The sequence below is a fragment of the Zingiber officinale genome, chromosome 3B (genome assembly GCF_018446385.1).
Source record: "Zingiber officinale cultivar Zhangliang chromosome 3B, Zo_v1.1, whole genome shotgun sequence".
Lineage (NCBI taxonomy): Eukaryota > Viridiplantae > Streptophyta > Magnoliopsida > Zingiberales > Zingiberaceae > Zingiber > Zingiber officinale.
In genome coordinates this window covers 102,018,997-102,091,085 of record NC_055991.1, presented here as the reverse complement: position 1 = coordinate 102,091,085, position 72,089 = coordinate 102,018,997, and the positions used below count along the sequence as shown (strand labels likewise).

At 38.8% G+C, this 72,089-nt stretch overlaps 1 pseudogene; it reads left to right on the top strand.

Annotated features, from left to right (window-relative positions):
- Window positions 1-12,600: 12,600 nt before the first annotated feature.
- LOC122055071 lies at window positions 12,601-69,055 on the top strand (annotated as a pseudogene).
- The last annotated feature ends 3,034 nt before the right edge of the window (window positions 69,056-72,089 follow it).

Sequence of the window (72,089 nt, the reverse complement as noted above, 5' to 3'; positions counted from 1 at the left end):
AGTGCATCAGCAACCACATTAGCTTTACCCGGATGGTAGCTAATAGTACAATCATAATCCTTCAGGAACTCCATCCATCTCCTCTGTCGGAGATTGAGTTCCTTCTGGGTGAAAATATATTTGAGACTCTTATGATCAGTAAGAATCTCAAAAGTAATACCATAAAGATGATGTCGCCAAATCTTCAAAGCAAATATAATAGTGGCTAGCTCTAAATCATGTACTGGGTAGTTCTTCTCATGCTCCTTCAACTGACGAGTAGCATAGGAGACTACCCTACCGTGCTGCATCAATACAGCGCCCAAGCCCTGAAGAGATGCGTCTGTGTAAAGCACGAATCCGTCATCACCAGAAGGTAAAACCAAAACTGGTGCTGATACCAATCTCCGCTTCAGCTCCTGGAAGCTGGTATCACAAGCCTCTGACCACGTGAACTTTACGCCTTTCCTAGTCAGACGTGTCAATGGCATAGCAATGTTGGAGAAACCCTCAACGAATCGTCGGTAATATCCAGCCAAGCCCAAGAAACTACGGATCTCCTGGACTGACTTCGGCTGCTCCCAGCTAGTATAGCCTCGATCTTCTGAGGATCTACAGAAATACCTCGGCTAGACACCACATGTCCCAGAAAACCAACTGCGGATAGCCAAAATGCACATTTGCTGAACTTCGCATACAGATGATGTCGTCGAAGAGTCTCCAGGACTATGCGAAGGTGCTGCGCATGTTCCTCCTCGGAACGTGAATAGATCAATATGTCATCGATAAATACAATCACAAACTGATCCAGATACTTCCATAAATACTGCTGGAGCATTGGTAAGCCCAAATGGCATTACCAAAAACTCGTAATGTCCGTATCTGGTGCGAAATGCTGTCTTCCGAATATCAGAATCTCTAACTCTCAGCTGATGATATCCAAACCGCAGATCAATCTTGGAATACACTGATGTATCTCTAAGATGATCAAATAAATCCTCAATCTGTAGCAAGGGGTACTTATTTCTGATAGTCACTGCATTCAGCTGCCTATAATTGATGCACAACCTCAAAGTACCATCCTTCTTCTTGACGAATAGTACAGGAGAACACTAAGGCGGAATACCGTGGGGTTCTCCACAAGGACATCGAAATGCTCCTGCCCGTGCATGCCATATGCAGCTGCTGCAAGGGGAGCTATCCTCTGTTGACAATGCGAAGATTGGCCTTCCGGCCCTCCTCGTTGAGTCTCGGACTGACCAAATTGTCCTCCCGGAACAGAAATCCCAGAAGCTACATGCTGAGCCTTCAACGAACAGTCTCGGCTCTAGTGCCCAGATAGTTTACAATAATAGCAAACTGACTGTCCCAGGGTGAATGCAGAGATGATGTGATCTCAGGACCCACATCGGGTGCAGTGAGAATCATCGGTGGACAGTTTCCGGTTCTGCTGAGAAGACCGGGAACGTCCTGATGAAGATCATCCTGACTTCCGGGGTCGGCCAGATGACCTAGAAGTACTCTGACCCATCTGAGGGTGATTTCTCTGCTTTCTTTTCTTATCTGTATTTGCTCTCTACTGAGCTGCCTAAATCATAAGAGCTCTATCCAGAGCCTCTGTATATGATGAATGGCCAAAATCAGCAATCTACACCTGAAGATGCTCGTCCAGTCCCTGGACAAACTGAAGCATACGAGATCTGTCATCGGCAACCAACTCAGGACAGAATCCGGCCAACCGGTTAAATTCGGCATTATACTCCATCACTGAGTGGTTATTCTGTCGAAGACTCAGGAAATCCCACCGATGTGTCATCTGATACGCCCGGGGAAAACACTGACTCTCGAATGCCTCTCTAAATCTCGTATATATAACATGTTGCTCGCCTATAATCGAGCGCTGTGTGTCCCACCAGATCTCTGCCCCGTCTCGTAAGTGGTAAGCAGCCAGCTCAGTCTTCTCCCACTCGGAGCAGGCCATGTAAAAGAATGTCCGCTCCATAGACTCTATCCAAGATTGAGCCACGCTCGGATCAATCTCCCCGCGAAATAGCGTGAATTGGCTTTTCACCAACTCCGCCAAGGTTGGGATCCATGCTCGTGCCACAACCATATCCGTAGATATCGCTGCGGTACTGGGCAGAATCACTGGAGTTGATCTTATGGGTGGTACTAATGGATAGGTTGGAAGAGGTACCACTGGTGCTGCCACATAAACAGGGTAGGAACCACTAGTGGAACTACAGAGTAGGCAAAAGTAGGGACGACTAAAGGTACGATGGGCAGTACCGGGTAAGATGTAACCGGTATTGCTGGTGCAGGTACCGAGTATATAGTAACCAGCACAGATGTCTGTGGTGGTACCGAGTACGCAGTAGGCACGGCTATAGAAGGTGCCGAGTACCCTGTAGGTACTACTGGCGGTACAGGCGAGGTAGGTACCTCTGAAGTCGGAACTATCGGGATCTGATACGCAGACGTACCCACAATGACCTGAGGAGTCTGCCCCTGGCAGACAGGCTCAGCTCTAGCAGACCTCTCTGAAGACTCTGTCTCAGGAGATTCTAACGGCCTCTTACGTGGCCGCCCACGTCTCGGTGCCGGTACACGTGTAGGTGGCATATCTGTAAAGAAATGTTACCCAAATATCACTACAAGTATAAGAACTGAAAAATTACCTAAATTACCTATTTGCCGTATGGAGATATCCTGTCGCTGCATAGCCCCCAAATAGATCCAATAAAACCTCGTCAAAATGCCTCGGAATTCCGAAACGAGAAAATCGACGGAAATCTGTACAATCCGAAAATATCCAGATACGCACGCAAAACTCGTAAGAACCAGTATCAGAACTGCTCTGATACCAAAAAAATTGTCACGCCCCAGGTAGTCCCTGTCCGAAGAAATTTCGGCAGCATCTCCCCTATACGGCGGACAATATGAATCTCAGTATACATATATCAATACCTCGGCCACACTCGGCCGGAACAATACAGACAAATAGTAAAACAATCCACGCAGTTATATTCAATATTTCTACACAGATATAATATGAACAATCCACGCAGTTATATAAAGAAAAAATGATATAGAAATCAACGAAGATATACGTACACATCCTACTCCACTACAACGAAGAAAACCAATCCACGAAGTAATGAAAATACAATCGCAGCGGAAAACAAAAGTAGCAAACCCGAATGTTCAATGTAAAGTTCACAATACAAACCCACATCACAAGTATACGTATAAAAGCGAATACAAGAAACGATATCTAGAAATCCTCGCGACCAAGGGGCTAGCGACTGGAATCTCTCCTGACGGCCTCAACCTGAAAAATAGTAACAACGGGGTGAGTTCAAAGAACTCAGCAGGTAAACCAATAGACATGTACAGTAATATATATCCACCAGTAAAAACCTAAGGTACAGTCTCCTAAACCATAGGATCAATAGTACAGTTCTCTAGCCATACAACCTACGGTACAGTTTCCTAATAGTATAACAGATATGCATAGCTGAAATAAACTGTAATAACCAGCAATAGGCATAAAGTACAGTCTATAGCAAGAATAATAAGAAAATGCATAACTGAAATAAACTGTACTCACCTGCGAGGCTTGTGCAACTGACTGTGAACATACACAGATAAAAATAGTCAGAGCAAAAGCATATAACCTGTATGCATGTCAATCATATGCAATCACCAAAATGCATCAATCATAAGTAATGCAATCTGTGCATATGATGCAAATGACATGTCCTGGTCACCCCTACTGCCATGCTCAGCCGTCTCACACACAATGGTGAGACCGAGTGGGTAGGGCTGTGACAACCGTGCACTCTGCCGTCACTACCCCTGATGAGTGACCGAGTGGACGGGATGCTGTCGGAGTACACCTATCCTCCTGCCTCAAACATAGTGAGGGAGCGTAACGCTCTCATCTCCCGGTACGCAATTACGGGGAGGGACCCCGGTGTGCTACCACGCTCCTGTCACGCTACCCATGAGCGTCCTAGCGGAGCACTACCGGGCAATCTACCCTACACACCCTGAGTGCTGTGCCACTACCCATGCAGTGAACACGTTGTGTGTGGGTCCATGTAGCCGGTCGACGAGCTCAACAATAATGGAGTCGTCAATCGCCCAGCATGCAATCATGGAATATGGTGCATGCGGCTACAGTATGTCATACCTGAACATAGCCTCCTCCATATATGTGTGTGCCCAAAAGGTAAACGCATATATATAACCATGATATAAAATAGCATAAATCTAAAGACATCACATATAACAATGATATAAGCATCATGAATCCAAGAGCATGTATCACACATGTACAGCAACTAATCAGTAGAGTAGAGCACTATAGATATACATCTCTATGAACATATACACATGGTAAGAGATAAAAGTAAACCAGACTAATGTAAAGCATCTAACAGTAGAAGCATGTGATAGGTATCAACTAAGCTAAGACCAGGGAAGAAATAAATCTACCATCTATCACTAGTAACTATATATAAACTATACATATCATAAGACAGTATCAAAAGATAAGTCAAAGGGTACCCGCCTCAAATAGCAGGTAGTATCTGAATCCAAGGTCAAGATGTTCGTCTCGAATCAGAGTCCTGTGTCAACAACAATATATATATTTTATTTAGCTAAATCCAAATGAATAGCTAAATAAAATCCCTAAACCTAAATTAGGGCAAAACCCTAATCATGTCACCATTATCCTTCCTAAACTAATCTAACAATTAATTAGGGTTAGTTGTCTAATCCCTAATCATCCATTAGATTAGATACAATCAACATCTACTACAACCTCCAATCAAACCTATTCATAAACCCAATTCCATCCATTTACATCAAGTATCAACATCCCTTCACATACCTCAATTAAGCTACTATTGATGCTGGTTTTGTGTGCTGCCGGCAAGGAAACACCACTGGAACAGATCCTCACCTCAACAGCCCCTCACTGATGAATTCACAGAACACAATCCTGCTGAAATCCCGAGCACATCTCACTGATCCAAAACCTTTGTCAACATCACAGCAATAGAACCTCACTGCTCTAATCAAGTTGTTGTTGAAACAAGATGCTGCTGGAGGGAGGTTCTTCCGAAACCCAGATGAGCTGCTGGATCAAAGAAACCACAGCACACAAATTGAAATCCACAAAACAAATCCTCACCTCACCTTGCTGGATTCAATCAGATCACAACAACACCCGAACAGAGCACCAATCCGTGAATCAACCAGAATCCAACAATGTATCCAGAGGAAAGAAGGGTTTCGGTTGCTTACCCTCGAAACCCTAGGGCATCTTCAAGTCGGCGATCAAATTGGGGAAGAAAGGATCGGCAGAACTGGGAGGCAAGATCGGGGAAGGGTTGAGAAAAGAAAATCAAGATGATCCTTGTCTCCTTGATTGATCTCCGGCAAGCTCCGAGGATAGGTCTACACCGGCGATTGTCGGCGTCGTGTCGTCCACGCGAGAGAAGATCGGCTCGTTGGCTGGCATCTGATGTCGGCCATAGAAACCGAGGGCCACACGAGGGAAAGATCGACGCTTGAGTTCGACGGAGCTCAGAAGAGGAAGATTGTTGCCAGCGATCTACTCCTTGGCGTCGGCGTCAGCGTCGTCGGAGCAAAGACAAGGATAGGGCAGAGAGGAGTCGGGGAAGAGAGGGTCGGGCACGAGTGGAGACGGTTATTTGGGAAAGAAAATAAAAAGAAAAGGAATTATATATAATAAAACATTTCCTCACTTAAACGGGTATCCCCCAAATAGGCCTTATCTGTACCCGGAATTGATCCCCTCAAAACTCGTCGTACGAGCTCCGAAAAATTCCTAGAAAATTTCTAAAAATTTCGGAAAAAATATTATAAGGATATTTCTGAAATAACCCTATTTATTTAAATTTTCCGAGATCTCACACTAGGGCTCTAACTAACAGGGATTGTCTCCTTGGGCTTCTCCTTGCCCTTGGGTAATACTTGGCCCTTCTTCTTGGCAAATTTTGGACACTTGCTCTTATAGTGTCCATGTTCCCTACACTCAAAGAAAATGATATGATTTTTATTATATACAATCGAAATTTCTATACCTTTGCTTGTAGGGGTGGCACTTGATCCTCCATTTTATTTATCTTGCATTGTGGAGGTCGCATCATCTTCTTCTTCTTCTCCTCTTGAGGGTGTGGGTGCTTCCACCTCTTCAACTCTTGAGGATGTGGATACTTCCACCTCTTCCTCTCTTGAAGATGTAGAAAATCTCTCATTTTCTTCCGTCTCCTCCTCTTCCTTCTTCTCCACGAATGTTGACCTTATGTCAACATCGGATTGATCCTTCTCTTCTTGGACCAATGAGCCCGTCTCCTTAGGCTCATCCACTCCTTGCAATTGTGATGGGTCTTCATGATAGATAATGATCTTTTTCCAAAGATCACATGCACTTGTGCATTCACCTACACTCACAATGATATTAGAAGGTAATAAATTTAACAAGATTTTTATTACCTCCTTATCCGCCTCCGCTTGCTCCCGTTGCTCCTCGCTCCAATGTTGAGGTCGGAGACGCTTACCCTTCTTGTCCGTTGGAGCTTCAAATGGGTCCTCCAAAATAACCCATTGGTTCCAATCCATTTGGAACCATGCCTCCAACCGAGTTCTCCAAAAATTGAAGTCCTCTTTGTCATACGGGGGTGGAATCCAGATGTCCCATCTGAGCGGTCCTTCGAACTCCATCTTCTTCTTCTTCTTCTTCTAGCTTCTTGTTATCTTGGTAGATAGTCCGTAGAAGAGCAACCTTGCTCTGATACCAATTGTTGGGACCTTTATGCCCGCTAGAGGGGGGGGGGGGTGAATAGCATTTCGTCGCGCATTTGTACTTGGTTCATCTTGATATGCAGCGGAAAATAAAATACAAACACATTACAACGCTAACACACGGATTTACTTGGTATCCACCTCAAGATGAGGTGACTAATCCAAGGATCCACACACGACGCTATCTCCACTAATGAAACACTCCTTCTCGGTCGCAGCCGGAGGCGGAGAAGCCTCTTACAAACTGAGACAACAACACAAAAAAAAATATAAGAAGAGAGTACAAGATACAAATGAAAACACTACTTCTTGCTTACTTGTTGCTTGTTGTTGCCTCTTGAACCTTGAGAGAACACTCCCAAGAGCCTTCAAAAACTGGCAGTGAAGATCGGAGAAAGTCACTGAAGATCGTTGTAAGCTTGCAGGAAAGAAATTGCAAAGCTCTACGGAGAAAACGCTCTGCAACGTCTATATCCTGTGCTCCCAATCAATTGAAATCAACCCCAATCGATTGCCACGTCAACTCCACACAATCCCAGCCATCCATCACCTACATCCTGCGCAACGGTCACTTTCCAATCGATCGACTGATTGATTGGGACTTCCTGAATCGACCGCTCGATCGATTCAGCGCCTTTCTGTGCTCTCGCATCGCGTGAGAGCTTTTGTTGCCCATTCGATCGATCGATCGATTGGAAGCTCCCAATTGATCTCCCGATCGATTGGGAAAGTCTCTGTGCTCACGATTTCACATCCCAATCCATCGGCCGATCGATTGGGCCTTCCCACAATTGCAGCACAGTCCAATCGATCAAATGATCGATTGGACCCTGGTTCAATCGATTGCCCAATCGATTGACCAACCTGGACTTGACTCAATCTCAAGTCCAAAGTCTCCAACCCAACTCCCAGTCAACCGTTACATGTAGGGTCTCCATGCCTAGCATTTGGCCACACCCGACCAACCTCGAACTAGCCTTCTAGCCTCCTCCATCAGCCTTGCGTCCCTCGGATATCTCCCCATCCTTCACGCCTTGCCTTCAGGAGCTTCCTTCGACCTCATCCTAGTTGTCGGGTCTTCCTTGCCAAGTTACACTAGGACTTATCTTTCCAAGATCACATTCTTGGACTTACGCCCTTTGCCAAGATCACACTTGGACTTTCCAATTGTCTGGCTCCTCATCAGGACTTTCTACTTTGCCAAGATCACACTTGGACTTTCCAACTGCCTGGCTCCTCACTAGGACTTTTCACTTGCCTGGCTCCTCACCAGGACTTTCCAATTGCCTGGCTCCTCACCAGGACTTTCCAATTGTCTGGCTCCTCACCAGGACTTTCTCCTGCCTAGCTCCTCACTAGGACTTTCCCGTTGCCTGACTCCTCACCAGGAGTTTCTCCTGCCTAGCTCCTCACTAGGACTTTTCCATTGCCTGGCTCCTCACCAGGACTTTCCTAATGTCTAACATCCAGTTAGGACTTTCCCAGTTAAGTCTCCTATCAACCTTGACCTACTTGACTTGTATTCTCATCAACCTGGTCAATCCTTTGACCATCTCCACAACCGGACGATTGCTCCAGCAATCTCCTTATATTGTCAAACATCAAAACTCAAATCCCGACTCAAACTTGACTCAACTCAAGCTTAGTCAAACTGGTCAAACTTGACCTAGGGAAATTGCCCCAACAATCGGGTCCTTCGGAAACGAATGTAAATCCGTGGCTTGTCTCAGACTCTTCGTTGGACTCTAACTTGTACTCATCTTCAGACTCGGATTCGGACTCTTCTGTCCTTGCCATAAATGCTATATGACTCAAGTGCTTTGGTTCTAGTTTTGTTCGGGGTTGAACTTCCTTGTTTGGTCCTGCATACAAAGCTAACCCTTTCCTGGTTTGACTCAAGTTAGTCTGCTCATGTAATGTTAATTCACAAAATAATTTATCTAATTTAATAGTAAAAGGATCCTTCACAATTTTATAGGCATCTATAATAGATGCCCATAAGGAGTTTCGAGGGAATGAGTTAAGTGTATACCTGATGATATAACGGTTCTCAAGTTGATGACCGATGTGTTGGGTTTTTCGAGCTGCGAAAACCACTTTTTCGCGTCACGGAAACCCCGAATCACCCTAGCCAACGGATCTCGTGCGAAGAAAAATTCAAAAACATACGAGTACGAGTTACAAAACTTCTAGATCTACATGATGAAGATCTTTACCCTTGTTGCGTGCCCTTTTTGCGTATCCCTCTCGTCCTCGGTACGCCGGATCTCGAAGTTGTCAATGTAGACAACTCTCTACACGTATCCACACGAACACACTAGGTGGAGGTGACCAAAAACCAAGGTGTGCTAGCACCTATGTGGTTCAGCCAAGGAAGGAGGAGAGGGAGAGCTTGAGAGGAAGAAGATGCAAAATTCCACACTTGAATGAATAATGAAAATCAATTCACACCCCATTCAAAATGTGGTCGGCCACCTTTCTCATGTGTAACTCCCCTCATTAATGCATTAAGTTGTCATCATGGAGAGAATGTAACCTCCATGAGGTGGCACTCACTAGTAACTCCCATGAGGTGGCAACCATGATGATGTGAAGTAACATCATTAGTCCACATCAATGCCAACTCACCAATGAGGTGGCATAAAGTCAAGTCAAACTAGACTTTTAATCTTCCTCTCAAGTCAAGTCAAACTTGACCAAATCTCTTCCATGGTTGATCTAATCTAACCATTTGATTCAAGCCAATTTAATTTATATAATGAATCTAATTCATTAAATTAAATTGATTCAATGAGTCATAATCTAAATTATACTCATTGAACACATGAATCAACTTGAGTCCAACTCAAGTTAGCCCAATTAGGATTACTCTTAATCCAATTTGATTCATCAAATGAATCTAATCCTCTTGGTTCATCATATGAACCTAATCTCCATCTAATTGTCCTTAGTGTGTGACCCTATAGGTTCTTGTAACGTTGGCAATGCCCTAAACCCATTTAGGAGCATAAGTAATGAGCGGTATCTAGCAACACATCATTACTACCAAAGTTACATGAATGTCGAGATCTGACATCACCTTGTGACTACTAATTGTGACTCCTCACAAAATATGACAAGTGTCCTTCTATCCTAGATATCTAGATTGATCAATGTGAGGCATAGACCGTGTCATCCTCTGACCAATCTAAATCTTGAACTCCAAGTAGACTCACTCGATCAAATGAGCTCAACATCTAATGTTGACTCATTTGGGCATGGCCATGCACTTCGTGGTCTAACTCTATCAAGAATATTGATGTCGCTCCCGTCATATGAGAGGGATAGATCCCATCTACATCACTCACATCCCTCTGCATAATTTATTACATACCCAGTAATTGCCTTTATAGTCCACCCTGTTATGGGTGACGTTTGACGAAACCAAAGTACATAACTCCTTATGTAGGGATCCATGGTGACTTCAGGTCAAAGGACTAATAGTCATACTAATAGCCACATGAGAAAGTATATGACACTCATATAACGATCCATGATACTTTCTCATGGCGGGTCATTCAGTATACATTCTCTAATGTATACCCATGTGTCAACTTGATATCTCTATATCCATGACTTGTGAGATCAAGTCATCGAGTTGACCTACATGCTAGTCTTATTGCATTAACATTGTCCCTGAATGTTAATACTCGACTAGGAATGATTAAGAGTAGTGTTCCCTATATCATCTCACTATCGGTTCAACTAACCGATTGATATAGGTGAGAACCATCTACTCAAGGACATTTTATACTTAGTTTATTTGGCACCAATACAAGTAAGTATAATAACCAAAATCCAAATGCCTTTATTTATATAGAATATGATACAATAAGTCCAAAAATACAATCATCAAATGATTGGCTCTAGGGCTCTAGCTAACACGATGATATGTAGTCCATTGAGGTTGCCCTTAATTCTCATGTGTAGTTGGCTTGCCGACTCACCATCTAGCAATTTAATATTTAGTAATGAATTTAATAAAAGATCACGCTTTATTACCTTTGTCTCGTTTGTCCCTTCATGTAGTTTGACTAACTTATCCCACAACTCTTTTGCATTTTCGAAGGGCCCGACTCGTTTTAATTCTTCTTTTGATAATCCACATTGTAAAGTGTTGAGTGTCTTTGAATCGATATGTACTTTCTTCTATATTTCTTCTGTCCATTCCTCTATGTTCTTGACTGGTGATGTGTAGCCGCATCTGATAATGAACCATTGATCAATGTCTGTTTTGAGAAAAACTTCCATCCACTTTTTCCAGTATGGGAAATCGCTTCCATCGAATAGTGGAGGATGCACAGTCGAATATCCCTAAGATTGCGCCATTTGTTCTTGCACCAAAAATTGAGAAACAAAAAGAATTTCCAAGACTCTCGTCTTGGGATTAGTAGTGCTGGAAAAAAAAGGAAAATTCTAAAAGAAAAAGAAAATGAATAAGTGAAAAGAAAAGGTTTTAAAAGTGCTTTGAAAAATGGTTAAGTAATTTCAGAGTTACGAGGCTCTGATACCAATTATTGGATTGGATGAGTGCGATAGAGGGGGGGGGTGAATATCACGCTTTTTAAAAACATTTCTTTTGATAGTTTAAGACAAAGTCATGCAGCGGAATATAAAGACTCAGGTTCGGTTACTTGGTTCGGAGCCTAGGTCGACTCCTACTTTATTTGTAGACATTTATACTAAAAGCCTAGTTTTTGTAAACATTTATTTTTGAAATAAAAGAATCACATTGGTCAAATGTCTACATTTATTGTTAAGTGTAGTTGTTATGGAAGTGTGTGCTCTTAATCCTAATATAATAACAAGCACATATATTTAGTATTTATTTCTCTAACTTATCAAAGGGTGCGAGCCAGAAGGAGTCCGCGAAGAGAAGCTGAAGGCGCCTTGGAGCTGGGGTTCAAGGCGCCTTGGACTGGCCTTTAAGGCGCCTTGAGGAGGATAAGTGCAAAAGGAGTCTGCGCTGATCTACGCGGCTGAATCGGCTCGTTGGAGGCGCCTTGAACAGGCTTGGAGGCGCCTCTAACACTGTTTAAAAGGGGACTTCGAGCAGTAGCTTAAAATAACAATCCACGAGTGATCCTTCTGCGTTCAACTGCTAACGAGGTCATCCCGAAGTGCTGTGACGACATACCGACAACCCGGAACTCTAGATTTTGATATTCTTACTGTCGGTATTATTTCATAGTTCTAATTGTAATAATCTTGTAACAATCTTTTCGAGCTTATAGTTGTTGCCCACCGAAAGCGGTCAACGACCGCGGGCCTTGGAGTAGGAGTCGCTATAGGCTCCGAACCAAGTAAACGATCGTGTTCTTGTGTGTTTGCTTTAGCTTTATTTCCGCTGCGTTACTCGTAAGATTTTCGAATCGAACGAAATAGCCACGAGCGCTATTCACCCCCCCCCTCCCCCTCTAGCACTTTCGTTTTTTCCCTCCAAAACTATTTTTAAAAAATTCATTTTCATCTTTTCACAATTGATTGAGATTAATGAAATATCGCATTTAGCAAATTTTGAAATAATAAATTTTTTATTATTTTATTAATTTTTCTTCCAAAATTTGTAAATTGTTATTTCTATCTTTATTCTGCATTAATAATCCAAGACCAAGTCTTGGAACAAGCTTTCTTGTTTCTTTGTGTGCAAGATCCATTTCTCAAATGGCCCATCAAGAAGGCTACAACACTGCTCGTCCCCCGCTCTTCTCTGGCGAAGACTTCGGCTATTGGAAGTGCCGAATGGAGTCTTTTCTCCAGGCCCAGCTCGACATATGGATGATGGTCAAGCCTGGATTCGAACTACCAACTGACGGAACCGGCAAACCAACACCATGCGAGAACTGGGATCCTATCCTAATCAAGAAAGTAGAGGCCAACGCCAAGCAACCTACACCCTACAGTGCAGACTAACAAATTCAGAGCTTGATCGAGTTGGAAAGTTCTCAAGTGCGAAGGAGTTATGGGAGAAGTTGATTGAGCTTCATGAAGATATTTCTGATACGAAAATAGGTAAGCATGTTTTAATTAACGAATTATTTGAGCAGACTAATACTACTCCAGCCGTGAAAGGTGTAGCGTCATTTGTAGGTACAAGCAAGATGAAGAAAGTGTTAAAGGCAACATGGTCCGAGTCATCAAACGAATCTGAATCCGATGAAGAAGAACAAGCTAGCCTCCTCGCTCTACCAGTTGTTGGTGCGGGAAGCATCCGACGATCGAACCTAAGTTTTGATAATGACAAAGGATTCAAAGTTAAGGTGCTTTGTTATCTGATAGCTTTTGCTGAGTGTTTCAGGAAAGTCCTAACTGCGGTTAGGCAAGGTAAAACCCTAGGGGGTGGTAACCCTAGGTCATAGGGGGTGGTAACCCTATGCGGAAAGTCTTGGCAGGTCGATGGCTTCAGGAAAAAGTCCTAGGGGGTGGTAACCCTAGGTGGAAAGTCCCGTGTCGCGAACCGGTGAAAGTCTGGCCGGTGGGCGGATGCTCGTGAGAAAGTCCGAAGCATCGAGTGCGAGCAAAGTCAGTCGATCCGGAGGATCGTCGGCAACAGTAAATCTCTGAGTGGAGTAGGTGAGGATCGTTCCCGAACAGTTGGCGTCGGGTCGACCTAGGGTTTCGGTGGGAAACCCGAAGTCGAGAATCCAGAGACTGTCAAATATTTCAATACTTATATCACTGTTTTGTGCTAACTTTGTGCAGCAGGATATTTTTGGGATTAACATATCTTGCAGGGACCAAAGTGGGAAAAAGACCTCGGATAAACAGTGCCGAGGCGCCTCCATGGAGCTTGGAGGCACCTCGGGTACGAGCCAGGAAAAGGCCAGCGCAGCAGACTGGAGGCGCCTTGAATGGAGTCCAAGGCGCCTTGGACCGGAGGTTGAAGGCGCCTTGGATAGGCTGAAGGCGCCTTGGATAGGCTGAAGGCGCCTTGAACCAGATAGAGTTCGACCAGGTCCGTGCTGATCCACGCGGGTGACTCGGCTCGTTCAAGGCGCCTTGGTGAACAGTATAAGGCGCCTTGAACCCCCTTTATAAGGGGTCTCGACCAGCAGCTTCAAAATAACAACTTCCAAGCTTCCATTCTGCTGTGTTCTGCTCAAGTGCTGCTTCCGAAGTGCTGTTGCAACATTCTGACGACCCGAAGCTCAGATTTCTTTTCTACTACTGTTGTCGGTATAATTTTAATTGCAGTTACATTTCGTAATTAATCTGTAATATTCATACGAAATTATAGTTGTTGCCCACGGAAAGCGATCAAGGATCCCGGGCCTTCGAGTAGGAGTCGACCTAGGCTCCGAACGAAGTAAACCACTGTGTTCTTGTGTTTGTTTCCTTTATTCCGCTGCTTTAATTACTCTACGAACGTTTTACGATTCCGATAATCGAACAAATAGCCACGAGCGCTATTCACCCCCCCCCTCTAGCGCGTCTCGATCCAACAATTGGTATCAGAGCGGGGTCGTTTTGAATTGGTGCAACCACCTTTCAAAACAAATTTTTCGCAATTTTTTTTCGTTTTCGGAGTCGAATTAGAATTTAGCCTTATAGCTATATTCTAATTTTTGTTTCCCTCGAATCGACTTTTGCTCGAAGTAGGTGCAACACCACTCGAGTTCGTTTTTATTATTCTTTATTCCAGCACTACTAATCCAAGACTTAGTCTTGGAACATATTCTGTTGTTTTCTTTTGTTACATATTATAAATGGCCCAACAAGAGGGTTTCGGCACCGTCCCCGCTATTCTCCGGAGAGGATTTTGGCTACGAGGAAGGAAGAATGGAAGCGTATCTAAAGATACAATTCAAGCGTGGATGATCATAAAGGCGGAATTGGCGCAATCGATGACGGCAAAACTACACCTGCGAGAGTGGGGCCTTCTCTAATAAAAAGGTGGGCCCGCAAAGCTACTGCACCCTCGGTGTGGTCTTACCAAGGAAGAACTCAACGAGTTGGCCCGTTCTCCTTTGCAAAGGAGCTCTGGGAAAAGCTCATCGAACTCCATGAAGGCACTGACGACTAAGGTAAGTAAAAGAGATCTTTTACTTAATAAATTATATAATCTAAAAATGCAGGAAGGCGAAACAGCGAGTTCTCTTCACGCGAGAATACAAGACATCCTTAACTCTCTTCACGGAATTGGCCGGAAGATAGAAAATCGGGACGTAATAAGGTATGCCCTAAACTCGTTTCCAAGGAATACATTGTGGGCATCAATGGTAGATGCCTACTAAAACTAGATGAACTTTTAGTGAATTTGAACTTCATGAGCAGACTAATGCACAGCCAACCGAGAAAGGTATTGCGTTGGTTGTAGGTACAAGCCGAACCCGGGAACCGAGACCACGACGAGAACCGAACCAGCATCGAAGCTGAACCAGACTCTGGCGATGAAGAAGGTGACATTACAACCGAGTGGTAAACCTCGTGAAGAAGCTCTACAAGACGAAAGGATTCGACAAAAGAGATCTAAAGAAGGCAGTAAAATCAAAGGAAGGCCCACAAAATACAAAGATGAAGTTTGAAGTTACATGCTACGGGTGTAACCAAAAAGGGCACATCAAATCCAAGCCCTAACCTCAAGGAGGTCAAAAGCAAAGAAGGAAAAAGGTCCTTAAGGCAACATGGGACGAATCTTCATCGGAGGCGGCGACGACGAGCTCGAACAAGCAGTCTACTCCCATTAATGGCGGGACCAAGTCGTCGAATCACGGATGCGAGGCGAGTGCGAGGCGAGTCAGCAAAGCCACGGATCCGTATCCGTTTCCGAAGGACCAGACTCCATTGTAAGTATCTCCCGGTTGAACATTTTAGTTAGCTATTTATTGCGCAAATTAGCTAAGTCAAACCTGAAAGTTAAGTCACTTCTAAAGGAAGTAAGTGTCCTTAAAGAAGTGGCTGACACCAAACCCTCACCTGACCAGAGTCAGACTGAATTTCCAACTCAAGTTCAAAAACTTGAGGAAGAAAATTCAAGTCTAACAAATCAGGTTAAAGATTTAGAAAATACCTTAGAACGGTTTACTTTGGGCTCCAAGAATTTGGACTTGATTCTTGGGACACAAAGAGTCGTCTACAACAGAACTGGGCTGGGATACAAAAGTAAATATAGATCTTATTTATAATTAATAAACAAACAAAGTATTAAATCAGTCCAAGCATGGGTCTCCAAGTCTAACTTGGTCAATCAAGTTGGACTTGGCCAATACTGGGTTCCGAAGGATCAAATATACTACCTCGATAGACCATATCGAGGCCATGATCCAGGGGGAGCAAAAAGAAAAACAATCCTAAAAATTTAAAATTCTAAATTCTAAATTGAAATTAAAATTCAAAATTCGAAATTGAAATTAAAATTAAATTCAAAATTTAAAATTAAATTCAAAATTCAAAATTAAATTATAAATTCAAAATTAAAATCAAAATTCAAAATTCGAAATTGAAATTAAAAATAAAATTCAAAATTCGAAATTAAAATTAAATTCTAAATTCTAAATTGAAATTAAAAATTAAAATCAAAATTCAAAATTCGAAATTGAAATTAAAAATAAAATTCAAAATTCGAAATTAAAATTAAATTCAAAATTCTAAATTGAAATTAAAAATTAAAATCAAAATTCAAAATTAAATTATAAATTCAAAATTTAAAATTAAAATCAACTTCAAAATTGAAAATTAAATTCAAGATTTGAAATTAAATTAAAACTCAAAATAAAGATGGAGGATCCAGACTCGCTGGCACCCCCAACTAAACTACCCGGCAGGGTAACTGAACCTAATCTACCCGAAGTGGGTAAAACAAGAGTAGATTACTCGGCAGGGTAATTAAGGTTAGATTAAAAGGCAAGGATTAACTTGACCCACAGTACTAGTGAAGTTTTTTGATGATAGTACGTTAGGGAAACTTGGGCATCGCATGTCTAGGAAGATATGGCTTCGACCTGGTGCATTTGGCCAAGTGGAACTGACCGAAGCTACCCTTAAATGGATCCTAACTAGTTAGACCAAGGTTTAGTACTAAGCTCAATGGGTAGGACTATTTGGAAAACCTCGAAGGCATGGTTACTTTAATGAGTTCCTTGTGACTCACCATAGCCCAGAAGTTTATCTAAAGAATGCTTACTTGTTGAACCCAAAGCTAAACCTGAATCTAACACAAAGTTAACCCAAACCTTAAAATTGAATTATAATTCATCTCACAACAATTATAGGATTACCTGATTGAAAATTTAGGTCGGGTGAGATGATTAAGAAATTTAAAATTTTAAAAAAAAAAAAAACTTAAATTTCAAAATTATTTTAAAAACTTAAATTTCAAAATTATTTTAAAAACTAAATTTCAAAATGATTTTAAAAACTTCAATTTCAAAATTATTTTAAAAACTAAATTTCAAAATGATTTTAAAAACTTCAATTTCAAAATAATTTTAAAAACTTAAATTTCAAAATTATTTTAAAAACTTCAATTTCAAAATTATTTTAAAAACTTCAATTTCAAAATTATTTTAAAAACTTAAATTTCAAAATTATTTTAAAAAACTTCAATTTCAAAATTATTTTAAAAACCTCAATTTCAAAATTATTTTAAAACTCAATTTCAAAATTATTTTAAAACTCAATTTCAAAATTATTTTTAAAACTCAATTTCAAAATTACTTTTAAAACTCAATTTCAAAATTATTTTAAAACTCAATTTCAAAATTATCTTTAAAACTCAATTTCAAAATTATCTTTAAAACTCAATTTCAAAATTATTTTTAAAACTCAATTTCAAAATTATTTTTAAAACTCAATTTCAAAATTACTTTTAAAACTCAATTTCAAAATTATTTTTAAAACTCAATTTCAAAATTATTTTTAAAACTCAATTTTAAAATTATAATAAAACTCAATTTCAAAATTATAATAAAACTCAATTTCAAATTTTTTTTTAAAACTCAATTTCAAAATTATTTTAAAACTCAATTTCAAAATTATTTTAAAACTCAATTTCAAAATTATTTTAAAACTCAATTTCAAAATTATTTTCTCAATTTCAAAATTATTTTTAAAACTCAATTTCAAAATTATTTTAAAAATCAATTTCAAAATTATTTTAAAACTCAATTTCAAAATTATTTTAAAACTCAATTTCAATTTCAAAATTATTTTAAAACTCAATTTCAATTTCAAAATTATTTTAAAACTCAATTTCAAAATTATTTTTACAACTCAATTTCAAAATTATTTTTAAAACTCAATTTCAAAATTCCTTAAATTTTTTCAACTTTAAAATTATTTTTAAAATCTCTTCAAAATTTATTAATTTAATTAAATAAAAAAAAAAATCGCGTGGAACTTATCGGAGGCGCCTCCCATCAAAAGGAGGCGCCCTAACAAGCGGCGGGAAAATTCCCGCCGCTTCTTCTTAAGGCGCCTCGGATCAATCCAAGGCGCCTCCAACGTATATAAGGCGCCTTAAACCTTGTTTTAAGGCGCCTTCAACACTTTATATCAAAACGAACAGAAGCCTTTCTGTTCGTTTTCTGCCGACGCCGAGCACGCGATACTCGTGCGTTTTCTTCCCAACTAAGGCGCCCTCAACCGTTTTTTTCCCTTTTTACGTGACAATGCCTCCTAGGTATAATCCTAATCCCTTCCGATCAAGTTTTATTTAGAATTTTTGCTTATTTCGGTCAATTTTTGGCAAAATCGTTAAAAATAGGAAACGCCGACATGTTGACCTTAATCCAGCTAGAATTCCATCAGCAAATATCAGATTCCCGACTATACATCTTAGGGATACCTTTGCTAATTACATCTTTGAACCTATCAAACCTAGATATGTAAATAAGACTTTTTTTACCCAGTATTGTCAACCAACTATTCAAATGATAGAACACTATCAACTGGATCAATTGGTTTACTGCACCGATACGGTAAACCAGGAGTTATGTGCACAGTTTTATCACAACCTTGAGAGGGTTGATGATAATAGGTACAGCACTAGAGTTTCTGGCGTGGACATTGAGCTTACTCCCACTCTGCTACGCACCACCCTAAGACTTAGGGCTTCTGAGTCTACCTTTCTATGCTACCCCAGTAGGGATCTGCCATTTGGCGATCCTTACTCCCACATTACGTTAGATACTATCTATACGTATTTCCTCGGGGAAGCGAGACCTGCTGACTTGACTGAGGTCAGGTCAGTTACTCTTCGGGTTCAGGACTACGTGATGTATAGGGTCCTGACAGCATGCATTCTGCCGATCTCATCTCGGGATGTCCCGAAGATGAGATCTTCACACTCATTCTTCTTGTACGCCCTGTGTCATCGATTTGATATCGATATTGCCCTGCATATGTTCCAGAACATTATCTGTGCATCTGGGACAGTCACCTCCAAGATAGTCCACATGCCCTATTGTCATATTCTGACACGCTTCTTTTCGACCATAGAGGGTATAGATGTGACCAGAGGAACAGTCATTCCTCTTACTATATATGATGAGCTAGGATCCCGTAGTTGTAGACTAGCCGGTGCCGATATCACAGCTGATGGAGTTCTAGCTTTGATAGGACGACCACAGCCAGCAGCTGCCCCTATCGCTCCAGCAACCGAGGATATACCAGGCGAGGGAGAGGAGTGGGCTGATTTCTTAGCTGAGGATCTTTTCTCAGATCCCTCCCCGTCTACCAGACCATCCACCTCAGCTGGACCTTCGACCTCTTCCTCACTCTCCGTCGAGGACAGACTTGCTCGACTCGAGGTCGAGTCCATCCAGACACGACGGATAGTTCTATCTATTCGATCCGAGATAGCTGCCGGATTTACGTCCCTTCGTGACGAGATACGACGGCTAGGTCAGCCAGCACCGGAGCAGCCCCATGATCCTCCAGCTATTTCTCCTCGAGCAGATGACCCTGCTATTTGATATGACTCTGTTATGCATTTTTCTGTGGATTGTTGTCTCCCTTGTTTAGACTTCCTTGAAGTAATATTTGCATGCTTATTCAGTTTCACAAAATCTGAAGTAATATATACTTATTCAGTTTCACAAAATCTGAGTTTACTTATCACTTATTCAAATTCTAGGAAAAACAGTTTTCAAAACTCCAATTTTGTTAGATTTTTAAAATTTGGATTTAGCTTAGGTTTTCCCCTAGATATCATGTACCCCTAGATTAAAGCCAGAGCATCTCACAATCACCTAGGTATACCTTGCTTGTGTTTGACAAACTTAGAATAGCGTGAGATGCATAGGGTACAGCCTGGACTCAGGAATGCTTATATTTGTGCATCGATATGAGTCTGGGCGTTAAACACATCATAAATAATAATCAAGTCAAGTCTTCCAGCTCTAGCCAACTCTAACTGGACCAAATGGATTTAATTTGACTAACCATGTGAAAGCTACTGCCCTCTAGGCAATCAGCAAGTAGCTAAAGGTTAGACAATTGGGAAAAGTGTGTTTCAATTTTTTTTAAGCATGATTGTACTTTAAGGTTCTAATCAAATTACCTTACCTGATTATTTTAAGGCTCTGATACTTAATCAAATTAAACTCAATAATTTAATTTGACTCATGCTTGGACTAGAAAACAAACTACTGCTACTCCCTCTGTCCTAAAACTAAATATTTAATATCAAAGTTTCTTCAATATGAGTATTCAAAACTTAATTACAGTTTTTCAAAAAACTTGTCCGTGTAATTGAGTATTCAAATCTAGTCATCTTTTTATAACGTTTTAAAGTTATTTTTTTAAGTGACCTTATATTTTATAACTTCTAAGCAAATCCTTTTATTAAAAATTCAAATACTCATATTTTCAAACTTAGTTAATTTTAAGACTATTTTAACTAGACTTAGTTAGATTGTACTCTAAACTTAGCTATTTGGCAAAATATTTTCTCAATACAAATCATTTCGAAGCTGAATATATAGCTAAGTATTTTCAAATTTGGCAAATTCCAAAACTCAAAAAGCTAAGTCGTTTTTGCTAAGAAGAAAATTTTCCTTCAGAAAAATACAAATCTACTTTCAAACTGGTTTATTTTTGATATATGGCAAAGGGGGAGAGTAGGTAAATTAAAGTTAAATATTAAAGTTAAAGGAAAATTCAAAGCAGAGAGTAGGTAAATTAAAGTTAAATTCAAGTATTTAATAAAAGGAGGGCTTTTATTAAGGGGGAGTTTAATATTACAAAGTATAAAGTTTCCAGCTTAACTGTTATTGCTTTTAAAGTTTATTTACTTAAGCTTGGTTAACTTTATGCAGTTATTACATATGTTGTTTTTCTTAACTTTGAATTACGTGTTGCCATAATCAAAAAGGGGGAGATTGTTGGTGCGGGAAGCATCCGACGATCGAACCTAAGTTTTGATAATGGCAAAGGATTCAAAGTTAAGGTGCTTTGTTATCTGACAGCTTTTGCTGAGTGTTTCAGGAAAGTCCTAACTGCGGTTAGGCAAGGTAAAACCCTAGGGGGTGGTAACCCTAGGTCATAGGGGGTGGTAACCCTATGCGAAAAGTCTTGGCAGGTCGATGGCTTCAGGCAAAAGTCCTAGGGGGTGATGACCCTAGGTGGAAAGTCCAGTGTCGCGAACCGGTGAAAGTCAGGCTGGCGGTGAGCGGATGTTCGTGAGAAGTCCGGAAGCATCGAGTGCGGAGCAAAAGTCCAGTCGATCGGAGGATCGTCTAGTAAATCTCTGAGTGGAGTAGGTGAGGGCGCGTTCCCGTTGAACAGATGGCGTCGGGTCGACCTAGGGTTTCGGTTGGAAACCCGAAGTCAGAGTCCAGAGACTGTCAAATATTTCAATACTTATATCACTTTTTGTGCTAACTTTGTGCAGCGGGATATTTTGGGATTAACATATCTTGCGAGGGACCAAAGTGGGAAAAAGACCTCGGATAAGCGGTCGAGGCGCCTCCATGGAGCTTGGAGGCACCTCGGTGCACGAGCGCAGCAGACAGGAGGCGCCTTGAATAGAGTTCAAGGCGCCTTGGACCGGAGGTTGAAGGCGCCTTGGATAGGCTGAAGGCGCCTTGAACCAGATAGAGTTCGACCAGGTCCGTGCTGATCCACGCGGGTGACTCGGCTCGTTCAAGGCGCCTTGGTGAACAGTTAAGGCGCCTTGGACCCCCTTTATAAGGGGTCTCGACCAGCAGCTTGAAAAAACAACTTCCAAGCTTCCATTCTGCTGTGTTCTGCTCAAGTGTTGCTTCCGAAGTGCTGTTGCAACATTCCGACGACCCGAAGCTCAGATTTCTTTTCTACTACTGTTGTCGGTATAATTTTAATTGCAGTTACATTTCGTAATTAATCTGTAATATTCATACGAAATTATAGTTGTTGCCCACGGAAAGCGATCAAGGATCGCGGGCCTTCGAGTAGGAGTCGACCTAGGCTCCGAACGAAGTAAACCACTGTGTTCTTGTGTTTGTTTCCTTTATTCCGCTGCTTTAATTACTCTACGAACGTTTTACGATTCCGATAATCGAACAAATAGCCACGAGCGCTATTCACCCCCCCTCTAGCGCGTCTCGATCCAACACCAGTATTAGCACATGTTGCCAAAACCGAGTCCGAGTTTGAATCCGAAACCGAGAACGAATCAGACACCGAGTCTGAGTGAAGCCACGGATCTGTATCTGTTTCTGAAGGACCCAAACCCACTGTAAGTTCTATAATGTCTAGTATAAACCTAGATGATTCGGAAAACTTAATTTCTTACTTACTTAAGAAATTGGCTAAATCCAACGTCCGAGTCAAGTCACTCTAAAAGGAGGTAACAACCCTTATGGAAGTGAGTAACTCGAGTCCTTTAACTGAGCCAGCTCAAATTGGAAATTCAACCCAAGTCCAACAACTTGAGGAAGAAAATTCCAATTTGAAAACTCAAGTTAAAGAACTCAAGAACATGTTGGAACGGTTTACTTTGCGTTCCAAACATCTTGATCTGATTCTCAGAAAACAAAAAGCCGTTTACAACCGATCCGGACTTGGATTCAAGACTAAAAGGAAATACCACTCATATTTATCACTCGTTAATAGATCAAATAGAAAGGTACTCCAAGCATAGGTACCTAAGTCTAACCTGATCAATCAAGTTGGACTTGGTCAATATTGGGTCCCCAAGGATCAAGTCAATTACCTTGATAGTCCATATCGAGGCTATGATCTAGGGGGAGCCAGAAGAAAAACTGTCTTAATAAAAAGATAAACCATTAAAAGTGATGGATCGAAAGCGCTAGAGGGGGGGGGGGGTGAATAGCGCTCGTGGCTATTTTAACGATTTACGGAAATCGTTCGAGTAACTAAAGTAACGCAGCGGAAACGAAAAGTAAAGTAAATGCAAAGACACAATTGATTTACTTCGTTCGGAGCCTATCTCGACTCCTACTCGAAGGCCCAAGATCCTTGACCGCTTTCGGTGGGCAACAACTATATAGCGCAAATCTTTACAAGTGAATAAGTACAAGTAATTGCAGTAAATAAAACTATACCAATGAAAAGGAGAATAGAAAACTTTGGATTGATTCGTTGGAGTAGCAGAGCGTTGTTGAGGCGTTTAGCAGCAGCACACGGAAGAGCAGAGTTTTCTGTTCGGAGTTGATGTTTTGAGCTGCACCTCGAGGCTTCCTTTTATAGCTCTGCAAGGTCTGATCTAGATCCCCAAGTCTCGGGATCAGCTTTGACCCGAAGCGGATCGGTTGACCGATCCTCACGTTCAGTCGACCGATCAGCTGATCTCCACCACATCTGATCTGTCCATCCGTCGCTCCGCTTCGATCTGGTCAAACTCTATCCCTGCGTTCGGTCGACCGATCCCAGGGTTCGGTCAACCGATCAGTCTCCTCTGACCCGCACACCTCGGCTTGATCTAGTCGACACCTATCCCAGGTCCGGTCGACCGATCCCTGGTCGAGCCCGGTCCAGATTTTGGAGATATGATGTGGTAGGTTGGAGGTTCGGTCGACCGATCCCGGTCAGTTCTAACCCTGCACGAAAATATTAGTTTCCTGCAAAACAGAGTTAGAACACAAAAAGATAATACAATAAATAAAATTTTCAGTCATCGGACTGACCGGGTTTGACTTCAAGTTTTCGACCGGAAACCCTAGGTCGACCCGACGCCTAATGTTCCCTCTACGGGGAACGCGTCCTCACCTACTCCACTCAGGAGATTTACCTGATGCCAGTCCGGTCCTCCAGACCGACTAGACTTTCCGCCTGGGGTTACCACCCCCTGGGACATAGGGTTACCGCCCCCTAGGGTTTTTCTCCACCTAGGGTTACCACCCCCTAGGACCTAGGGTTACCGCCCCCTAGGATTTTTCTCCACCTAGGGTTACCACCCCCTAGGACCTAAGGTTGGCGCCCCTTAGGGTTTTCCTCCACCTAGGGTTACCACGCCCTAGGACCTAAGGTTGGCGCCCCTTAGGATTTTCCTCCACCTAGGGTTACCACCCCCTAGGACCTAAGGTTGCCGCCCCTTAGGGTTTTCCTCCACCTAGGGTTACCTCCCCCTAGGACCTAGGGTTACCACCCCCTAGGTTTTTCACCTGCCTAGCCGCAGCTAGGACTTTTGCCTAAGTAACCCTTAGGACTTTCCTGCAAGCTCCATGAACCTTGTTAGATTACCACACATCTTAACTTTGAATCCTTTGCCATTATCAAAACTCAGGTTCGATCGTCGGATGCTTCCCGCACCAACAAAAAGAATATAATTAAAATTAATTAAAAATTAAATTAAATTAAACAAAATTAGATTAATTCAAAATTTAAATCAAATTTATAAATTAAATTCTTACAAAATCTTAAAAATCTAAGGGTAGGCTCCAGAATAGCTGGCACCTCCAAAACTTAATCTACCCGACAAGGGTAACCAAGAGTAGACTACCCGACAGGGTAATTAAGGATAGAATAAAAAAGGGCTAGGTTTAACTTGACTCACGGTACTGGTGAAATATTGGATGATAGTACGTTGGGGAAGCTTAGTCATCGCATGTCTAGGAAGATATGGCTTCGACCTGGTGCGTTTGGCTAAGTGGAACTAACCGAAGCTACCCTTTATGGATCATAACTAGTTAGACCAAGGTTTTGTACTAAATCCAATGGGTAGGACTATTTGGAAAATCTCGAAGGCATGGTTACTTTAATGATGTCCAAGTGACTCACCATAGCCCAGAAGTTTATCCAAAGAATGTCTATTTTGTTGAGCCCAAAACTAAACCTGAATCTAACACAAAGTTAAATCAAACCCTAGAATTGAACCTAATTCATCTCACAAAATTATAGGATTCCTTGATTTGAAATTTGGATCAGGTGATATGACTAAGGATTAAATTAAATTAATCAAATCAAATTACTAATTAATAATTCAAATCAAACAAATAATTTAAATTAAATTAATGATTAAAAATCAAATTAAATTAATAATTAAAAATCTTTTAAAAAATATTTTAAAAATCTTTTAAAACTAAATTTCAAAATTATTTGAAAAATCTTTTAAAAAATATTTTAAAACTTAATTTTAAAATTATTTGAAAAATATTTTAAAAAAGATTTTAAAAATCTTTTAAAACTTTATTTCAAAATTATTTGAAAAATCTTTTAAAAACATTTTAAAAATCTTTTAAAACTTAATTTCAAAATTATTTGAAAATTCTTTTTAAAAAAAAACATTTTAAGAATCTTTTAAAACTTAATTTCTAAATTATTTGAAAAATATTTTAAAAAATACATTTTAAAAATATTTTAAAACTTAATTTCAAAATTATTTGAAAAATCATTTAAAAAACATTTTAAAATTTTTTTGAAACTTAATTTCAAAATTATTTTAAAAATCTTTTAAAAAAATATTTTAAAAATCTTTTAAAACTTAATATCAAAATTATTTGAAAAATCTTTTAAAAAAATTTTAAAAATCTTTTAAAATTTAATTTCAAAATTATTTGAAAAATCTTTTAAAAAAAACATTTGAAAACTATTTTAAAACTTAATTTCAAAATTATTTGAAAAATATTTTAAAAATCTTTTAAAACTTAATTTCAAAATTATTTGAAAAATCTTTTTAAAAAAAACATTTTAAAACTTAATTTCAAAATTATTTGAAAAATATTTTAAAAAACATTTTTAAAATCTTTTAAAACTTAGTTTCAAAATTATTTGAAAATTTTTTGTTTTCTAAAGACTAATTAATTTCAATCAAAGTATCAGTTATTTCAAAATTCAAATAGATTATCTACAATCTTTTAATTCTCAAATCATATTTTCAAATTTAGATTGCAAACTCAATTAATTTGTAACATATTTTAAAATCAAAATACAAATTTATATGACAATATATTTAATAGTGATAAAGTTAAATTAATTTCATCTCACACACACTCATTAGCTAAACAAGTTTGATAACCTAGAATGGGTGAGATGGAAAATTAGGAATAGATATTATATTTTTTTCATACTTGGATTCTAGGACCCTAAGGACTTATTTTGGCATTAATTAAGGGGGAGTGAGTGGAGTCAAGCTATGTTTCTTTAAAATAAATTGCGTGGTTTTAATTATTTTTTAAAAAGTTAAACTCTTTTAATTTTTTTTTTCCATTTTAATTAAGCTTTAAACCTTTCATCATCTTATACTTAAAACTCTTTTTAAAACAAAGTTATTTTCAGAAAGCTACATAAAGTTCCTTTTGGCAATATTATTTTTCAGGAAAAATTACTAAGTATTTTTGCATTTTTAATTTATCTAAGTACCTTTCAAAACAATCATCTTCAAAGCTGAAGTTTCTTTTCGGCTAAGTATTTTTCGAAAAAGCTTTTTGAACTTAACAAAATATTTTTCAAAAGCATTTCAAAATTTAGCTAAGTATTTTTTTTTCAAAAAAAAAGGTCTTTCAAAACTAACGCAAATTTGACTAAGTGTTTTCTGTTTGAAAAATTTGTTGTTAAATTTTCAATTTTTCAAAAACTAGCTAAGTTACTTTTCAAAGTTAAAACAATTTTCTCTTAGCTAAAAGCTTTACATGAAAGTTTATTCTAGCAAGGCTAAGTATTTTATCAGAATCCTTTCAAAAAGACAGTTTTCAAAACAACAATTATTTTCAAAAGCCATATAAATTGAGCTAAGTATTTTTCAAAAGAATTTCAAATTTAGCTAAATATTTTTTCAAAGAATTTCAACTTTATCTTTTCAAATTTGACTAAGTTTTGTTAAGCAAAGGATTTGACTATGTTTGTATGACAAAATCCTTTTTTAAGCTAAATAATTAATCAAATTTTTATCAAAATCTAAGTACTTAACTATGCTACCCTTCAGGGGAGCTTAAAGTTAAATAGAATATTTCTCTCTCTTCTTAATTATTTTTGATTTATGTCAAAGGGGGAGAGAAAAGTCAAAGTTAAGAAATCAAGAAATTAAACATAATGAAAGGGGGAGCATAAGCTTTAAATTTTATTTATGCATTGATGCTCATGGTTAACTTCCGTTATTTATTCCTTTATTTAATGTTATGTTTTACTTAACTTTGAACCAAGGTTGCCATAATAAAAAAGGGAGAGATTGTTGGTGCAGTGAGCACCAGATGATCGAACCTGAGTTTTGATTATGGCAAAGGGTTCAAAGTTAAGCTACGGTGTTATCTAATAAGGTTCATGGGGCTTGCAGGAAAGTCCTAAGTGATACTTAGGCAAAAGTCCTAGCTGTGGTTAGGCAGGTGGAAAACCCTAGGTGGTAGTAACCCTAGGTCATAGGGGGTGATAACCCTATGCGGAAAGTCTTGGCGGGTCGAGAGCTTCAGGCAAAAGTCCTGGGGGGGGGGGGGGGTAACCCTTGGTGGAAAGTCCTGGTGTCGCGAACCAGGTGAAAGACTGGACCAGCCGGGAAGCGGAAGTCCAGCAGAAAGTCAGGAAGCTTCGAAAGCTGAGCAAAAGTCCAGTCGATCTGGAAGATTGCACTGACAACATGTAAATCTCCTGAGTGGAGTAGGTGAGGACGCGTTCCCCGTAGAGGAAATAGTAGGCGTCGGGTCGACCTAGGGTTTCCGGTTGGAAATCTGAAGTCATACCCGGACAGTCCGATGACTGTCAATTATATCTATCATATTGTTTCTGTGCTACCTTTGGTTTGCAGGGTGTGTGTTTGGGACTAACACATTTTGCAGGAATAAAGAAGCACACTTAGCCTCGGATGAACAGTGTCTGAGGTGCCTCCATGGGGCTTGGAGGTGCCTCGGGTGCGAGCCAGAAGGAGTCCGTGAAGAGAAGCTGAAGGCGCCTCATATGGACTTGAAGGCGCCTTGGAGCTAGGGTTCAAGTCGCCTTGGACTGGCCTTTAAGGCGCCTTGAGGAGGATAAGTGCAGAAGGAGTCTGTGCTGATCTACGCGGCTGAATCGGCTCGTTGGAGGCGCCTCGGACAGGCTTGGAGGCACCTCCAACACTGTTTATAAGGGGACTTCGAGCTGTAGCTTAGAATAACAATCCACGAGCGATCCTTCTACGTTCAACTGCTAACAAGGTCATCCCGAAGTGCTGTGATGACATACCGACGACCCGGAACTCCAGATTTCGATATTCTTACTGTCGGTATTATTTCATAGTTCTAATTATAATAATCTTGTAACAATCTTTTCAAGCTTATAGTTGTTGCCCACCGAAAGCGGTCAACGACCGCGGACCTTGGAGTAGGAGTCGCCACAGGCTCTGAACCAAGTAAACGACCGTGTTCTTGTGTGTTTGCTTTAGCTTTATTTCCGCTGTGTTACACGTAAGATTTTCGAATCGAACGAAATAGCCACGAGCGCTATTCACCCCCCCCCTCTAGCGTTTTCGATCCAACAATCTCTAATCCAAAAATAAAACCCCCACATCTGAAAACCAATCCTATACTTCGAATAACAATTATGAAATCAAATAACTATCATGAATCATTTACCAAAACCAATCATCCATATTCCACCATCTACAATCTCATTAAGCAATTCATATTCCACTAAACTTAACCTCTTCATCATTTAACTAATAAAATCCAATGTAGAAATTGTTAGTGAGAGCCCTAGAGCCAATCATATGATGATTGTTGTATGGACTCGATGTATCATAGTCCTATATATTTATAAAGATATTTCTTTATGGTTATTATACTTACTTGTATTGGTGTCAAATAACTAGGTATAATAGCGTCCTTGAGTAGAAGGTCCTTATCTATATCAATCGATTGGTTGAATTGATAATGAGATGATATAGAGAACACTACTCTTAATCATTCCTAGTCAAGTATTAACATTCAGGGACAATGTTAATGCGATGAGACTAGCATGTAGGTCAACTCGATGACTTGATCTCATAAGTCATGGATATTAGATATCAAGTTGACACATGAGTATGTATTGGAGAATCTATACTGAATGACCCGCCATGAGAAAGTATCATGGATCGTTATATGAGTGTCATATACTTTCTCATGTGACTATTAGTATGACTATCAGTCCTTGGACCTGAAGTCACCATGGTTCCCTACATAAGGAGTTGCATACTTTGGTTTCATCAAACGTCACCCGTAAATGAGTGGAATATAAAGGCGACTACTGGGTATGCAAAAAATTATGCAGAGGGATGTGAGTGATGTAGATGGGATCTATCCCTCCTATATAACGGAAGTGACATCATGATTCTTGATAGAGTGAGACCACTAAGTGCATGGTCATGCCCAAATGAGTCAATATGAGATATTGAGCTCATTTGATTAGAGTGAGTCTACTTGGAGTTCAAGACATTAATTGATTAGAGGTTGACATGGTCTATGCCTCAATTGATCAATTTAGATGTCAAGGATAGAAGGACATTATCACATATTGTGAAAGTCACAATTAGTAGTCACAATGGTGATGTTGGATCTCAACATTCTTGTAACTTGGGTTGTAATGATGTGTTGCTAGATACCGCTCATTACTTGTGTTTCTAAATGGGTTTAGGAGAATTGCCAATGTTACAAGAACCTATAGGGTCACACACAAAGGGCAGTTAGATGGAGATTAGGTTCATATGATGGACCAAGAGGATTAGGTTCATGTGATGAACCAAATTGGATTAAGAGTAATTCAAATTAGACTAATTGAGTTGGACTCAATTTGATTCATGTGTCGAATGAGTCTAATTTAAATTATGATCCATTAAATCAATTTAAACTAATGAATAGAGATTCATTAAATTAAATTGATTTGAATCAAAAGGTAGATTTGATCAACCATGGGAGATAAGAGGTCAAGTTTGACTTGACTTAAGAGGGAAGATGAGCAAATGCCACCTCATTGTGACTTGGCATGGGCCGACCAATGATGGTGTTCCACATCATCAAGGCCACATCATTGTGTGCCACCTCATGAGGAAGACCAAGAACCATGAATCTTGGTATTACATGGAGGTATAAAGAACACAATAAAGTGGCTGACCACATAAGTGAAGGGAGTAAGTGTACTCATTGAAGGCATCTTCTTCTTCCTCTCTACCTTTCTCTCCTTCTCCTCCATTTCCAAGACCTCTCAAGGGTGCTAGAACACTCTAAGTGGTTCTCTCCACCTTTTGTCTATGTGGATACGTGTAGAGGAGTGTACACTTGACACTCTACGAGATCTGACAACCGTTTGGACGAGCGGGATAAGCGAAGGGCATCGCTACAAGGGTATACTTCCTTTTCATGTAGATCTAAGGTAGATCTAATGTAGACAAACATGTACATGAATTTTATTTATTTATCTTCGCATGGATTCGTGGCTAGTTTCAAGGTTTTCGCAACGCAAAAGCGGTTTTTGCTGCTCAAAATTGCTAACAGTGGTATCAGAGTCACGTGCGAAACTTGTACATGTTTGTATTTGTTTATTATGAAAAGGTTTCAGATCTATAAGTTTCTGTAATTTTTCTATTTTTATGGATTTTGTGAGTATTTTTCTTGTAGAAGCGAAGCAATAAGTGCTTGGACACTTGTAGGCTTCATCTACCAAGAAAAACCTTCCGAAACGGCAAGGTCTCGCCCAAACAAAATTACTTTTGTTTGGGACAGTGACTTAAGGCGCTGTTAGATCAAGATGGGACACTCGTGATATTCACTTCGTGAGAAGGGGCGCTGCCCCTAACCCTGCAAGGGGCATTGTTTCGCGATCGCGCCCGAAAATCGCTAAACGGGACCTCGAGGGAGTTATGACTCATAAAATTGATGAAAACAGTAAAAAATTATAGAAAATTATGTAAAATACATAATTTAAAATTATGTATGATATTGTGATGGTCATGGCCCCAAAACCCCAATATGATTGGTTAAAAATTGTATTGTAATTCATAATATGGTTTGCGTGCCATTTTTTGTATTGTGCGTGTTGTATATGATATGTGACCTGCGTGTCGTTCCTTCTTTATTATGTTCCTTTTGTAAATAGATTTTAGACTTGAATGTAACTCGAGTTTCATATTTGTAATACACAAAATGAAGTGGTGGAAGGTCCACTCAAGAAGGAGTTACGAAGAGGGTGCTGTCAGCACATGGCGGTCAAAAGGAGGCGCTTAAAGAAGTCGTTGACCCTAGGTTGACCGTCTGATCTTTTCATTGGCTTGAGAAGATTGTAGTAGGGCCATAACCTCATCACAATTAATTAATCAGTATATATGATTGCTTGTGTGTATGTGATGCATGCTAATGTAGGATAATTAGTGCCTTAATGCGTATATGATACACATTCATGATTAGATTATATCTTAATCAAGTCAACTCGAAATGCCTACCAAGTTTTGATACCCATCATGTTGGAGTGTATACTAAAAGACTAGCTTGTGTAAACATTTATTTTTAAAATAAAAGAATCACATTGGTCAATATTTGTATTTTTTTGTTAAATGTAATTGTTCAATTAATTTATATAGTAGATAACATGGAGTGTGGTGTCGCACTCAGAAGATCATGTTGTCGGTTCTCTATAAATTATAAACAGTTTCTCACGACTAAGATGGAAAGGAACAAACCATTAGAATAGTCGTAATGTAATTAAGTATTAGTTTATCTTGACTAATAAATTACACTGATACACTTTAAGTGTATTGAGTAGGACCATTTAGGTAAGTTCTTTTTGTACTGACTTAGTAAAAGAACTAGACCTTAGTCATTATGGAAGTGTGTGCTCTTAATCCTAATATAATATCAAGCACATATATTTAATATTTATTTCTTTGACTTATCAAAGGGTGAGGTTTAGCTCGATAAATCAATATGCCCGATAAGTTGGGAAATGATATTACTTATAGTGTATGTTGTTGATTATAGAAGGAATCTGTGTCCTATTTATCTAGGTTGAGAATGTCCCCAAGAGGAGCTCATAAGGATTGTCATGTTAAACCCTGCAGGTGGACTTAGTCCGACATGACAATGAAGTTGAGTGGTACTACTCTTGGAGCTAGATATTAATTAAGTAAATTGTCAGTAACTTACTTAATTAGTGGACATTTGTTATCTTAAACACAGGGAGACTAACATACTCATAATTCGAAGGAGCCCATAATGTAATTTGGGATTGGTGGGGTAGTGCGGTAATAACTCTCTAGTTGAATGAGTTATTATCGATGAACTTGAGTTGTGTGTTCGGGGCGAGCACGGGATACTCAAGCTCATCGGAAGGCCAAAACCAATTTCTCCTCTAGGTCTCTGTCGTAGCCTCATTATAGCCTTAAGTCCATCCAATTGTAAGGCTCTTCTTGGTGTCCAAGAAGTGGGCCGGTCCAATGCTTGGTGACCAAGCAAGGGTCGGACACATCCTCTTTATAGGGGTCAGCCCTTTGCTTGGTGACCAAGCATGAAGGGGCCAGCCACAATATTCAAAAAAGGAGGGTTGTTTTTGAATTTTTAAAATATTCTCTTTGTAGAAAACTATAAGTTTTAAAAGAGAGATTTTAATTTTAAAAACTTTCCTTATTTGAATTTTTCCACATGTTTTAATAGAGAGTTTTAAAAGTTTTAAAACTTTCCTTTTTTAACCATCCTCATGGTTTAGAAAAAAAAAGGGAGAAAAGTTTTAAAATTAAAATTTTCTATCATCATGTTAAAAAAGAAAATTTTGTAAGAGAAGTTTTAAATTTTAAAACATGGTTTTAATTTTTAGAACTTTCCTTTTTTAACTCCTACTTTAAGAAAGAGAGCTTGTAAAATTTTATAAGAGTTTTCTTAGAAAATTTTATAAAAAATATATTTCCTTTTTCCCCTTGATGAGGTGGCTGGCCACCTTGCTTGTTGCCCAAGCAGGTGGCCGGCCATATTAAATTATTTAAAATTATCACAAAATTAAAATCGGTGATTGATTCAATCAAGAGGAAAGAAAAGGAAAAATAAAAAAGGCAAAAGGAAAAACTCTTGGATGATTTTATTTTTTGTAAAAAGCTTTTCCTTATTTGCCTTGGCCAAGTAATATAAAAGAAGGGGTGAGGGCGCTTCATGTGACACAACTCTTATTCTTTTGCTTGGAGATCTCAAGTGGCCGACCCCTCTCTCTCTTCTCTTTTCCCTTTTGCTCTCTTCTCCTTGGTGGTGGTAGTGGCCGGATTTTAGAAGAAGAGGAGGAAGCTTTTGGGTTGTGTTCATCTTGGAGGATCGTCGCCCACACGACGTCCAAGGCGAGGCGAGGAATATAGTAGAAGATCTCGAGGTCATTAGCTTACAAAGAGAAGGTATAACTAGACATTTTCTTCCTCATCATACTAGTTATTTTGTAACGACCCAATTTTCCTCATTAGGAGTTCTAAAAGTTCTTAAAAATATTTAGAAATACTTTAAAAATATTCTAGAGATTTTCAGAATTTTTTATAGTATTTTTATGCAATTTTGGAGGTCGTTTGGTATTTTTACTAAACGAAAGAAGTTTCGACAAAAAAATGTTCAAGCCGAGTTTCGAACCCGAGACCTCCGACCGAACCAAGCTTTAAGCGAGTCTGGCTGACCAAGTGTGCAAGCAGTCATTTCTGATTAAAAGAAGAGAGAAATGTATTTAAGTAGTAGAAGTTAATAAGGGAAATAATAGGAAGAAAATGGTTGCAGCCGAGATTCGAACCCACGAGCCAAGCCTTAACCCATGCACGGCTGACCGAGTGTTCACGCGGCCGGTTCTATTTAAAAAGGGTAGCAAATTTATTTAAAGAAGTTAACAGAATATGAGTTATAAGAGGAGAACTTAGGGCTTGATTGATTACCCATGACCTAAATTCTTACCTCTCCTCTTTCTCTCGCGCGACGTCGACCACAGCTCGGGCGGAGACGCAGAGAAGCTAGGGTTTTGCTCCGGCGGCCGACGGTAGTGTTCTCCGAGGGATTTTTCACGCGGGGGTGAACCTCTCGTCGAGGAGAGTTTGCGGGCTCGAGGAGAGGTCAAGAGCTTGAGTCGTCCCGAAGCCCTAGCTGCCTTCTTCCCGGCTGTGAGTGCAAGAACGCAAAGGTAAGTCGCTACTCACCTGCAGTAGGATAGTTTCGGATTCCTATCCCCTTTGTTTTCGAATTTACGTGAGTTCTTTTCGATTGGCCTCTTTCCGGATGTGTTTATGGAATTGGCTCGAGGTTTCACAGGGGTTCTTTCTCATGTGATTTGGCTTCGAGATTTAGCTAGTGTGCTATATGAAAGAAGCTCGATGATTGGGCTTGTGTTGATGCTTTCTCCTTTATTATGCTCTACTGAATGGTTGTGGGATTTGGGTGATTTTAACTTGAGGTTGATCGGTTTCTCCGGCTAGCTATAGGTTTAGTGCGAAATTAATTTGTGGATGATCTGTTTCCATAGGTAGACAAGGTTGTTGCGTGATTCTGGTTGAGGCTCTATTCTCTTGAACATTGGTGGACTTTGTGTTTCTTTTTCATTTGAAATAACTTTAGTTTCACAGTAGATTTGGGGTAGATGCTAGGGCGTTGGCTTTGCCATCCTGTTCTGTGATGTATCAGCTTCATCGCAGGTTTGATGGAGGTGTTATGTTTTGGGTGAGGTGTACTTGTTTCTTTTAAGATGGTTTTGATTCTGGACGAATTTAAAGAGGAGATTTGGATGTTTATTCTAGTTCTCTATCATTCATGCTAGTTTATGGATTGATTCTTTTAAATGTTGGTATTCAGGGACAAATCTAGGGGCATTTGAGTTAGTGTAGCTTAAGTTATTGAGGTATTCATTGTTTCCTAAGGATGCTTAGTAGTTCCCACTATTTCCTTTGGTATTTGGACGTTTTCATTGTTTTCCGTATGCAATATGGATAGTATGTGCCCTATCAGTTTTTCCTTTGGGTTGAATGGGAGCTAGCAACCTCCTGTCTCCTTTTTGTTACCGTAGCAATTTCCTTGAATTGGGTTGTTGGAGGCTTAGTGTTCCAGTTTTTTTTGATCTTGTAACTTGCTTGAAGATTACGATTGCCTTATAAAAGTATAGCTGTGGAAAAGTTTTATATAGGTATTGTTTTAGTTTTCCCGCAAGCTTTAATTGATTGTAGCCTTGCAAATCTTGGTTTGTGGTTTGAGATAGCATGGATATCTGGAAGTGTTCGGATTGTAGTTTTGAGCCATTGTTTGTATAATGCAGTTTCAATTCCAGAATTTGCTTATGTTAAATCTGGGCTTGAGGTTTAGATATGCTACTTTTATTGAAGTATACAGATTTGAGGTTCTTTATTCTAGCATGAGGTTTAGATATGTTTTCTAGTTATATTCATTCTAGGATACAGATTTGAGTTTCTTTATCCTAGCATGTGGTTTAGATATGCTTCTTTGCCACCATTCATTTAAGCAAACAGATTTGAGTTTCCTTGTTACCTCAATATGCATGAACAGTTTTACTAATAAGCATGCAGTTTTTGATATTTCAGTTTTGTATGAGACATTCTTTTATTAGAAGTGTTAACAAGTATAAGAAAGATAAAGAAAAGAAAGAAAAAGGGCAAGGCCTTAAGTAGATCCCAAAGTCAAGACTTTAGGGATTTTAGCACACAAGGTGCTAAAGAAAATGTCGAGGCATTGTATATTAGAAGTATTAAAAGATAACAAGTATTTTACTTTTATCAATGGCATTGTACTGGACTCTCAGTTGTCCTTGGGTTGGGCTCCCATAGTCGTCCCTAGGTTTAGATGACCTAGTATGCAGGACTCTCAGTTGTCCTTGGGCTGGGCTCCCGTAGTCGTCCCTAGGTTTAGATAACCTAGTAAACCCTACTAGATTCGGGACCAACTATCTCGGGTCTAGTTAGGGATGCGCGCATAGCAAGTACAGTTGTCGGACCCAAGAAGAAAGTTGATTATTATTTTGAAGTATTATAAGTATAAGTTTTTGAACAAGTAAAATAAGTTTCACATAAGTATAAAAGTATTAAAGAATAAGTTTTAAACAAGTGAGATAAAAGAATAAGTTTAGAACAAATGAATTAAGTTTCACATTGTTTTAAAATCAACAAGTTTAGTTTTCTTTTATGCTAGCATGTTATCTAGATTATCTTACTATTCTTTGCTATTAGAAGAGCATGAGTAGCTTTACATGTTTAGCATTTCAGTATGTTTGTTTCTGTTACTAGTAGATGAGCATGAGTAGTTTTCCTTTTGAGCATTCACTTTTAGTTTCAGTATATTCACATGCATATCGAGATTTTGTGAGTTAGATGGCGCTTACTAAGCATTCGCTTATAGTTTGCATTTTCTCTTACTACAGATAAAGGAAGACGACGAGGAGGTGCGGATGGTGTGTGATGCCAGGACTATGGGAGAGACTTGGGATGTTGTTGAGTTTTCCGCATTTTAGTGATTAATAAATATTGAGATTGTATTTTGAGTTCCATGTCATTTGAGATTGTTTCAGATAGTATGCTAAGATGAATTCAGTATAGTAAGTATGTATTTTTGGTGTTTGACACTTATTTAATTGCGTGGATATTTAATATATGTTCCAGCCGCCTGTGGCTGATGTATACTATGTATGTATCTTAGTTTAAGGTCACCGGTACAGGGGAGACTCTGCCAAAATTTTTCGGTAGAGACTCCTCGTGGTTTCGATCATACCGGTTAAGTAGAGTTAGCTGTTAAGTAACGGTTATCCTTAGAGTGTAGTAGTAGTAAGAAGGGTGGTCGTTACAGTTGGTATCAGAGCAGTTCCCATTCTCCAGCATCACACATCAGCACCATTTTTGCCGTCTTCAAGTAAGAAAGTATTTAGGTTTTCTTTTATGCTTTTCCTTATTATTTGCAGTATAGAGTATTTGCTTAGATATGCTTAAGTAAGATGAAGGTTCTTGTTTTCTTTTGTTTACATATGTATATTTGTTTATAAAGCGTAGGGACGATTTTAAGTTTTTCCCTACATAACTAGATGTCAAGAAGAGGACGTCCCGGTACCGCTTGTACTGAGGATCGAGCACAGGAGAACAAAAAGGACAGAGAAGTAATGGGTGATAGTGGATAGGAAAGTTAAGAGACTAAGAAACGAAGAAGTACCATTAGTGAAAGTCATTTAGAACCAAAAGCACGAGGAAGTTACTTAGGAGCATGAAGACAGTATGAGACAGAGATATCAAGAATTATTCTAAGTTCGAGTATGAACTTTTTATAAGGTAGGGAGAATTATAACGACCCAATTTTCCTCATTAGGAGTTCTAAAAGTTCTTAAAAATATTTAGAAATACTTTAGAAATATTCTAGAGATTTTTAGAAATTTTTAGAGTATTTTTATGCAAATTTTTGAGGTCGTTTGGTATTTTTACTAAATGAAAGAAGTTTCGACAAAAAAATGTTCAAGCCGAGTTTCGAACACGAGACCTCCGGCCAAACCAAGCTTTAAGCGAGTCCGGCTGACCAAGTGTGCAAGCAGTCATTTCTGATTAAAAGAAGAGAGAAATGTATTTAAGTAGTAGAAGTTAATGAGGGAAATAATAGGAAGAAAATGGTTGCAGCCGAGATTCGAACCCACGAGCCAAGCCTTAACCCATGCGCGGCTGACCAAGTGTTCACGCGGTCGGTTCTGTTTAAAAAGGGTAGCAAATTTATTTAAAGAAGTTAACAGAATATTGAGTTATAAGAGGAGAACTTAGGGCTTGATTGATTACCCGTGACCTAAACTCTTACCTCTCCTCTTTCTCTCGCGCGGCGTCGACCTCAGCTCGGGCGGAGATGTAGAGAAGCTAGGGTTTTGCTCCGGCGGTCGGCGGGAGTGTTCTCCGAGGGATTTTTCACGCAGGGGTGAACCTCTCGTTGAGGAGAGTTTGCGGGCATGAGAAGAGGTCAAGAGCTCGAGTCGTCCCAAAGCCCTAGCTGCCTTCTTCCCGGCTGTGAGTGCAAGAACGCAAAGGTAAGTCGCTACTCACCTGCAGTAGGATAGTTCCGGATTCCTATCCCCTTTGTTTTCGAATTTTCGTGAGTTCTTTTTGATTGGCCTCTTTCCGGATGTGTTTACGGAATTGGCTCGAGGTTTCACAGGGGTTCTCTCTCATGTGATTTGGCTTCGGGATTTAGCTAGTTTGTTGTATGAACGAAGCTCGATGATTGGGCTTGTGTTGATGGTTTCTTCTTTGTTATGCTCTACTGAATGGTTGTGGGATTTGGGTGATTTTAACTTGAGGTTGATCGGTTTCTCCGGCTAGCTACAGGTTTAGTGCGAAATTAATTTGTGGATGATCTGTTTCCATAGGTAGACAAGGTTGTTGCGTGATTCTGGTTGAGGCTTTATTCTCTTGAACATTGGTGGACTTTGTGTTTCTTTTTCATTTGAAATAACTTTAGTTTCACAGTAGATTTGGGGTAGATTCTAGGGCGTTGGCTTTGCCTTCCTGTTCTGTGATGTATCGGCTTCATCGCAGGTTTGATGGTGGTGTTATGTTTTGGGTGAGGTGTACTTGTTTCTTTTAAGATGGTTTTGATTCTGGACGAATTTAAAGAGGAAATTTGGATGTTTATTCTAGTTCTCTATGTTGGTTGCTACTCGGAAAACCTAATGGTTCCACTGTACAAAAATTTTGTACAAAGGTCTGAATCTTTTCCTAGCTGCCATGTGTTCTTTTAAATTAAACTTGGATCGCCTGCGGAACTTAACGCGTTTGATCCAAAGTTTAATCTATTTGTTCTTTTAGGTTTAGACTTGGATCTCTTGCGGAACTTTACACGTTCGATCCAAATCACCTAGGTTATTAATTCCATTAAATATTAATTTCCAAAATTGGCTTCCAGTACTGACGTGGCGAGACACTTGGCCTTCTTGGATATGAGAACAACCACCACCGACTAGACAAAGCCTTTTAAGGAAAGCTAATATTTAATTTCCTTAATTAACTCTAGGTCAACCGAAAAGAACAATCAAATCACAAGGAAAATAAAAACAAAAAAAAACACAAATTCGAAAACTATTTCGAAATACTAGAATCGCAAGCCTCTTGTATTTGGTATTATTTCCAAAAATAACTAGTATGATGCGGAAAGGAAAAATACTAGTTATACCTTTTAGAAAGACCTCTTGATCTTCTACCGTATTCCTCTTTTAACCTCGGACGTTGTGTGAGCAATGATCTTCCAAAATGAGGACCACCTAGCACCTTCTTCTTCTTCCTTCAAGTTTTGGCCAAGCACCAAAATCCAAGGATGAAGAACTTTTTCCACCAACTAAGCTCCAAGGGATGCAAGCTTTCTCTCCTTCTTCTTCTTCTTCCTCTCCAAGTAGTATCCAGCCACCACAAAAGCTCCAAGCAAGGAAGAGTTTCGGCCACCACAAAGAGGAAGAGAGGGAGAGAGGATGGCCGGCCACAACACCAAGGAAAAGGAGGGAGAGAATAATAGAAGTTGTGTGTCATGAAGGCACCCCAACCCCCTCTTTTATAATACTTAGCTTTGGTAAATTAGGAAATTTAATTACAATAAAATTTCCTTAACTTTCCTTGACTTGAATTAATTAAGAAAAATAAAATAAAACTTCCCAATTAGACATATCATGGTCGGCCACATCAATAACAGCAAACAAGGTCATTTCAATCAACAATTAAAATTCCTTATTTGTCTTCAGAAATTTTTAAAAAATAAAATTTCCCTTTAAAATCCCTTCATGGTTGATAAAAAGAAATTTCTATAATTTTAATTTTTCAACATGAGAATAATTTACAAAGAAGAAAAATAAAATATCTTTCCAATCTACAAATAAGGAAAGAGATCTAATCTCTTTTTTAATCTTTTGTAGATCCTTTTAAGAGATATTTAATTTTTAATCTCTCCAATAAATTATATCTTTCACATAAGAAAATTTAAAATTAAAATCCTTTTTAATTTAATGGGGGTCGGCCACCTAAGCTTGGGTTCAAGCTAGGGCCGGCCACCCATGAGACAAGGCTTGGCCGGCCCTTGCTTGATCCACAAGCTAGCTTGGCCGACCCCTATATCATCGGTATGAAGGTGGGTATAGGTGGGTATAGTACTCTATAAATAAGAGGCTATGATAGGGACCGAGAGGAGGAATTGGTTTTGGTCTCCCGATAAAATTAAGCATCCCGTATTCACCCCGAACACACAACTTAATTTTATCAATAATAATTCATTCCACTAGAGAACTATTATTGAACTACCGCACCAATCCCAAATTACATTTTTGGCCTTCTTCTTATTATGAGTGTGTTAGTCTCCCTGTGTTTAAGATGTCAAATGTCCACTAATTAAGTGAGTTACTAACAACTCATTTAATTAATATCTTAGTCCAAGAATAGTACCACTCAACCTTATTGTCATGTCGGACTAAGTCCACCTGCAGGGTTTAACATGACAATCCTTATGAGCTCATCTTGGGGACATTATCAACCTAGATTACTAGGACACAGTTTCCTTCTATAATCAACAACACACACTATAAGTGATATCATTTCCCAACTTATCAGGCTTATTGATTTATCGAACTAAATCTCTCCCATTGATAAATTAAAGAAATAAATATCAAATATATGTGCTTGTTATTATATTAGGATTAAGAGCACACACTTCCATAATAACTGAGGTCTTTGTTTCTTTATAAAGTCAGTATAAAAGAAACGACCTCTAATGGTCCTACTCAATACACTCTAAGTGTACTAGTGTAATTATATAGTTAAGATAAACTAATTTCTAATTACACTACGACTTTCCAATGGTTTGTTCCTTTCCATTTTGGTCGTGAGCTAATGTTTATAATTTATAAGGTACTGATAACATCATCTTCTGTATGTGGCACCACATACTATGTTATCTACAATATAAATTAATTGAACAACTACAACTAAATGTAGACCATTTGACCAAATGTGATTCTTTATTCAAAATAAATGTTTACAAAAGCTTAGGCTTTCAGTATACACTCTAACACTCTATCATGCATGCTAGTTTATGGATTGATTCTTTTAAATGTTGGTATTCAGGGACAAATCTAGGGGCATTAGAGTTAGTGTAGCTTAAGTTGTTGAGGTATTCATTTTTTCCTTGGGATGCTTAGTAGTTCCCACTGTTTCCTTTGGTATTTGGATGTTTTCATTGTTTTCCGTATGCAATATGGATAGTATGTGCCCTATCAGTTTTTCCTTTGGGTTGAGTGGGAGCTAGCAACCTTCTGTCTCCTTTTTGTTACCGTAGCAATTTCCTTGAATTGGGTTGTTGGAGGCTTAGTGTTCCAGTTTTTTTTTATTTTGTAACATGCTTGAAGATTACGATTGCCTTATAAAAGTATAGATGTGGAAAAGATTTATATAGGTATTGTTATAGTTTTCCCGCAAGCTTTAATTGATTGTAGCCTTGCAAATCTTGGTTTGTGGTTTGAGATAGCATGGATATATGGAAGTGTTCGGATTGTAGTTTTGAGCCATTGTTTGTATAATGCAGTTTCAATTCCACAATTTGCTTATGTTAAATCTGGGCTTGAGGTTTAGATATGCTACTTTTATTGAAGTATACAGATTTGAGGTTCTTTATTCTAGCATGAGGTTTAGATATGTTTTCTAGTTATATTCATTCTAGGATACAGATTTGAGTTTCTTTATCCTAGCATGTGGTTTAGATATGCTTCTTTGCCACCATTCATTTAAGCAAACAGATTTGAGTTTCCTTGTTACCTCAATATGCATGAACAGTTTTACTAATAAGCATGCAGTTTTTGATATTTCAGTTTTGTATGAGACATTCTTTTATTAGAAGTGTTAACAAGTATAAGAAAGATAAAGAAAAGAAAGAAAAAGGGCAAGGCCTTAAGTAGATCCCAAAGTCAAGACTTTAGGGATTTTAGCACACAAGGTGCTAAAGAAAATGTCGAGGCATTGTATATTAGAAGTATTAAAAGATAACAAGTATTTTACTTTTATCAATGGCATTGTACTGGACTCTCAGTTGTCCTTGGGTTGGGCTCCCATAGTCGTCCCTAGGTTTAGATGACCTAGTATGCAGGACTCTCAGTTGTCCTTGGGCTGGGCTCCCGTAGTCGTCCCTAGGTTTAGATAACCTAGTAAACCCTACTAGATTCGGGACCAACTATCTCGGGTCTAGTTAGGGATGCGCGCATAGCAAGTACAGTTGTCGGACCCAAGAAGAAAGTTGATTATTATTTTGAAGTATTATAAGTATAAGTTTTTGAACAAGTAAAATAAGTTTCACATAAGTATAAAAGTATTAAAGAATAAGTTTTAAACAAGTGAGATAAAAGAATAAGTTTAGAACAAATGAATTAAGTTTCACATTGTTTTAAAATCAACAAGTTTAGTTTTCTTTTATGCTAGCATGTTATCTAGATTATCTTACTATTCTTTGCTATTAGAAGAGCATGAGTAGCTTTACATGTTTAGCATTTCAGTATGTTTGTTTCTGTTACTAGTAGATGAGCATGAGTAGTTTTCCTTTTGAGCATTCACTTTTAGTTTCAGTATATTCACATGCATATCGAGATTTTGTGAGTTAGATAGCGCTTACTAAGCATTCGCTTATAGTTTGCATTTTCTCTTACTACAGATAAAGGAAGACGAGGAGGAGGTGTGGATGGTGTGTGATGCCAGGACTATGGGAGAGACTTGGGATGTTGTTGAGTTTTCCGCATTTTAGTGATTAATAAATATTGAGATTGCATTTTGAGTTCCATGTCATTTGAGATTGTTTTAGATAGTATGCTAAGATGAATTCAGTATAGTAAGTATGTATTTTTGGTCTTTGACACTTATTTAATTGCGTGGATGTTTAATATATGTTCCAGCCACCTGTGGCTGATGTATACTATGTATGTATCTTAGTTTAAGGTCACCGGTACAGGGGAGACTCTGCCGAAATTTTTCGGTAGAGACTCCTCGTGGTTTCGATCATACCGGTTAAGTAGAGTTAGTAGTTAAGTAACGGTCATCCTTAGAGTGTAGTAGGAGTAAGAAGGGCGGTCGTTACAGTTGGTATCAGAGCAGTTCCCATTCTCCAGCATCACACATCAGCACCATCTTTGCCGTCTTCAAGTAAGAAAGTATTTAGGTTTTCTTTTATGCTTTTTCTTATTATTTGCAGTATAGAGTATTTGCTTAGATATGCTTAAGTAAGGTGAAGGTTCTTTTTTTCTTTTGTTTACATATGTATATATGTCTATAAAGCGTAGGGACGATTTTAAGTTTTTCCCTGCATAACTAGATGTCAAGAAGAGGACGTCCCCGTACTGCTTGTACTGAGGAACGAGTATAGGAGAACAAAAAGGACAGAGAAGTTATGGGTGATAGTGGATAGGAAAGTTAAGAGACTAAGAAACGAAGAAGTACCATTAGTGAAAGTTATTTAGAACCAGAAGCACAAGGAAGTTACTTAGGAGCATGAAGACAGTATGAGACAGAGATATCCAGAATTATTCTAAGTTCGAGTACGAACTTTTTATAAGGTAGGGAGAATTGTAACGACCCAATTTTCCTCATTAGGAGTTCTAAAAGTTCTTAAAAATATTTAGAAATACTTTAGAAATATTCTAGAGATTTTTAGAAATTTTTAAAGTATTTTTATGTAATTTTTGGAGGTCGTTTGGTATTTTTACTAAATGAAATAAATTTTGACAAAAAAATGTTCAAGCCGAGTTTCGAACCCACGACCTCCGGCCGAACCAAGCTTTAAGCGAGTTCGGCTGACCAAGTGTGCAAGCAATCATTTCTGATTAAAAGAAGAGAGAAATGTATTTAAGTAGTAGAAGTTAATAAGGGAAATAATAGGAAGAAAATGGTTGCAGCCGAGATTCGAACCCACGAGCTAAGCCTTAACCCATGTGCGACTAACCAAGTGTTCACATGGCCGGTTCTATTTAAAAAGGGTAGCAAATTTATTTAAAGAAGTTAACAGAATATTGAGTTATAAGAGGAGAACTTAGGGCTTGATTGATTACCCGTGACCTAAATTCTTACCTCTCCTGTTTCTCTCGCGCGGCGTCGACCACAGCTCGGGCGAAGACGCAGAGAAGCTAGGGTTTTGCTCCGGTGCCCGGCGGGAGTGTTCTCCGAGGGATTTTTCACGCGGGGGTGAACCTCTCGTCGAGGAGAGTTTGCGGGCGCGAAGCGAGGTCAAGAGCTCGAGTCGTCCTGAAGCCCTAGCTGCCTTCTTCCCGGCTGTGAGTGCAAGAACGCAAAGGTAAGTTGCTACTCACCTGCAGTAGGATAGTTCCGGATTCCTATCCCCTTTGTTTTCGAATTTACGTGAGTTCTTTTCGATTGGCCTCTTTCCGGATGTGTTTATGGAATTGGCTCGAGGTTTCACAGGGGTTCTTGCTCATGTGATTTGGCTTCGGGATTTAGCTAGTGTGTTGTATGAAAGAAGCTCGATGATTGGGCTTGTGTTGATGCTTTCTTATTTTTTATGCCCTACTGAATGGTTGTGGGATTTGGGTGATTTTAACTTGAGGTTGATCGGTTTATCCGGCTAGCTACAGGTTTAGTGCGAAATTAATTTGTGGATGATCTGTTTCCATAGGTAGACAAGGTTGTTGCGTGATTCTGGTTGAGGCTCTATTCTCTTGAACATTGGTGGACTTTGTGTTTCTTTTTCATTTGAAATAACTTTAGTTTCACAGTAGATTTGGGGTTGATGCTAGGGCGTTGGCTTTGCCTTCCTGTTCTGTGATATATCGGCTTCATCGCAGGTTTGATGGAGGTGTTATGTTTTGGGTGAGGTGTACTTGTTTCTTTTAAGATGGTTTTGATTCTAGACAAATTTAAAGAGGAGATTTGGATGTTTATTCTAGTTCTCTATCATGCATGCTAGTTTATGGATTGATTCTTTTAAATGTTGGTATTCAGGGACAAATCTAGGGGCATTTGAGTTAGTGTAGCTTAAGTTGTTGAGGTATTCATTGTTTCCTTGGGATGCTTAGTAGTTCCCACTGTTTCCTTTGGTATTTGGACATTTTCATTGTTTTCCGTATGCAATATGGATAGTATGTGCCCTATCAGTTTTTCCTTTGGGTTGAATGGGAGCTAGCAACCTTTTGTCTCCTTTTTGTTACCGTAGCAATTTCCTTGAATTGGGTTGTTGGAGGCTTAGTGTCCCAGTTTTTTTTTATCTTGTAACATGCTTGAAGATTATGATTGCCTTATAAAAGTATAGCTGTGGAAAAGTTTTATATAGGTATTGTTTTGGTTTTCCCCCAAGCTTTAATTGGTTGTAGCCTTGCAAATCTTGGTTTGTGGTTTGAGATAGCATGGATATCTGGAAGTGTTCGGATTGTAGTTTTGAGCCATTGTTTGTATAATGCAGTTTCTGTTGGTTAGTCCTAGGAAAACGTACCGGTTGTACTGTACAAAAATTTTTGTACAAGTGTCGAACCTTTCCTTAAATAACCTATTGTGTTCTTTAGAAATTAAATTAGGAATCGCAGACGGAACTTAACATAGTTGATTCCAAATTTAACTTATCTATTCTTAATGGTTTAGATTTGAATCGCAAGCAGAACTTAACACTATTGATTCAAATCTACCTAAGTTATTAATTCCATAATTCGGTAGGACTTCCTCTGGGGCCGTGATAAATCTAAGTGTTGCTAATATTAGCATAAGTGACACTAGTAAGTAGAGTAATAGTTAGGTAACGGTTACCCTTAGAGAGTAGTAGTAAGAAGGGTGGTCGTTACAGTTGGTATCAGAGCAGCGTTCCATTCTCCAGCATCACACACACATCAGCATCAGCCTTGCCGTCTTCAAGTAAGAAAGTGTTTAAATTCTTTCTTTATTCTGCTTTCCTTATTATTAACTGCAGTATAGAGTATTTGTTTTTGAATGCTTAAGTAAGATAGAAGATTTTGTTTTCCTTTTCTATATTCATATATAAGTATGATTAGAAGGGTTAAAGAAGCTATCAAGTCTTTTCCTCTGCATAATTGGATGTCAAGAAGAGGACGCCCCCGTACCATTCATGCTGAGGACCGAGTTCAGGAGAACGAAGACCCCAGACCCCTGGGCCTATTCTCTCTGAAGTTGTTGCTCAACTTCAGAGACAAGTAGCGAGCAGCAGCAAGTGATTGCCAATCTAATGGCCAATCAGAAGCCAGCTCCTCCCACTCCCCCAACCATTAATGTGGAAACTCCAGTGGTGACTAAAGTCCTATCGGTTGCCCTAGAAGTCGCCACAACACCTAGAAGACAAGAAGCATCCCTCATCCAGTGGCTGAAGCTGAAACCAGAAAGATTCTCAGGCACGACTGAGCCCTGGGATGCCCAGGCTTGGTTCAAGACACTTGAGAGCACAATGGAGCTTCTTGACTGGCCAGAAGTCGAGAAGGTTAAGTGTGCCTCTTTCCGCCAATCTGGAGGTGCTTGTATGTGGTGGGAGCGAGTGGAGAGTAAGAGAGCAGTCAACCAGATGAGTTGGGTTGACTTCGAGATAGAGTTTTATGAAGGATTCTTCCGCCAACGGATCACCAATAAACATTATGAGGAGTTTATAGAATTTAGACCAAGTGACCTACCAGTAGAAGAAGCGATCAAAAGATTCAACAGGCTAGCTCGTCTTTGCCTAGAGTTAGTAAGTACAGAGAAAGAACGAGTCAGACTGATGCTCCGAAGGCTGAGACCAGAAATAGCACTTAATGTGAGTAATGAAACTCACCGACCGCAGATTGGTGAAGAGTTGGTCAGCAGGATATTAGTGAGCACTATCTGAACAGCATCAAGGCACAACAAACGCAACACAAGTCAGTCAGGATCGAATACAAGACAGTGGGGGAATAGAGACCCCAGTCAAGTAATCAGAACTGGAAGGACAAAGATAACAAGAAAGACGCAAGCAGGAAGATGTTCGGGTAGTCTGTGAATATCCAGAGGTATTTCTAGAAGAGCTACCTGGACTACCTTCCAACAGAGAAGCGGAGTTTGAAATTGAATTAGTTCCTGACACCAACCCAATTTCAAAAGCTCTGTACCAAATATCTCTAGCAAAGTTAAAAGAGTTACAAAAACAATTTCAGGAGTTACTTGACAAAGGCTTCATCCGCCCTAGTCATTCACCCCGGGAAGCTCTAGAGTTGTTCGTTAAGAAGAAAGACGGATCCATGCTAATGTGCATAGATTTTAGAGCATTGAGCAAAGTAGTGGTTAAGGATAAGTACCCTTATTCCAGAATAGATGATCTATATGATCAGCTAAAAAGGGCAATAGTGTTCTCCAAGATAGACCTGCGCTCTGGGTACCATCAGTTGAAAGTGAAGGAAAGCGATATATCCAGAACAGCTTTCAGGACTAGATATGGACACTATGAGTTCGTAGTCATGCCTTTTGGTGTGACTAATGCACCTGCAATTTTCATGGACCTGATGAACAGAGTGTTCAGAGAATACCTTGACAAATTTGTCTTCGTGTTCATCGACGACATTCTAGTCTATTCCAGAACCCCAGAGGAGCATGACATGCACTTGAGGATAGTACTGCAGACCCTTCAGCAAAAGCAGGTTTATGCTAAATTCTCAAAGTGCAAATTCTAGTTAAATCAGGTGGCGTTTCTAGGTCACATTATTTCTAAAGAAGGTATTCAAGTAGATCCTGCCAAGATAGAAGCGGTCAACAACTGGAGTAGACCCAAGAACGCCAGGGAGATCAGAAGCTTCATTGGTTTAGCTGGGTACTACAGGAAATTCGTGGAGGACTTTTCCATAATAGCATCTCCACTAACATCCTTAACTAGGAAGAACAAGAAGTTTGAATGGTCAGATAAATGTGAGCAGAGTTTCCAAGAGCTTAGGAAGAGACTGACCAGTGCTCCTATTCTGACTATTCCAGAGAGTGACAAGAGTTTTGACATCTACAGTGATGCTTCCAAGATGGGCTTAGGAGTTGTACTCATGCAAGAAGGAAAAGTTATAGCTTATGCTTCAAGACAACTCAAAGACTACGAGAAGAACTATCCCACTCACGATCTTGAGCTGGCAACTGTGGTCTTTGCACTGAAACTCTGGCAACATCATTTGTATGGAGTTCAGTGTAGAATCTTCACTCACCATCAGAGTCTTAAGTACTTCTTCACTCAGAAAGACTTAAACATAAGACAGCGCAGGTGGCTGGAGTTAGTCAAACACTATGACTGTGAAACCTCTACCACCCAGGCAAAGCTAACAAAATGGCAGATGCACTAAGCAAAAAATCCAGTGCGTCCCTGATGTCTTTGTCATCATTAGCCCTGCCACTGCAGAAGGAGTTGTCAGATTTCGGACTTGAAGTTATTGAAGGGCAACTCTCTGCATTGACCTTAGAGTCTACACTGCTTGAGGATATACAGAGAAAGCAAAGTGAAGATCCAGACATCCAGAAGATCAAGCAAAGGATAAAGAAAGAAGATAATTCAGAGTTTCGAGTAACGAACAGCGGGATTCTTTATCAGGGGAGTCGCATTTGTGTGCCCAATGATGAAGAACTGAGAAAGAATATTTTAGAAGAAGCTCATAGTACACCATACTCCATGCATCCTGGTTCTACCAAGATGTACCAAGACGTAAAACAGAGGTTTTGGTGGTCTGGACTCAAAAGAGACGTTGCTAAATGTCAGTACCTGCCTGACATGCCAGATAGTCAAAGCAGAATACCAGAGGCCAGGAGGAGTTCTTCAGCCTCTCCCAATACCAGAGGGGAAGTGGGAAGACATGTACATGGACTTCATAACAGGTCTCCCAAGAACCACAAATGAATATGATGTTATATGGGTGATAGTAGACTGATTGACCAAGTCTTCTCATTTTCTAACCATCAAGGTATCCCACTCTATAGAGCAGTTGGCCCAGCTATATGTTAAGGAGGTAATTAGGCTTCACGGAGTTCCTAAATCTATCATTTCTGATAGGGATAGGCGCTTGACCTCACACTTTTGGGAGTGCGTTCAGAATGCACTAGGCACCAAACTCAAGTTCAACACAGCTTTCCATCCTCAGACTGATGGACAGACAGAGCGAGTAAATCATATTTTAGAAGATATGCTTAGAGCTTGTGCGCTAGATTTCAAGGGAAGTTGGTGCAAATATTTATGTTTAGCGGAGTTTGCCTACAACAATAGCTCTCAGGCCACCATCAAGATGGTACCTTATGAGGCATTGTATGGTAGGAAGTGCAGATCACCCATATGCTGGCAAGAAGCAGGTGCGAGAAAAGAAATGGAAGTAGAGCTGGGCATTCAGACAGAGCTGATAGATGAGACTACTCAGGCGATCCAGAAAATCAGATAGAGAATTGAGACTGCCCAGAGCAGACAGAAGAGTTATGTTGACACACGCCGTAGGCTATTGGAATTCCAAGTAGGAGATTCAGCCCTTCTCAAGGTTGCTCCTATGAGGGGAGTGATGAGATTTGGCAAGAAGGGCAAATTAAGTCCTCGCCATGTAGGACCTTACCTGATCATAGAGAGGATTGGGAAAGTAGCTTACAAGATGGACTTACCACAAGACATGTCAGCAATACACAATGTATTTCATGTCTCCATGCTAAAGAAGTGTCTCCACGACCCAAGCCAAGTGATTCAGCCTCTGTCAGTGCAGATCCAAGAGGATCTTAGTTATGAGAGCAGACCTACACAAATAGTGGATAGAGCAGTCAAGAGACTAAGAAATAAAGAAGTACCACTAGTGAAGGTCATCTGGCAGAACCAGAAGCATGAGGAAGTCACTTGGGAGCGTGAGGACAGTATGAGACAGAAATATTCAGAACTATTCTAAGTTCGAGGACGAACTTTTTATAAGGTATGGGGGATTGTAACGACCAAATTTTCCCTATTTCAAGTTCTAAAAGTCCATAAAAGTATTTGGAAATGCTTTTAAAATATTCTAGAGATTTTTAGATATTTTAAGATTATTTTTACGCAATATTTGGAGGTCGTTTAGTATGGTTACAAAAGAAAAAAGTTTTGACCAAAAATTGTTGAAGGTGAGACTCGAACCCAAGACCTCCGGCCGAACCTGACCCAACCGGACACAGCCAACCAACTAGGCTACGTGTGGTTTGTTAATAAGTATGAAGCGAGATATATAAAAGTTATAGTAAAGAACAAAGTTAGACCTAGTTATAAAAGGATAAGTTAAGAGGGATTAGGGGATATTTTCTCCCGAAACCCTTTCTTCTCCTCTGCTTCTCGCGTGCGACGGCGCCGTTTCTGCCGAGCGAAGAAATACGAAGCCCTAGCTTCATCTTCGGCGACCGACGAAGGTCTTCTTCCGGTGAACCTTGCGGATCCGAGCTCCTCTCGTCGAAGAGAACGCGTGAGCACAAAGGAGAAGCCGAAGTCTTCATCTCCGCGAAGCCCTTGCTGCCTCCTTCCGGTTGTAAGTCCTAAAAGCAAGGGTAAGTACTACTTACCTATGGTAGGAGTTGCTCCGAGCTTCGATTTTCTTCCTTGCTTCCGGATTTCACAGTGTCGAGTAGTATTGTATGCTAGAGCTTTCCCTTTCTTTGCTTTGTTTATCTGGCCGAATTTCTAAGGTTGAGTTGTTGTGCCGAATTGCCATGATAGGGTTTTTTTTACCATCCACATCATGCTTCTTGTTTCTGTTTCGGATTTAGCCGTGTAGTTAATGAGCATGATTCAAGTAGTTGATTTTTTTCCAGTGTGGATTTCTCCTTGATAGTTCTGAGTTTGAAAGGGACCTTAGTTCATGAGTGTAGTTCAGATTTCCTTTGAAATTGTGCTTACTTGCACAGCATGTTAAGTAGTTGTAATTGTTTGATCTTCACAGCATACCCTAAGTAGTTGTAATGGATTTATTTGCACATCCCTTACTTTAAGCTTGAAGTTTAGAATCTGTTCATCCCAAAATCAGTAGGTTAAACCCTTTATACTTCAGATCCAGCAAGTTAGAATGTGTTTTAAACATGTAGCATTTAATTTAGTTTCTTGTTACACAATACACATGAATAGAACTAATTATAGCATGCGGTTAGGTCTTTTGTTACTCCAACATGCTGTATTAGATCCCCTTGGTGGTAATTTAAAGCATGCAGATTTAGTTTTTTTGTTAAGTGAACATAAATAGCTTGTATCGTGAGTAGTCCGTTTGGATTTTGGGCTTTCTATACGTGTATTACAAGCTTGTGGTTTTGGGTTTTAGTCACTACTGTGAATATGAACAACCCTTATCATTGGTATTTCAGTTTTGCTCACTTTGCTGATTTACCATGCTGAACAACCTTTTATAATAGCATGCAGCTTATTTTTCTTTTTGTTGATACAATGAGCAGGATTAGCATTAATTCTAGTACTATAGCTGCATCTTTAGTAGTTATTTTGGTTTATGAGAAGTTCTAAGCAAAGCAAGTCCAAGCTCAAGATAGGATCCTAAATTTCAGTATTTGAAGAGTAAGAACAACCCATTATTTAGTTAGAATGAGTTTAACATTTTCCTTACTACTCAAAAAGGCAAGAACAACCCTTTAATTAGTTAGAATGGTTTAGCATTTTCCATGCAACTCAAAGGGCAAAAACAACCCTTATTTAGTTAGAAGGGCAGCCTTTATTTAAAGTAGGCAGTATTAGATTAGCATGAGCAGTATTAGTTTTTAATTCTATTTTATTCGCAGATTTTTAATGATTCACGTGTGCAGATTTTTGTTATTCACATGTGCAGATTTTTAGTATTCATATGAACAGATTTTAGCATATAGTAGCATGCGGATTTTTGTTTCCCTTTGCTTTAAGATGTGCATGAACAGGTTATAACATATAGTAGTATGCTGATTTTTGTTTCCCTTTGCTTTAAGATATGCATGAACAGATTTTAGCATATACATGTATGCACATAGCATTTAGTTTGGACTTTCCTTGCTATAATGGGCAGCTATAAGTAAGAAAAAGACCAAGGTCTAGTTAAAAAGAGATAACAAGTAAATTAAAGTAAGAGGCTAGTACCCGACTTCCGAGGTTGTCGTTAAACAAATCCAGGTGACCGTTTCCGAGGTCTCGGCCCTGTTAAGACCGAGGTCTTTACCCTGTGGGACTACAGCAGTCTCTATTAGGGAGCGCATATAAGATGGTACTAAGCCTGAGCCCAAAGAGAAGAAGAAGAAAGAAAAGTAAAAGTAAAAGAAATTAAAAGATTAATTTCAAGTATAAAGCTATAAGTAAATGAAACAAGTATCACCTATGTTTAGAATCAACAGAAGTTTAGTTTCTTTATTTCTAAGCATACAGCATTTGTTTCATTACTTTCTTATCAGTTTAGTGAGCATGTTTAGTATTATTTCCAGTATTCAGCTTTATTCTTGTATATCATGAGTATGCAGTTTATTTGAGTACTTTGCTATTAGATGAGCATGAGTAGATTTCTTTTAGCATTTCAGTTTCAGTATCGTTTGCATTTTTATGCACTTCGAGTTTTTGTGAGATAGTATAGTACTTACTAAGCGTTTCACTTATAGATCTATTTTTCCTCCTACTGCAGATAAAGGAAACGCTAAAATATGAAAGAAAGGCAACAAGGTGGTGGTGATGAAGGTGTGTGATGACTGGACTATGGAGAGATCCAGAGTTTGCTGGCAAATTGTCAAGACTCTTCTGTTTAGAGTTCTTTTAGTTTCTTTAAATATTATTATGAGTTGAGATTGTAATTAAGTTTATTCCGCACTTGTAGTTGAGTCCTATTGTTGGAGTGATATAGTTGTTTGCTATTGCTAGAGTAGTTTCCTTCTTCTTATTGTGTTATTATACTGCGTGGTTGTGAAAAAAGTATGTTCCAGCCGCCTGTGGCTGTGTATATAGTGTCTGTATGGTTGATTTGGTCATCGGTACAGGGGAGACTCTGCCGAAATTTTTTGGTAGGACTTCCTCTAGGGCCGTGATAAATCTAAGTGTTGCTAATATTAGCATAAGTGACACTAGTAAGTAGAGTAATAGTTAGGTAACGGTCGCCCTTAGAGAGTAGTAGTAAAAAGGGTCGTCGTTACAATATTAATTTCCAAAATTGGCTTCCAGGACTGCATGGCGAGGCACATGGCCTTCTTGGATATGGGAGCAACCACCACCGCCTAGGCAAAGCCTTTTAAGGAAAGCTAATACTTATTTCCTTAAATAAATCTAAGTTAACCAAAAAGAACAATCAAATCACAAATTCGAAAAAGAAGAAAACACAAAATCGAAAAATAAATTCAATAAACTAGATCTAATTGCCTCTTGTATTTAGAATTCATACAAAAAAAAACTAGTATGATGCGGAAGAAAAATACTAGTTATACCTTCTCTTTGTAAGCTAATGACCTCAAGATCTTCTACCGTATTCCTCGCCTCGCCTTGGACGTCGTGTGGGCGATGATCCTCCAAGATGAACACCATCCAAAAGAGTCCTTCCTCTTCCTCTAGAATTCGGCCACCACCACCACCAAGGAGAAGAGAGCAAAGAGAAAGGGTGAAAGGAGAGGGTCGGCCACCAGGAGATCACCCAAACAAAAGAATAAGAGTTATGTCTCATGAAGCCCCCTCACCCCTTCTTTTATATTACTTGCCCAAGGCAAATAAGGAAAAACTTTTTACAAAAAATAAAATCATCCAAGAGTTTTTCTTTTTCCCTTTTATTTTTTCCTTTTCTTTCCTCTTGATTGAATCAATCACCAATTTTGAATCTGTGATGATTTTATTATTTTTAATATGGCCGACCACTTGCTTGGGCACCAAGCAAGGTTGCCAGCCACCCCATCAAGGGGAAAAAGAAATTTTATTTGTATAAAATTTTACAAGAAAAACTCTTATAAAATTTTACAAGCTCTCTTTCCTAAAGTAGGAGTTAAAAAAGGAAAGTTTCAAAAAATTAAAACCATGTTTTAAAAATTAAAAACTCTCTTATAAAATTTCCTTTTTTAACATAATGATAGAAAATTTTAATTTTAAAACTTATCTCCTTTTTTATCTTAAACCATAAGGATGGTTAAAAAAGGAAAGTTTTAAAACTTTTAAAACTCTCTATTAAAACATGTGGCCTAATTCAAATAAGGAAAGTTTTAAAAATTAAAAACTCCCTTTTAAAACTTATAGTTTTCTACAAAGAGAAGATTTTAAAAATTCAAAACACCCCTCCTATTTGAATTAATCTTGGTCGGCCCCTACAAGCTTGGTCACCAAGCTATAGGGCCGGCCCCTATAAGAGGATGTGGCCGGCAATTGCTTTGTCACCAAGCAATGGTCCGGCCCCCATCTTGGACACCAAGAAGAGCCTTACATTTGGATGAACTTGAGGCTATAATGAGGCTATGACAGGGACCTAGAGGAGAAATTGGTTTTGGCCTTCCGATGAGCTTGAGTATCCCGTGCTCGCCCTGAACACACAACTCAAGTTCATCGATAATAACTCATTTCACTAGAGAGTTATTACCGCACTACCGCACCAATCCCAAATTACATTATGGGCTCTTTCTTATCATGAGTGTGTTAGTCTCTCTGTGTTTAAGATTATGAATGCCCACTAATTAAGTTACTGACAACTCACTTAATTAATATCTAGCTCCAAGAGTAGTACCACTCAACTTTATTGTCATGTTGGACTAGGTCCACCTGCAGGGTTTAACATGGCAATCCTTATGAGTTCCTCTTGGGGGCATTCTCAACCTAGATAACTAGGACACAGATTCCTTCTATAATCAACAACACACACTATAAGTAATATCATTTCCCAACTTATCGAACATATTGATTTATCGAGCTAAACCTCACCCTTTGATAAGTAAAAGAAATAAATATTAAATATATGTGCTTGTTATTATATTAGGATTAAGAGTACACACTTCCATAAAAACTAAGGTTTAGTTCTTTTACTAAGTCAGTACAAAAAGAACTTACCTAAATGATCCTACTCAATACACTTAAAGTGTATCAGTGTAATTTATTAGTCAAGATAAACTAATACTTAATTATACTACGACTATACTGATGAGTTGTTCCTTTCCATCTTAGTCATGAGCAACTGTTTATTATTTATAGAGAGCCGACAACATTATCTTCTGAGTGTGACACCACACTCCATGTTATCTACTATATAAATTAATTGAACAATTACATTTAACACATAAATACAGAAATTGACCAATGTGATTCTTTTATTTCAATAAATAAATGTTTACAAAAGCTAGGCTTTTAGTATGCACTCTAACAATCTCCCACTTATACTAAAAGTCTAAGTTGCCATATCTGTTGCCTTACATCTGATTCCCATCCCCTCCACATGCTGATCAAAAGCTTTCGCCGGAAGGACCTTTGTGAAAGGATCTGCCAAGTTATCTTCTGAAGCAATCTTGGCGACGACAACTTCTCCTCTCTTGACGATGTCTCGTATCAGGTGGTACTTGCACTCTATATGTTTACTTGTTTTATGGGCTCGTGGTTCCTTCGAGTTTGCAACTGCACCGCTATTATCACAATAAATTGTGATGATCTTGGGCAAACCAGGAATCACATCTAAGTCCATTAGAAAGTTCCTGATCCATACGGCTTCTTTTGCTGCCTCAGAGGCTGCAACATACTCAGTTTCCATGGTTGAGTCTGAGACGCATTTCTGCTTAACACTCTTCCATGCAATGGCTCCACCTCCTAGAGTAAACACATAGCCTGATGTGGACTTACTATTGTCCCTATCTGATTGGAAGTCTGAATCCGTGTAACCCATAGGGAGCAAATTGTCTGCTTGGTAAACTATCATATAATCTCTAGTCCTTGTCAGGTACTTTAATATATGCTTTACCACAGTCCAATGCCTTTATCCAGGGTTACTCTGATATCTGCTAACCATGCCCATGGCAAAACAGATATCAGGTCTCGTACACAGCATTGCATACATAAGGCTTCCTACAGCTGAAGCATAAGGAACTACCTTCATGTCCTCAATCTCCTTTGATGTCTTCGGAGGCATCTCTTTAGATAAGTCTACTCCATGCCTAAAAGGTAAGAAACCTTTCTTGGAGTTATGCATGCTAAAACGAGCAAATATCGTATCTATATATGAAGCTTGGGATAGGCACAACATTTTTTTTTTTTGCAATCCCTTATAACTTTGATCCCAAGAATGTGTGCACATTCTCCTAAGTCCTTCATATCAAATTTTTTAGACAACCATACCCTTACGTCCGATAATACCTTGACATTGTTGTCAATTAACAAAATATCATCAACGTATAGTACAAGAAATACCACCACGTTTCTGTTACACTTCTTGTATACACAAGACTCATCCGGACACTTAATAAATCCATATGACTGGATTACTTCGTTAAACCGGATGTTCCAAGATCTTGAAGCTTGCTTCAATCCGTAAATGGACCGATTAAGCTTGCACACTAGATGCTCTTTGCCTTTTTCAATGAACCCTTCTAGTTACTTTATATGGATGTTTTCTTCAAGACTTCCGTTAAGGAAAGCTGTCTTGGCATCCATTTGCCAAATCTCATAATTCATATGAGCAGCAATAGACAAGAGTATCCGGATAGACTTAAGCATGGCTACCGGCGAAAAAGTCTCCTCATAGTCGATTCCCTCTTTCAGAGTATACCCCTTTGCAACAAGCCTTGCTTTGAAGGTTTCTACCTTCCCATCTGTCCCTCTTTTCCTTTTGTAGATCCACTTGCATCCAACGGCTTTTACACCATCAGGTGGTTCTACAAGCTCCCAGACCTTATTAGAATACATAGATTCTATTTCAGAATTCATTGCCTTTTACCAAGATACTGCATCTATATCTTGGAGTGCTTCGTTATATGTTCAGGGATCAGGTTCATGTTTACCCGGGATCAAGTCTGAAGATTCTCCCAAAAACATGAATCTCTCAGGTTGCCTCACAACGCTCCCACTACGATGAGGCACCGTCTGTGGTTGTGTATCATGTGTGACACGTGTTGCAGTCTCTTGTGGTACTTCATCTTGTACTGTTGGTACTGAAGTAGACGTGTCCTCTCTAATTTCTTCTAGAACTATTTCACTCATGGGCTTATGGTTCATTACATAATCTTCTTCTAAAAATCGAGCATTGGTGCTAACAATGATCTTCTGATTTTTAGGATTATAAAACAAACCACCTTTCGTTCCCTTAGGATATCCCACAAACAGAAAAACTTCTGTACGTGATTCCAACTTGTCAGTATCTCCCTTCAGCACATGTCCTGGACTACCCCATATCTGGATATAATTCAGACTAGGCTTACGCCCATTCCATAATTCCATGGGAGTAGAAGGAACTATTTTAGAAGGTACCATATTCAGAATGTACACTGCTGTTTCTAAATCATATCCCCAAAATGAATTCGGTAATTCTGAATAACTCATCATTGATCTAACCATTTTCATAAGAGTCCTATTCCTTCGTTCTACCACACCATTCTGCTGGGGTATACCAGGTGCAGACAATTGGGATTGAATCCTGACTTCTGATAAGTAATTCCTAAACTCCCCAAAGAGGTATTCGCCACCACGGTCAGACCGTAGTGTCTTGATACTTTTACCAAGACGTTTCTCCACATCAGCCCTATATTCTTTGAACTTGTCAAAGCATTCAGACTTGCGGCGCATCAGGTAAATGTATTTGTATCTTGAATAATCGTCTATAAAGGAGACGAAGTATTCATAACCACCACTTGCCTGGATAGACATAGGACCACACAAATCAGAATGAACCAGTTCTAACGCATCTTTGGCTCTATACCCCTTGGCCTTAAAATGTCTCTTGGTCATTTTACCTTCCAAGAAGGATTCGCATGTTGGAAAGTTTTCCAACTCTAATGAACCCAAGAGTCCATCGGCTACAAGCCTTTGAATCCTACTTAGGTTAATATGTCCAAGCCTTAGATGCCAAAGATATGTTTGGTTCATTTCCGAAGGTTCTTTTATCTTATTAGAGTTAGAAGATGTGTTATTAATTTCCATATTTTGCTTTCTGAAAGAAATTGGATTTAAAGTGTATAAATTGCCAACTAATGCACCAGAACAGATAATCACCTTATTTCTCTTTATAACGACATTGTTACTAAAAGAGACTGAATATCTATCCAAATACAGTTTAGAAACTGAAATTAAATTTTTTCTAAAACTGGGACATAAAGATAATTTCTTAAAATCAAATTTTTATTCCTATCAAAAGATAAGTAGACGTCTCCCACTGCAACAGCCACCACCTTAGTAGCATTGCCCATGTAGACAGTTATCTCTCCATCAAATAGTCGTCGGGTTTCCTGGAACCCCTGCAAAGAATTGCAGACATGATCAGTGGCTCCCGTATCTACACACCAGGTGTTGGTAGATAACACCGCTAAACATGTTTCAACTACTAGAGTATGAGATATACCTTTATTGTTCTGGTTTCTACGAGGACAGCCCTCTTTCTAATGTCCAGACTGCTTGCAGATTAAGCACTTTCCCTTCGGCTTCTTCATTCCAGCTTTCTGTCCTGTACTCTGATGTTTATTCACCTTCTTTGCTGAGCTAACTTATTTCTTCTTCTTCTTTCCTTTCGGTTTAGAAGTAGAACCATTTTCAGCATAGTGAATCTGAGAACTATGACGAAATATTTATTCTACTGCCTGTAGTTCTGTCAGAAGTTCCGCCAACGTATACTCTCTTTTGTTCATGTTATAGTTCAGGTGGAACTACTCAAAACTCCTCGGTAGCGTTTGGAGAATTACATCGACCTGGGTTTCTCCATCGATTTCTCCTCTAAGGACTTGTATTTCATTCAGATAAGCCATCATTTTGAGGATATGATCCCTTACGGGTGTCCCCTCAAACATGGTGGCTGTCATTAGCTTCCTCATTGCCTCTTGCCTAGCAGTCCGACTCTGGTGCCCAAAGAGTTCTTTGAGATTGTTCATTATATCATAAGCTGTTGGTAAATCTTGATGCTGATGTTGCAATACATTTGACATAGATGCCAAAATGTAACACTGCGCCATCTCATCAGCTTTTACCCATTTCTTATGATACTCAATCTCCTCTGGGGTAGAGTCATCGTCAGGTGCATCAGGGCAAGCCTCAGTCAGTACAAACTTATAGCCTTCAACAATAAGAACAATGTCCAGGTTTCTTTTCCAATCAATATAGTTGGGACCAGTAAGCTTGTTCTCTTTCAGTATAATGGTTAGTGGGTTGAAAGTCATCCTAAGAATCACAAAATAAACTTTGGTCAAGACTCTAAATTTAGAATAATATTGATTCCTCAAACAATACTATTATAAATTAACCAACACCTCAAATCACCGTGAATATTGCATGTCACGTTAGTGTGGACGTATACATGTTCAACATTTGTAAGAGGAGGGTGTGACCCATTAATTTTATTATCTTGTCATCCTAACTTCATGACAAATAAAATTAATAGTTGGTTTCACTTTGGTCACACAATACAATAGCAGTGACTCCGTTGGGGAGGATACTATTGAATGCGTCTAAGTGTATACCATTACTTGATACTAAATCCATTAAATAGAATTGTGCCCCTTTAGTTGGAGAAGATCACACGCTCCTAAATAATTTCCTTTAACCATCCATAAAAGGAAGTTTGATCTAGTGATCCGCAACAAACCCATCCGTTGTGGAGGGAGGCACTCAGAGCCAACACGCAAGCTTGTTGCATCACTTACAAACCAGTAATGGAGACCATGGGATTTATTAAAATCCCTCTCCCACTTAGTTATTTAAAAATGAGGATTTTAACCTATGCTAGCATACATCACATGCATATAAACATCATAGTAAATAAAAGCAATAAATTTGGAAATTAATTTTCCAACTATTATGGCCTTTTCCATCACTGTCTTCAGTATGCTCCAACCCTAGCTGCTGCCATCTTTAGCCACCGCCATCGGGTCGAGTTGTCGCATCCTTCTTACTACTTATTCCACTGCGCCTCTGGTGCTCCAAAAGTACCTCGCCTCGCAAGAATCTGATCCGCGACAAAAATAAATTTTACATATATCGATCCTATATTCCACGAGGGAATGTACATGTATTCTAGATCGAACAAAAATAAAATTCTAAAAATAATACAACTCCTGCTGTATTTTATACATACAATCATGCACACAAATAATGCCCTTGACATGTCCAAGGGTCCAATCACACACAATTACAACAAGCCATAATAGTTGGAGCCTGCAACCAAAGAGTTAGCACATCCTACTACTATCCTGCCTAAAATATGTATAACATGTGCATAACCTATTTGAATTCTAAAAATACACAGAGGCAAACCCTAGCTCTGATACCAATTGTTGGTTAGTCCTAGGAAAACGTACCGGTTCCACTATACAAAATTTTTTGTACAAGTGTCGAACCTTTCCTTAAATAACCTATTGTGTTCTTTAGAAATTAAATTAGGAATCGCAGACGGAACTTAATATCGTTGATTCCAAATTTAACTTATCTGTTCTTAATGGTTTAGATTTGAATCGCAAGCGAAACTTAACACTATTGATTCAAATCTACCTAAGTTATTAATTCCATAAATATTAATTTCCAAAATTACCTTCCAGGACTGCATGGCGAGGCACATGGCTTTCTTGGATATGGGAGCAACCACCACCGCCTAGGCAAAGCCTTTTAAGGAAAGCTAATATTTATTTCCTTAAATAACTCTAGGTTAACTAAAAAGAACAATCGAATCACAAATTCAAAAAAGAAGAAAACACAAAATCAAAAAATAAATTCGATAAACTAGATCTAATTGCCTCTTGTATTTAGAATTCATACAAAAAAAAAACTACTAGTATGATGCGGAAGAAAAATACTAGTTATACCTTCTCTTTGTAAGCTAATGACCTCAAGATCTTTTGCCGTATTCCTCGCCTCGCCTTGGACGTCGTGTGAGTGACGATCCTCCAAGATGAACACCACCCAAAAGAGTCCTTCCTCATCCTCTAGAATTCGGCCACCACCACCACCAAGGAGAAGAGAGCAAAGGGAAAGGGTGAAAGGAGAGGGCCGGCCACCAAGAGATCACCCAAGCAAAAGAATAAGAGTTGTGTCTCATGAAGCCCCCTCACCCCTTCTTTTATATTACTTGCCCAAGGCAAATAAGGAAAAACTTTTTACAAAAAATAAAATCATCCAAGAGTTTTTCCTTTTCCCTTTTAATTTTTCCTTTTCTTTCCTCTTGATTGAATCAATCACCAATTTTGAATTTGTGATGATTTTATTATTTTTAATATGGCCGGCCATGTGCTTGGGCACCAAGCAATGTGGCCGGCCACCCCATCAAGGGGAAAAAGGAATTTTATTTTTATAAAGTTTGACAAGAAAAACTCTTATAAAATTTTACAAGCTCTCTTTTCTAAAGTAGGAGTTAAAAAAGGAAAGTTTCTAAAAATTAAAACCATGTTTTAAAAATTAAAAACTCTCTTATAAATTTTCTTTTTTAACATGATGATAGAAAATTTTAATTTTAAAACTTAACTCCCTTTTTATCTTAAACCATGAGGATGGTTAAAAAAGGAAAGTTTTAAAACTTTTAAAACTCTCTATTAATACATGTGGCCTAATTCAAATAAGGAAAGTTTTAAAAATTAAAAACTCTTTTTTAAAACTTATAGTTTTCTACAAAGAGAAGATTTTAAAAATTCAAAACACCCCTCCTATTTGAATTAATCTTGGTCGGCCCTACAAGCTTGGTCACCAAGCTATAGGGCCAACCCCTATAAGAGGATGTGGCCGGCCATTGCTTGGTCACCAAGTAATGGTCCGGCTCCCTTCTTGGACACCAAGAAGAACCTTACATTTGGATGGACTTGAGGCTATAATGAGGCTACGACAGGGACCTAGAGGAGAAATTGGTTTTGGCCTTCCGATGAGCTTGAATATCCCGTGCTCGCCCTGAACACACAACTCAAGTTCATCGATAATAACTCATTCCACTAGAGAGTTACTACCGCACTACCACACCAATCCCAAATTACATTATGGGCTCCTTCTTATCATGAGTGTGTTAGCCTCCCTGTGTTTAAGATTTGTAATGTCTACTAATTAAGTAAGTTACTAACAACTCACTTAATTAATATCTAGCTCCAAGAGTAGTCCCACTCAACTTTATTATCATGTTGGACTAGGTCCACCTGCAGGGTTTAACATGACAATCCTTATGAGCTCCTCTTGGGGGCATTCTCAACCTAGATAACTAGGACACAGATTCCTTCTATAATCAACAACACACACTATAAGTAATATCATTTCCCAACTTATCGGGCATATTGATTTATCGAGCTAAACCTCACCCTTTGATAAGTCAAAGAAATAAATATTAAATATATGTGCTTGTTATTATATTAGGATTAAGAGTACACACTTCCATAATAACTAAGGTTTAGTTCTTTTACTAAGTCAGTACAAAAAGAACTTACCTAAATGATCCTACTCAATACACTTAAAGTGTATCAGTGTAATTTATTAGTCAAGATAAACTAATACTTAATTACACTACGACTATACTGATGAGTTGTTCCTTTCCATCTTAGTCGTGAGCAACTGTTTATAATTTATAGAGAGCCGACAACATTATCTTCTGAGTGTGACACCACACTCCATGTTATCTACTAAATAAATTAATTGAACAATTACATTTAACAAATAAATGCAGAAATTGACCAATGTGATTCTTTTATTTCAACAAATAAATGTTTACAAAAGCTAGGCTTTTAGTATACACTCTAACAGTTTCAATTCCAGAATTTTCTTATGTTAAATCTGAGCTTGAGGTTTAGATATGCTACTTTTATTGAAGTATACAGATTTGAGGTTCTTTATTCTAGCATGAGGTTTAAATATGTTTTCTAGTTTTATTCATTCTAGGATACAGATTTGAGTTTCTTTATCCTAGTATGTGGTTTAGATATGCTTCTTTGCCACAATTCATTTAAGCATACAGATTTGAGTTTCCTTGTTACCTCAATATGCATGAACGATTTTACTTATAAGCATGCAGTTTTTGATATTTCAATTTTGTATGAGACATTCTTTTATTAGAAGTGTTAACAAGTATTAGAAAGATAAAGAAAAGAAAGAAAAAGGCCAAGGCCTTAAGTAGATCCCAAAGTCAAGACTTTAGGGATTTTGGCACACAAGGTGCTAAAGAAAATGTCGATGCATTATATATTAGAAGTATTAAAAGATAACAAGTATTTTACTTTTATCAGTGGCACTGTACTGAACTCTCAGTTGTCATTGGGTTGGGCTCCCATAGTCATCCCTAGGTTTAGATAACCTAGTATTCAGGACTCTCAGTTGTCCTTGGGCTGGACTCCCATAGTCGTCCCTAGGTTTAGATAACCTAGTAAACCCTACTAGATTCGAGACCAGCTATCTCGGGTCTAGTTAGGGATGAGCGCATAGCAAGTACAGTTGCCGGGCCCAAGAAGAAAGTTGATTATTATTTTGAAGTATTATAAGTATAAGTTTTTAAACAAGTAAAATAAGTTTCACATAAGTATAAAAGTATTAAAGAATAAGTTTTAAACAAGTGAGATAAAAGAATAAGTTTAGAACAAATGAATTAAGTTTCACTTTGTTTTAAAATCAGCAAGTTTAGTTTTCTTTTATGCTAGCATGTTATCTAGATTAGCTTACTGTTCTTTGCTATTAGAAGGGCATGAGTAGCTTTACATGTTTAGCATTTTAGTATGTTTGTTTCTGTTACAAGTAGATGAGCATGAGTAGTTTTCCTTTTGAGCATTCAGTTTTAGTTTCAGTATATTCACATGCATATCGAGATTTTGTGAGTTAGATAGCGCTTACTAAGCATTCGCTTATAGTTTGCATTTTCTCTTACTGCAGATAAAGGAAGACGACGAGGAGGTGCGGATGGTGTGTGATGCCAGGACTATGGGAGAGACTTGGGATGTTGTTGAGTTTTCCGCATTTTAGTGATTAATAAATATTGAGATTGTATTTTGAGTTCCATGTCATTTGAGATTGTTTTAGATAGTATGCTAAGATGAATTCAGTATAGTAAGTATGTATTTTTGGTGTTTGACACTCATTTAATTGTGTGGATGTTTAATATATGTTCCAGCCGCCTGTGGCTGATGTATACTATGTATGTATCTTAGTTTAAGGTCACCAGTACAGGGGAGACTCTGCCGAAATTTTTCGGTAGAGACTCCTCGTGGTTTCGATCATACCGGTTAAGCAGAGTTAGTAGTTAAGTAACGGTCATCCTTAGAGTGTAGTAGTAGTAAGAAGGGTGGTCGTTACATATTTTCTTTGTAAGAATTCTAAATACAAGAGGTAATTAGATCTAGTTTTTTGAATTTATTATTCGAGTCTGTATTTTCTTCTTTTTCAAATTTGTGATTCGATTGTTCATTTTGGTTAACCTAGAGTTATTTAAGGAAATTAAATATTAGCTTTCCTTAAAAGGCTTTGACTAGGTGGTGGTGATTGCTCTCATATCCAAGAAGGTCATGTGCCTCGCCATGTATTCCTGGAAGCCAATTTTGGAAATTAATATTTAATGAAATAAATAACATAGGTGGATTTGAATCAATAGTGTTAAGTTCCGCTTGCGATTCAAATCTAAACCATTAAGAACAGATAAGTTAAATTTGGAATCAATGATGTTAAGTTCCGTCTACAATTTCTAATTTAACTTCTAAAGAACACAATAGGTTATTTAAGGAAAGGTTCGACACTTGTACAAAAATTTTTGTACAGTGGAACCGGTATGTTTTCCTAGGACTAACCAACAATTGGTATCAGAGCTAGGGTTTGCCTCTGTGTGTTTAGAATTAAAATAGGTTATGCACATGTCATACATAATTTAGGCAGGATAATAGTAGGATGTGCTAACTCTTTGGTTGCAAGCTTCAACTATTATGACTTTTTGATATTGTGTGTGATTGGACCCTTGGACATGTCAAGGACATTATTTTGTGTTCATGATTGTATGTTTCAAATACAGCAGGAGTTGTATTATTTTTAGAATTTTATTTTTTGTTCGATCTAGAATACATGTACATTCCCTCATGGAATATAGGATCGATATATGTAAAATTCGATTTTTGACGCGGATCAGATTCTTGCGAAGCGTGGTACTTTTGGAGCACTAGAGGCGCAGCGGAATAAGAAACAAGATGGATGTGACAACTCGACCCTATGGCGGTGGCTAAAGATGGCAGCAGCTAGGGTTGGAGCACATAGAGGACAGTAACAGAAAAAGGCCATAATAGTTGGAAAATAATTTCCATATTTATTGCTTTTATTTATTGTGATGTGAGTGTATGCATTTCATGTATGCTAGGATAGTTTAAAATCCTCATTTTTAAATAACTAAGTGAGAGAGGGATTTTAATAAATCCCATGGTCTCCATTATTGGTTTGTAAGTGAAGCTTGCGTGTTGGCTCTGAGTGCCCCCCTCCATAACGGATGGGTTTGTTGCGGATCACTAGATCAAATTTCCTTAATGGATGGTTATAGGAAATTATTTAGAAGCGCGTGATCTTCTCCAACTGAAGGGGCAAAATCCTATTTAATGGACTTAGTATCAAGTAATGGTATACAGTTATACACATTCAATAGTATCCTTCCCAACAAAGTCACTGCTATTGTATTGTGTGACCAAAGTGAAACCAACTATTAATTTTATTTGCCATAAAATTAGGATGACAAGATAATAAAATTAATGGGTCACACCCTCCTCTTACAAATGTTGAATTTGTATACGTCCACACTAACGTGGCATGCAATATTCATGTGGATTTGAGGTGTTGGTTAATTTAAAATAGTATTGTTTGAGGAATCAATATTATTCTAAATTTAGAGTCTTGACCAAAGTTTACTTTTGTGATTCTTAGGATGACTTTCAACCCACTGGCCATTATACTGAAAGAGAACAAACTTACTGGTCCCAACTATATTGATTGGAAAAGAAACTTGGACATTGTTCTTACTGCTGAAAGCTATAAATTTGTACTGACTGAGGCTTGCCCTGATGCACCTGACGATGACTCTACCCCAGAGGAGATTGAGTATCATAAGAAATGGGTAAAAGATGATGAGATGGCGCGGTATTACATTTTGGCATCAATGTCAAATGTATTGCAATATCAGCATCAAGATTTACCAACAGCTTATGATATAATGAACAATCTCAAAGAACTCTTTGGGCACCAGTGTCGGACTGCTAGGCAAGAGGCAATGAGAAAGCTAATGACAGCCACCATGTCTGAGGGGACACCCGTAAGGGACCATATCCTCAAAATGATGGCTTATCTGAATGAAATACAAGTCCTTGGAGGAGAAATTGATGGGGAAACCCAGGTCAATATAATTCTCCAAATGCTACCCAGAAGTTTTGAGTAGTTCCACCTGAACTATAACATGAACAAAAGAGAGTATACGTTGGGGGAACTTATGACAGAGCTACAAGCAGCAGAAGGAATATTTCGTCAAAGTTCTCAGATTCACTATGCTGAAAATGGTTCTACTTCTAAGTCAAAAGGCAAGAAGAAGAAGAAACAGGTCTTTTCAGCAAAGAAGGTGAATTAACCTCACGGTACAGGATAGAAAGCTGGAATAAAGAAGCCGAAGGGCAAGTGCACTACAACAAAAATTGCAGACGACAACACCCCTACGACAACGGTTTTAAGAGAAAGAGTTGCGTATTTGCTCGAAGACAACGGTTTTTGCCAAAACCGTTGTCTTTGAATTCCCCATTAAATATAAAAGACAACGGTTTTAGCAAAACTATTGTCATTGAGCAACTTTTTTTTAAAACGACAACACTTTTTATAACGATTTTATAAACCGTTGTCTTTATCCGCGTTTTTAGCGGCTACGACAATAGTTTTGAAAAAACCGTTGTAATTGAATTTAGTCATTTCCCCCCTTCATTGTTTTCCTTTCCCTCGCTGTTTTCTTCTAGGCGCCGTGTTTTCGCGTTCCCAAACCTATGCCATTTATCTTTCCCTCTCCTCATACGACGTTGTGCTCCTTCTCGTTTCCTGGTGATCAGCGGCGTTCTCCAATGGGCTGCCGAAGATCCAGACGCACGGGAGGGAGAAATCGGAGAACGGGATCTGCCATGACGATAGCGCGCCACCGGTGAAGGCGAAGAAAATCGACGAACTGCACTCCCTGCAGAAGAAGTGGTCGGCGCCGACCACCCCCATCAAGGACGGTGCGTAGCAGGGCAACGCTGCCTTCGCCACCATCTCAGAGGAGGAGCGCCAGAAGCTCCAGCTCCAATCCATCAGGTCAATATTTAATCTCCAAACAAACATCTCTTTCTCAATAATAAAAAAAGGGGGAAACATCCATATTCCTTGCCGGATACTGGTGGGCCACCGCCGGATCATTTTTTCTAAACCTAAAAGGAAACAATTCTTGAGAACAAGAAGGTGGAATCCAATCTTTCTCCCGTGTTTCTTGTAATGAAATCATGCTGTGCGCAGTGATTCATTGGCGTTGCTGACGAGGGAGACAGGGCCGAAGGTGGTGAGGGATGATCCGTCCAGGAAGGCGGAGGTGACCAAGGTCGTCGCCGAGCACCACCACTACTTGACGCCGACCATCAACGTCAGCGACAGCACCCTCAAGTTTACCCATGTCCTCTACAACCTCTCCCCGCCCGGTATCTGCTCTCATCTCCTCTTCATCACTCAAATCATCATCATTCTCATTGAAAGAATCACGAATTCCTTGTAGAACTCTACGAGCAAGCCATAAAACATGAACATGGATCATTCATAACATCGACTGGAGCCTTGGCTACCTTGTCCGACATGAAGATTGGCCGTTCGCCGAGGGACAAGTGCATCGTCAAGGATGAAACCACTGCCAATGAGCTTTGGTGGGGAAAGTAAGTCCACACAACTAATTCATGATCCTTCCATTGATGGTTCCTTCTCAAAATGTATGTGCACTATTCACGCAAAGGCTCACCGAACATAGAGATGGATGAGCACACCTTCCTGGTGAACAGGGAGAGGGTTGTCGATTACCTCAACTCTTTGGATAAGGTACACATGCACATCAAGTGTTTGATGTAATTCCTCATAGATCCTAATATGCCATCTGAATGATACAAGGTATTTGTGAATGACCAATTCCTCAACTGGGATCCCGAGCATCGAATCAAAGTTCAAATTATCTCTGCAAAGGCCTATCATTCTTTGTTCATGCACAACATGTAAGTGAAAAATACTACTAATAAGAATGCTAAAGATGCTCTTCAATTCTACAGTTCGACGGTTATCCAGATAAGTCATCTTTGCGTTGGTTCTGTTGATCTCTAGTAATGAATCATAGTTGTGTTAGTAGCAGGCTGGATCATACATATGCATATATTAGTGTTAGTGAGCTAACTAGCTCCTCTCTCTCTCCTTAATGCCAAGGGAAAACATGTAAACTAGAAGAAGAAAAACTCTCTTTTGCATGAAATAATTGGAAGGATGGCAGGTGCATCCGTCCTACGCCTGAAGAACTGGAGGATTTCAGTACTTCGGACTTCACAATTTACAATGCTGGTCAGTTTCCATGTAATCGATACACAAACTACATGACTACCTCCACCAGCATTGATCTTAATCTTGATAGGAAAGAAATGGTCATCCTTGGCACACAGTATGCCGGGGAGATGAAGAAGGGTTTGTTCGGTGTGATGCACTATCTAATGCCTAAAAGAAACATTCTCTCCCTGCACTCTAGCAACAATATGAGCAAAGATGGTGATGTTGCCCTCTTCTTTGGACTATCAGGTAAGTGTTGGTCGGACGAGATTCTGGCGCATCACCTGCCCATTGATGGATTACCGAAGTCACAGATTTAGGTGAATCTTTCATCTGACTGAATACGTCATGGGCAATTGCATTTTCTTCCGATTTGTGACAACTCTCCTAGAATTGTTCTGACTGCAGGAAAATATAAAAAAGTTTCGTAGATGCTTCATGGTTTCTCATGCAACTGTGAGAGACCTTCATTTTGGTTAGAAGTTGAGCCATTCAGATTTGACTCTTTCATTACTGCACATTTGTTTTTTTTTTCTCATATGATATCTTGCAAGGAAAAGAAAAGGAAAATATGAGTGAGGTTAGATAGGAGGATATTGAAAGGCATGGTACACTCCTAGTCCTACAATTGGGCAACCTACTTATCCAAGCAAACAAAGAAACAAGTTTGGGATGAGAGGAAAAAAAGGTAGATAGGAAAGGTAAGATGCTCCCGACTCGTTCAGTGAGTTCAAGCTGTAGTTTTCGGGTTGTTGAATTGGTTGGTTGGTCCGGTTCACCACAACTTTGGTATGCACAATCTTGGGAACAAAAGAATCAGTCTTTAAGCTTGTGATGCTAAACATGTTTTTGCGTTCTCTTTATTTATTTATTTATTTTCCTTGAGTTATTGAGATGCGACTTTGAAACAGTTCAAATTTGCCTTCCTGGAGAATGTCTTTAATGACTTGCTCTTTGGATCTCCAAGCTGATTAACTTGTTTACATCCACTGATCAACCTCGGTTTTTTTTAACTTTCAAAATGATCTCAATTATAAAAACAGGATTTTTCTTTAATTTATCTTTTCCTCAGATGGAGTTAAATGAGTACAATGGCATGAGAAAGGTTCCGCCTCTTCAGAGCATCTAAACTGACACAAAGTGTGCGCGGTGGAGTCCAAGTTGTATTGGGAGGCATGCCCGGCCTTTGAGCTAAGTGTTCTCTCACCACCTCCATGAGCTCTAACTCAAGCCACTTGGCTCCATCTGACAGCAACACTCTTTAACCATGGTTAAGAGTTGAACAAATCCATCCATTTATGAGTTGTCACTGTAAATCCATGGTTAAGCTGAAACCCCCCCCCCCCCCCCCCCCCTTCCTCCCCTATATATGCACTCACAAACATCCTCCTTCAATTATTTCACTTATGCTTTTGTGATGGGTCTATTTATTACATATCAATTTGCAGCTCCTGGAAACTTGTTACTTGCAAAATGGAAAAGCATATTGTGCCTACCAGGTCTCAAAGGTAATGCAGTCAGGAAAATAGCACAGAAAATTGCATGAATATTTTGTTTCAAGATGTTAATGGATGTAATGTGCTTTGCATGGATTCTATTGATCTTGGATGATAGTTCACTTAAATAATGTTAGCTGCATGCAGTGCTAATTATTTAATAAACTATGCTAAGCTAGGTATCACTGCTCCTAGTAGATTCCATGTACTGTTATTCTCTAATAAATACCTCTTTTTGTTTCCTTCATTTGGTTTGTTTTTTCCTTCTATGCACTATAGATTGGTTAATTACATTCTCCTTTTGGAATTCTGGAATTTGATAAGTTTTGTTAAATTTTCTCTTGCAGGTCGGGCAATTCGTGAGGCTTGAGTTTTTTTGATGCAAGAAGTGAGCTTTGTTAGGATGTAGCTTGCCTTGCTAATTTGTAAATTAAGCCATATGGAGAACAGCAAATGGAAAACATGTGATTTAATGTATATGGAGAGTAATGGAAAACATGTGTATTTTGATGAGTAACAACTCATTTTGTATATTTTTGTATATGTGGCTACAAGATGAATTATATATGGATGTTTATTTTGGATTTAATGTAGTAAATATTTAGCTTTGTATTGGTGGTTTGCTTAGTAAAATAAGATTGGTTGTTTGGTATTAATGAACATCAAAGACAACAGTTAAAAATGTTGTAAAAACTAGGTAAACCACAACGAAATTTTTTTGTAAAAAGTGATAAAAGACAACGGTTTTATCCGTTGTAAAATATATTAAAACTGTTGTAAAAAAAACAAAATGTGTCAAATATTATCTACCACAACAGTTTATATCTGTTGTAAAAAATGTCTACAATAACGGTTTATTTCTATTGTTGAAATTATCTACCACAACGGTTTTAAAACGTTGCCGTATCCTTCGTAGCCAAATTTTGGGCATATAAACAACAACGAATAAAAACCGTTGTCAAATGTCTACAAAGACAACGGATTCAAAACCGTTGTCGTAGGGCAATACATTCTACAACACCCTCAGTTACAACGATTTTTTTGACCCTACGACAACGGATAATATCCGTTGTCGTTTGCAGTTTTTGTTGTAGTGGTGCTTCATCTGCAAGCAGTCTGGACAATGGAAAGCGGACTATCCTCGTAAAAACTAGAACAATAAAGGTATATCTCATACTCTAATAGTTGAAACATGTTTAGCGGTGTTATCTACCAACACCTGGTGTGTAGATACGGGAGCCACTGATCATGTCTGCAATTCTTTGCAGGGGTTCCAGGAAACCCGGTGACTATTTGATGGAGAGATAACTCTCTACATGGGCAATGCTTCTAAGTTGACGGCTGTTGCAGTGGGAGACGTCTACTTATCATTTGATAGGAATATAAATTTGATTTTAAGAAATTGTCTTTATGCACCTAGTTTTAGAAAGAATTTAATTTCAGTTTCTAAACTGTATTTGGATGGATATTCTGTTTCCTTTGGTAACAATGTCATTATAAATAGAAATAAGGTGATTATCTGTTCTGGTGCATTGGTTGGCAATTTATACACTATAAATCCAATTTCTCCCACAAAGTAAAATATGGAAATTAATAACACATCTTCTAACTCTAATAAGAGAAAAGAACCTTCGGAAATGAACCAAACGTATCTTTGGCATCTAAGGCTTGGACATATTAACTTAAGTAGGATTCAAAGGCTTTTAGCCGATGGACTCTTAGGTTCATTGGAGTTGGAAAACTTTCCAACATGTGAATCTTGCTTGGAAGGTAAAATGACCAAGAGACCTTTTAAAGCCAAGGGGTATAGAGCCAAAGATGCGTTAGAACTGGTTTATTCTGATTTGTGTGGTCCTAT